A 72,089-nucleotide genomic window follows, 5' to 3' on the forward strand; every position below is an offset into this window, starting at 1 on the left:
TTGGAAATTCGATCAAGGTTATTATGTAAAATTAAGGAACCTTATCTCTAACTTTGACTGGATTTCTTGTGTGCACACAGATATCAATATATATACCGATAATTTCACTAATCACTTCATGGCTAAGTGTGAGACCTGCATATCTACAAAGAATGTTGTAATTCGCAATAAAGACCCCCCTTGGTTTCATAATGAAATCCGAAAATCTCTTCGAAAAAGACGGCGCGTTTATAGAAAGGCAAAACGTGTAAATTCCAAACACCAATGGTGTATATACAATCAAATACGAAATCGTGTTCGATCGTCCAAGCAGTCACAATATGAAAACTAGCTACACGACTCAATGAAAAAAACATTCCCACCTCCGACTTTTGAAAACCATAAAGAACTTCGCTATACCAACAATTTCATCTATAGAAATCCCACCACTTAGCCATAACGGCATCATCTACGAATCAGATACAGACAAAGCGAATCTACTTAACACTTTCTTTCATTCTCAGACTCAATTAAATATACCAAACAGGCCACGTCCTTCCTCCATTGATACTTATAATCCTAAACTACAAGACTTTGTTATTTCACTTCAAGACGCAATTGATTCAATAATGGTTCTTAAAACAAGCAAAGCAACTGGTCCAGACTTTATAAATAGATTTGTGCTGAGGGAAGTAGCAATTGAAATTTCTTACCCACTTCGTTACCTTTTTAATACCTCACTTCGTCCTGGTAAAGTACCATGGTAGTGGAAGCTAGCTCATGTCTGTGCTATTTATAAGAAGTTTGACCACCAATATGTTGGAAATTATCGTCCTATTTCCCTATTAAGTGTTGTCAGTAAGGTTCTTGAAAGAATTTTGCATAAGTATATGTTCAATTTCTTGCGTCAAAACGCAAATCTAACACCATTTCAATCTGATTTTGTTCTTAAAGACTCCACTGTCAACCAGCTAGTATCGATCTATCATTCTTTTTGCCTCGCTCTAGATGTAGGTAAAGAAGTAAGAGCATTTTTTTGTGATATTTCGAAAGCCTTTGATCGAGTATGGCATGACGGTCTGATCCATAAAATTCATGAAAGTGGCATTACCGGTTCTTTATTGTTATGGCTTTGTGATTATCTCAGCGAACGTAAACAACAAGTTGTTATTTCTGGTTCTATGTCTGATATGGTTACAATATCAGCTGGAGTCCCTCAAGGCTCCATTCTTGGGCCTCTTCTCTTTCTTATCTACATTAATGACATTGTCTACGATATACAATCACATATACGGCTATTCGCAGATGATACAACCTTGTATTTAATAGTCGAAGACCCCATGCTTGCCGCGCTGCAACTTACTGATGACCGAGAAAATATTCATACGTGGGCTGACAGATGGCTTGTTACATTTAATCCTGCGAAAATCAAATCGCTACTATTCACTAGGAAGTCTAGGCAAATGCACCCCTCAATATTCATGAATAATAACCAACTATCCGAAGTTACAACTCATACACACTTGGGCGTCACTCTTTCTATCACATGCTCCTGGCACGATCATATTCAATCCATCAAACAGAAGGCTTGGCAGCGAATTCACATCATGCGATTATTCAAATACGTTCTTGATCGTAAATCGCTTGAGGTTCTGTATTTTACATTTATAAGGTCTTTGTTGGAATATGCCGATGTTGTCTGGAATAATCTGACGCTAACTGATGAGGATGACTTAGAAAAAGTACAACATGAGGCGGCCAGAATTATATCGGGTGCAACTCGACTTGTATCTCTTACCAATCTTTATGTTGAAACTGGAATCGAACCACTCAAAGAAAGGCAACGTAAACATAAACTTATCCTATTTTACAATATGTTTCACTCCCTTGCACCAACATAGCTCACTTCACTGATTCAAACAAGAGTTTGCGATACTACTTCGTATAACCTTCGAAATGCAGATAACCTTCGGAACATCTCATACAAATCACAGTTGTTGACGAGTTCATTTCTGCCATCAACTATATCCGCATGGAACGCACTCCCGGAAGAAATTCGTCCATCGCCTTCCGTGCCTTCTTTCAAATAAAACTTAATAAGAACATAAAACAAGTTCCTGACTTCTACTACGAAGGTGACCGCAAATCCTGTGTCAATCACGCGAGGTTACGTATGCACTGTAGCAATCTAAATGAACATCTATTCTCAAAAAATATTGTCAACAGTACTAATTGTCAATGCGGTCAAATTGAGGACACCTTTCACTTTTTCTTCACCTGTCAATTATATAGCGTCCAATGAAATCATCTGATTGTTCAGTTATCCACCGTTGGGCAATTGTCTCTTCAATTGTTACTCTTTGGATCGAAGGAAGCCTCATATCAAACGAACAAATTTATCTTTGATAGCGCCCAGAACTATATACGTCAATCTAAACGTTTTTGAGTACACATTCTAACAAACCTTATCCCAATCCCGATCTGACCAGTGCCTGTACCACCTCTCTCGTTTCAGCTTCGTTTTATTCTATCGGTATCTTTACTCAATACGACTATAAGATTATATTTATTCGAGTCACCACAAGCCTAAGCAGCGTAAATGACCTACAGAAGCGAGAATAGTATAAGTCTTTAGGCGTTCTTCTCAATTCTGTTTACACTATTGTTTTGTGCATAATTAACATGTTCGTTGTTTATATGCATAACATATTTGGTCTTTGTTAACGTTGATTATGCTCAAAATTGTTAAACTAAACTAAATGTAAATATTATATCGAAATAAATATTGTTTAAACCAAATCTCAATATACACGTATTGGCGTCATTTAATGGATTCTTTGTATCCCGGCTATGAACTCTCTTGGTGATTGTATCTTATGTTAAGCCAAGCATTAATCATCCATGCCAAAGAGATTTTTTTGGAAGAAAAACTGAGGGAATAAAATTGCAAACAATATTCATCTGCAAGATACTGTTACTGGTATGGTCTAGATGGACATTTTAGAGCAATTTTAAATGTTGGACTTTATGGAAGTAATGCTTGATAAGGCACAACGAATAATAAGGTTGAGTTACGTTAAATATATTCGATGCATATGGACACATGTTGTTTAGATCAGTGGTTTCTTGTTGACTACAGTATAAGTTTTGTTCTTTAGTTTAAAGAAAAAGTAACAGACCACAGCAATTTAAAATTCAAAAAGTATAAGACAACTTTGTTGCACTTGCAGACGCCCAAGTTCATTTGATTTACAAATGTATTTATTTATAGCATACAATAATTACAAATCAATTAGCCATAAATGCTTTCCACTCTGCTGAATAATTGTTATATGAAATGTGACATTTATATTTCTGAGAACTGAATAATGCATCTCTGACATGATTTATAACAGCATATATGGTGGAATAAAAACTGTTATTTCTTTTTAGGCCCGATTTTGCTTTAAACACACTATGCCCAGTAGCCAGGAAAATGTAATATTGATGTGGAGTTCATATTTATTACTGTTTTCATGCTAGTTTTTCATCCCTTAGAATTACTTTTTTGCAGTTGATACAGGTTTTTTTCTAAAGATGAAGCTTGTGTCTGTTAGCTAATCATTTGTTTACTAATTTCAAATGAAATTAAAAAAACGAAATTGTCGAACGTGACATGTCTCCCTGTCTTGTACCGATATTACATGGTAGCACATTAATTGCACTATCTGGCGTTTTTAAAACATGCTGTTAGATTGTGATACGTAGCTTGAAGAAACCTTCGAAAAATACTATGTATATTAATTTTTTGAGTGATCGGCAAAGTTTAGCGGAATTTTTTGGCAAAAGCCTTACGAAAATCTATGTATAAACAGTAAAAGTGCCATCGCATTTTTAAAGATATTTCGGTACCATAGCATGTATGTATTATCGACCATCGAATGGTACAACGAAGCACAACATTCATCAATGATCGTATCGTTGTAAATGGTATTAGCTACAGATACTCCTCGGTGGTTCCAATGTACAGTATTAGGTCACTACTTGAACACAGTACATATCATGCTTTCCCCCCAACACTAAGGAACAATGCCAGTTGACAGAATGCTATTAAATAAATGTAGCAATGTAAGGTCCTATCTCGGAACAGATATATTTATAAAACTCAGACGGGATTCCATCCAATCAACGATTTTATTATTTACAAGCTTCGAAATAAAAAAAATCCACTATCTCTGTGCTCAGATAAATCGTCAGTACTTTCAGTATCGGGATCAACTAACAAAGCATTGATATCATAGAGTAGGCATTAAAATTAATAAAAATGGCTCATTTGGAGAAATATTGTATACATTTTTATGCCTTTTGTACTTTTAGATGTTTTCTAAATAAACGAGGAATTGGACAATTGTCTATGTATATCCTTAAATCATACGGACTATTGGAACGGCAAAAAGATCATGATACACATTTTCGTATTGTTTCAAATTGTTACACTCGAGATCCCAACATTGAGTGTGATCAGGAATGAAGTTCGCTCTCAATTTATACCGTTCCCAGCTTCATAATATAGACTCCATCTTTTATTTCTGGACAGTCCGACTGGTTATCATCCTCATTCAAAATTGTAATAATTTATTTCTTGCGTTTGTAGTAAATTTCGGACCTTATTTGCAAAAATTACTAAAAGAGCTTCGCCGACAGTACCTGCCTGTGTTTGTAGGATTCATAATAATCAAACTATTCACTATTCGGTAACTGATTTTTTGCCTTTTTTTAACATATTGATAATAACAATAAAAGGGAATGATATAATTCACGTCGCTAACCCCGCCGATGGTAAAGAAAGTTTATTTCATATTTCTCGGTTCAAGAATGAAAAATATTGCTCAATGATAACTAGATCATTTTACTCTGGCCCGAGATAATTGATAACATTTGATCATTTCACTGCAGACAACTTGGGACCACTTTTTCCATCTATTTTAAGATTTGCTTCCCTTGACTTGTAAAGTATTGTAACAAGTATAGTATATATGCTTGTTGTCGTCTGTAGAGGAGCAATAGACACACTGACCGAATCGTATCGAGTTGTCATTATCAAATTATGCAATAATGTCGTATAGTTAAAGAAAACGCCCGTGTAAATAATTTTGTTAATAATTCCAACAGCATCACGCTTCCAGCCGGATCATAACAAAGGGAGATACAAGCGACCTCCCTTCTAAAAGGCTCCCCCGATCAAAAGCTCTCACCGACTAGAAGTCAAACCGACCTTTATATACCGCACCGCCCTAGACAGGTTATGCAAGTAACAGACGGGTTATGTACTCTTAGTGCGTACACCTGTCCTTCGGTGTGGTATCAGTAACACTATGTAATATGTGACACTCGCCCCCTCTTTATACTATCTTATTTATTTTTGTAAAAGGGTAATTACGTTGACACGGCTGATAGCCTAACATGAAAAAAATGTAAAATAACAAAATAAATCAAATACACAGTAAAACAAATGCACAACATTATTAACCATTTAAAGATAACTGAATTATAATGACAAAATAAATCAAATACATAGTAAAACAAATGAACAACACCACATATGCCGAAAGAGTTTGTATTCATGAACGCTGTAGATGCTGGAACAGTTTGTATTTATGAACGTTGTAGATCCTGGAACAGTATGCAGGAACAGTCGGTATTCAATAAACGTTATATATGCAGGAACAGTTTATTCCTGAACGGGATATGCAGGAACAGTATACCGGAACATTATGCATTTTGAACGTTATATGTGCAGGAACAGGCTGTATTCAATAAACATTGTATATGCAGGAACAGTTTATTCCTGAACAGTATATGCAGGAGCAGTATGCAGGAACACTTTGTTTTGAATGAAGGTTGTATATGCAGTAACAGTATGCAGGAACAGTTTGTATTCAATTAATTTTGTATATGCATGTACACTTTGTATTCAATGAACTTTGTATATGCGGGAACAGTTTATCCCTGAATAATGTATGCAGGAACAATATGCAGGAACACTTTGTATTCAATGAACGTTGTATATGCACGGTGAATTTTTAATATATACGACAAGTAGAAGTTTTCTTCCTAGTATTAGCTTCTAACTGTTGGATATAAGCTTCGAAGCATGGATCCGGTACCGGATGCCGGTGCTATTGGCTTTCGTGGGAAAGGGTCGATGCTCGTCATCCGCGGGTTTGCCCGGAAGGTATTGGCAGGGCTCGGCGACTGGCATATACATCACGAGTGGTTCAGCTGCCCCGCGATGCCCTTTGGACACCCCCCGCTCGTTATTAATGTCATTGGCACAAAGCTTACATTTTAATAGTTTACGTTTAAATATGCATTCAGAGCTCAAATTTCATCAACGAAACTAACAATGGGCACGTGCGTGACGTTAAAGTCATATTGTTCACTGAACAATGTAATTATATCAAACAAATCATTTGTCACAATATAATAATCTATGACACTACATCCGTTTTGATTAATAAAAGTGAAGCCATCACCTCCATCATATCTACCAAAGCGACCATTCACAATATAACATGAGAGCACTTTACAAAACTCTAACAACTCACGCCCAAATTTATTAGATTTGGTGTCACATGATATCCTTTCAATACCAATATCACTGTCAATTATATCACTGAACTCTTTTAACTCCGGAAAATTGTCCGGACATACTGTGTAATCAGGAAGACTAGCAGTTCTGGCATTAAAGTCACCACATAAAATAAGAGCAGTGTCTAAAAGGTTATTACTTATTATATGGTCTTCCAGTTGTTGCAACGCAGACATGACAGAATCATTATAAACTGGTGAATTTTCTGGTGGTATATATACTGCTATATAAAGTACATCTCGATCTAAAGACAATAACTTTTTATCTATTATTAACATCACTCCAAAACTAAAATTGTCACATACACGTTTAAAATAACTAGCAATATTGTATTTTACCAACACTGTTACACCACCCATAGCTCTACCTCCAGCAGAAGACTTTTTAGCATTACAAGAAAAACATGTATATTCATTGAAATATTTGTTACAATCACAGTTTCTTGTATACCGATTACATCATATGTTTTTATAATTTTAATTATATTAGTAGAAAACAATTTCGATTTGAAACCTTCAATGTTCCAAGCTAAAAAATGTAGCAGTGTGTTCGTCTGTGCAGGGCTTTGGTCATCATCCTATCTGGCATTTCCGTCGACTCGAGCTGGCCTATCGTCATCCGAGATTACAATATCCATATCAGAGGCAGGGTCTAAATCTGGACTCCTACCCCGACGTCTAGCTGCTCGTTTAAATGTTCTGGATTGTCCATCAAAGTCCCCAGTGCCAGTCAACGCCGTTGCCTTTGGTCTAAAGGTTATAAGTTTACCCTTTTGGAAGTAACCAGTAAGACCGTTCTTCCTGAGCTCCTTTAGCTTTTGTCGCTGTATGAATGATAAGTCATTCGATACCCGGATTCCCTTGCTTCTCAACGCTTCTCTGTGGTTGAATAACTCAAATTTATGATTACTATTTTTGAATTTTACAATCACCATTCTTGGCTCATCATCTTTTAATTCACCGACCCTTCTAGCACTAAAAATCAAATCTATGTTAAACTCATCCGGTTTTCCAACTACATTTAAAACATTTTCAGACACAACATTTTCCAAAGATACCAATTCTGTCTCCGTTTCTTGCAAACCGAAAATTCGAAGCGACTATTTCAACCTTTCCGACTCTATAATATTTAACTGCCTTTCAATATTTGTCAAACGTTCTTCCTTAACTTCATCAGCAAGAGACAATGATGCTACATCACTATTCAGTAATTCATGTCCATGCTCAAGGATATCAACTTTCGCTTTAATAGATCGGATTTCATCCTTCAGACTTCCAATATCTTTTTGTACCCGGAAAACTTGCTCTTTCACACCCCTAACCTCCTCTTTAGTGTCAGCTATAGCGTACAGAATCAACCTCGTGTTTGGGTCAATTGTAGGATCATCAGGATTAATATTCATACCTGGATTCAGTATGGGTCCCGGGTATAATGCAAATAAATTGAATTGAATTGAAATGAGTTCAGCGGGAATTTTAATTATTGAGTGATTACTAAAGCACATATCATAGTAAAGTGTCCTAAAATGTTCCGGTTTAGGCTGGCACTGACTGAGATGGCTTTCGGCAGATATATACCCGTATGAGCCATTGTTTTACTAACTTTATGGCAAATTGCGAAAGAAAATCTTTACTTTTATTAAATTAAGAAATATTTGGATTCAGTCACAATGGAAGAGGTGAAATGCGCAGCAGCGGCACGTATATTCAATGTGAAACGATATATCAATTATAATTCCCAGCCATTTCTAGCTTTTCAGAAATTTATAAAGGTTTTAAATGTATGTAAAGTGTCAGTCACGTTATAGTGCTGGTCATGCCGTTTTAGTTTAATATTGTGCATAACACTGAACAATTATAATATTATTTAAAAGGAATACAGATACACGAATAAAATGACGTGTATCTAGCGCGCGCCGTTATTCCACGGACTTAATTAGACAAAACAATTAACATTAAAATTGTATATAGAATACATACAACTACAATATTATTAAAAGAAAAAACAGTTATACCTAAATGACGAATATCTAGTACACGGCGTTATTACGCGGACTTTACTAGAGAAAAACAATTTACATGTTTAATTTTATAGACAGTACCCACGTACAATGTGCATTAAAAGTTCATATACAACACACATGTATAACTATTAACTTTGGGGTCTACTATAAAGACTTGCTTTCCCGAATATACTTTCCCAGTATAAACGGTCCTAGTCCATACCGAACTTCGTAAGAAGTTTCATATTCGAAACTACGTGTCTTATATTTCAAGACCCAGTGTAGGCCATGTCACAACGTCTAATAAATGTTTAATGCTTGAGCCTCATTGTAGTTTTTTAAACAAACCAATCACAGAAAATAAACTATTTGTAACTATATCGAACAAGGATGTACCCAGGGTCTGGAGTTGAATAGCAGCTATAGCCATTCGATCTCCCGATGCATTGTTACCCCCTGAATATCTATTATCATCTGCAGACATATGATTATCAGTGATAACATCATTAACATCCTGTCCTAGACGCACATAACTGGTTACTGTCATTAATGCTTTCGTTTGTGTATTGACTATTCTCCGGTCCCGTAACGTCAAATTGCTGAGTTGTATCGGACATTCTTGGTTGTAGACGGGGTGTGTGTTTAGTTACGTCGGATTGCGAAGATGTGTCAGACGACATTGAATACCTTGTTTTTATGGTAAGACAGACAATCATAACTCGCGGCTTGCCGTAAGCGCGTTTGAAGATCACTTCACGGTAAATCATCTTCGTCGAAAGAATTGTCCCTATCATGTCGGTGCATTTTCTCTGACATGTTTAATTCGTTCAATTTTCTGGGCATATCATACTCTGGGGTAGGCAATTTGTTAGGTTGATCAACTAATTGCTTTGGTTTAGTGCACTTCTGTTGATTTCAGCTATCATGGGATGATTACTACTTACATGGACGCTATTGTTGTCTGACGCATGAACCCATACGGCTAAAGACAACATATCTGGTACTTGTTTTAGTTTGCCCGGTATGTATTCATTCGTGCCGTCATAACAAGATATATTAAGTGCATAACGTTGCAATATCTTATTATCGCAGGTAATCGTAAGCAAATGTATAAGCGGTTTATGATCAGTCTTGATTGTGAATCGCGCCCCATGAAGATATCATTCTAACTTTTGAAATGCGAATTTACTGACAAAAGCCTCTTTCAAAATCATACTGTATTTCTGCTGAGACCTAGACAGCTTATGACTGGTGAAATAAATTGGCCGTGGACGATTGCACCAATACTCCTCCGATTGCGTAATCTGATGCATCTGTATACAAACACGTACGGTTTATTGATGTCTGGGTGACATAATGTGGGAATAAGCTCTAATTGGTGTATAATTGCATCGTTACTTTGCTAACAGGCTGCTGTTCAATTGAACGGTACATTTTTCTATGTAAGCCTTGTTAATGGGAATGCAATATCAGCGTAATTTCGTACGAACTTTCGGTAGAATCCAGACATACTCAAAACTGCCCTGACTTCCCTAATGTTAGTTGGAACTTTCAGTGCTTTTAAGACTTCAATTTTTTTCATGTCAGGCGTGATACCGTGATTTGAGATTTCGTGACCTAGAAAGCATGTGCTCTTTTGTAAGAATTGACATTAATTTAGCTTTAACTTCATATTGTGTTGTCTCAATCGGTCAACAACCATTTGTACGTGCCGTAAATGATCTTCTAGCCAAGAGTGAGTAAAAATGAGAACATCATCCATATAACTTAATGTGAAAGTTTCTAGTCCTACCAGGGTGTTCTTTACAACAGAATGAAATAACTGTGGACTAATATTCAGGCCCATAGGCAATCTCCAATATTTAAATAGCCCGAAAAATGTAGTGAATGCAGTTTTTGCCCTGTCCTTAGGATCTTAGTCTAGTTGGTGGAAGCCATATGAAAGGTCTATGGACGTGAAATACTTTGCGCCTTTCAACAGTGTCAGTATATCATTAATTTGAGGTAGCGGGTAACTGGTTGGTATGATGTGTTGATTAAGTTTCCTATAGTCAATGACGAGCCTCTTTGAGCCACCCTTTTTATATACTAATAACGCTGGTGCCGCGTATCCAGATTGGCTTGGTTGGATTATATCAGCTTTTATCATTTGATCTAGTTTAGATTTCATATCTGCATGTTGTATTAAAGGCAGACGGTAGGGTCGTTGCTTAATTGGCGAACAATTGTCAGTTGGAATGTTTACTTTAACACCGGGTACCTTTCCTAAATCGTACTCGGTCTTGTAAAGTTTGTCGTGATTTTTCTGCACGAGATTCAGTACTAAATATACTTCATATGCTCATTCGGAGTTTTTATTTCACTAGCGTTAAATGATTGCGATATTGACGGACAGAGATTCGTTACCCACGAAATCTCATCATCATTTCAGCATTATTAATGATGGACTCGACAGAAAGTTATTTGAACTCTGGAGTTGCCCTATGGCACAACCACGTTTTAACCTTATTGTTTTGTTCGATCGAATTGTCAAAATGACAGGTACAGCTCTTTCGTTATTAATATTTACTAATGTTGGGGTGATTTGTAAGCACACATCTTGATAAATATAACCCGATTGTATCTCACAAACTTGAAAGTCGCTATTTATATTTAGGCTGGGATTATTCTTTAGCTTTCCTTGTTCATGATTGATACTCTGAGGTTTAAGAATGGTGGTTTTATTTAATCGGGTAGTCGACGCACTGCATCGGTCATTTTGTAAATGAATATAGATGTCTTTAATAAATGCGACTACTATTTGCAGATAAGAAGTCGCGCCCAAAGATTGCATTTCACGATGATTGGTCAACTATAACAAAATTGTGTGACAGGTTCGGTTATTTTTTATTTTTGAAGTTAATATTTGCGTATCCGAGTACGTTAAGAGCTGCGCATGTCACAGATGAAAGTTCTCAATTTGTACTTCGCAGTTTTTGTTTGTCTGACAAAGAATCATTAATGCGTTTATGTAATACGGAGAAGGAAGCACCCGTATCTACTAAGGATCTAACTTTTAATTTTCCTATCTTGATTAAACAGGAGCTCGGAATTTTCTTGATATGAACTAGGTTAAGCAAGTCTTTATTCACTTTCCGACCATCGACCCCGGTATGGTGGAAACTCCCTAGTTTTCCTGCCTACTGCCGTTTCTTTCAATGCCCAAAACTTTTAAACGTTTCCATTCCTGGCAATCCCGTTTAAAATGGCCTTTCCGGCCGCAAAACCAACACTTTAACTGACTCTTGCCTTTGCTCGATTTTGTTTTGCTTCATCTCATTAATTTGAGTTGTTTACATTCACTAATTTCAGAACCGTGTCGTCGGCAAAACGAACAGCGCCAGACACGCCTTCGGCGATCTCCATTGGTTCGACATCGCGACTTTCATAAGTAGCCCATATATGAGATCGCATTTTAATCTTATGCAAACAGTTTGCTCACGCGTGGCGCAATCCACCGCTTCCTGATACGTGCGCGAATTTTCGCGTATAACCTTTGAACGCACTGATGGTTGAGCGAGACTAAATGTTGAAGACATATGTTGGATATTGTCAAGGCCTTCGGTTCGTCTTCAACCATATACAATTGTGATGTCATCTTTGGCACTGATAACTGTTCAGGTATTCACGTAAACGACACAATTAAACATATTTTAATCAAGTAAAATGCTTAGAAAACAATTATCACTGTTTAGAATTGAACGAGAGACCGTTTCAAAATGTTTGACTATGAGCCCCAATACCTTGCACACATACACCGTCAATTTTTCCAATCAGGAAACAATTTAGCTAACTTCGCACAAATGAAATGTCAGCTTACCCAGCAGGAATCATTTTCGCTAACTTCGCACAAATGAAGCGTAAGTTTTACCCAGCATGAATCATTTTCACTAACCTCGCACAGATGTTACGTCAATTTTTCCCAGCAGGAATCTATTTCGTTAACCTTGCAAAAATGAAGCGCCAATTTTACCCAGCAGGAATCATTTTCACTAACCTTGCAAAAATGAAGCATCATATTTTACTTAATAGTAATCAATTACGTTAATCGCGCACAAATGAAGCGTCAATTTTACCCAGAAGGAATCAATTTCGCCAACCTCGCACAAATGAAGCGTCAATTTTACCCAGAAGGAGTCAATTTCGCTAACCTCGCACAAATGAAGCGTCAATTTTACCCAGAAGAAATCAATTTTACTAACCTCGCCCAAATGAAACGTTAATTTTACCCAGCATGAATCATTTTCGCTAACTTCGCACAAATGAAGCGTAAGTTTTACCCAGCATGAATCATTTTCACTAACCTCGCACAGATGTTACGTCAATTTTTCCCAGCAGGAATCTATTTCGTTAACCTTGCAAAAATGAAGCGCCAATTTTACCCAGCAGGAATCATTTTCACTAACCTTGCAAAAATGAAGCATTATATTTTACTTAATAGTAATCAATTACGTTAATCGCGCACAAATGAAGCGTCAATTTTACCCAGAAGGAATCAATTTCGCCAACCTCGCACAAATGAAGCGTCAATTTTACCCAGAAGGAGTCAATTTCGCTAACCTCGCACAAATGAAGCGTCAATTTTACCCAGAAGAAATCAATTTTACTAACCTCGCCCAAATGAAACGTTAATTTTACCCAGCATGAATCATTTTCGCTAACTTCGCACAAATGAAGCGTAAGTTTTACCCAGCATGAATCATTTTCACTAACCTCGCACAGATGTTACGTCAATTTTTCCCAACAGGAATCTATTTCGTTAACCTTGCAAAAATGAAGCGCCAATTTTACCCAGCAGGAATCATTTTCACTAACCTTGCAATAATGAAGCGTCATATTTTACTTAATAGTAATCAATTACGTTAATCGCGCACAAATGAAGCGTCAATTTTACCCAGAAGGAATCAATTTCGCCAACCTCGCACAAATGAAGCGTCAATTTTACCCAGAAGGAGTCAATTTCGCTAACCTCACACAAATTAAGCGTCAATTTTACCCAGAAGGACTCAATTTTACTAACCTCGCCCAAATGAAACGTTAATTTTACCCAGAAGGAATCAATTTCGCTAACCTCGCACAAATGAAGCGTCATTTTTAACCAGAGGGAATCATTGTCGCTAACCTCGCACAAATGAAGCGTCAATTTTACCCTGCAAGAGTCAATTTCGTTAACCTTTTACAAATGAAGCGTCAGTTTTACCCAGCAGGAATTACCCATGAGCATCATACTTGCTATGCCAATTAGTCATGACTAGTAGATGAGCCCCATTAATTTTCAGGCCAGAAGGTTAAAGATCAAAAATGAAGAACGATTTCGCCCAGGAATTTTATACTAGGATGATTCACATTGATTTTTAAGTCAGTACGTCAAAGGTTATGGTACCATTGAGGTAAAATAACAGTTTCCGCTGAATAAATAAAGACCGATTTGGCCCAAAACTTCATGTTTGATTTGCCTTTTGATTTTTATTAAAAATTACCTCAATTGTTTTGAGGTCAGTCGGTCAACGTCACAGTCAAAATTGTTGAAAAATAATTTGTTGGTCACTAGTCCGTACGTCACACTTCTTTCGACTCTATCACTAAAGAACTCTTGAACCCAGGAACCATATACTTGGATTAAGAAGCTTTATTTTTGGTATACAGGTATTTCATGACCAGAAGATAACCCCTATGTTTGTTCGTCTTTAGTTCAAAAGTACAAATTTTCTGACTTTTATCATTGATTTTTTTCACAAACCTTCTCCCTATGGCGCTTTTTTCCAAAAGCAATCTGTAGTTTCGATTTTTTCGGTTTAGTTATACACTTTTCGTAGTTCGGTTCTAAAGAATGTTCGATATCTCGAAGTCTGTCCCGAAATCCAAACAACTTAGGGAGTTTTGACTGCACTTTTATCCCCTTAATGTTATGATCACAGTGATATATTCCATACTAAAATGATTAATATAACCTTCTCGAACCCTCGTTCTAATCAAAGTGTGTTGTCGTATTTTCGATAATCGAAAAGCATTTAAATCAATAATTGTTGCCGGTCTTAATCACAAATAATTAGGTCCCATTATATTTATTTGACCTATGGACAACATTCATTCGTTTCGATTTTGCAAACATTCCAACAAGCGCTTTTTGGATTTGCAAACTCTCTGCAGGGCATTTACACGGCATGAACAAACGACCATAGACGAATGTCAGGTACATATGTTTTTGTCACAGACATCCATTATGATATTAAATCAGTGTTGCATGCGTTCAATCATCTGAAAAGTCTGCATTACATATATATCAGTCTACAAATATGTATCCCTGGATTTTTGTAAATCATTCTCAAAATTATGAATCTCGTATAGTCAATGACGATATACAACGTTTACTGCCTTTGATCTACAAACTTTTTGACTTTTGAAAACTTCGCATCAATTTATGTCGAAATAAAACAAAAACGAACTGCTATAAGTTTACAAATAATATATGTTCAGTCAATATATTTTAGCAACTAATTTTAATAAAACCAAAGATATATGTGGTCACAGGTCATCCAAATATAGTATTTTCTTCAATGGCTAAAAGAAAGTTGAATTTTATTTGCACATCGCATACATAAATGTAGATACAGAGTTGAATAAAAACGGCTCAAGAATTGGAAGACACTTAAATAAGCTTTAAAAGCAGGCAATCGTATGATTGTATTTATATAATACAGTATTTATTGATCGAATTGCTAAAACCATAACTTTATCCATACAAATCTCTTTTTTAAGATATGGTATCTTGAAAGTGCTAATATTCAAGTGTTAGGTGTATCTGTATACTTGATAACAAGTGTAAGTTAAACAGTGTCCCATATGAAAAAGATAAAATCTTTTTATATTGTTAAAACGGAGTTTGTGAGCGATATGTTTCGTTGAATGAAATGTATATCTGTTCTAACGAAAGCATACGTTACATTACTTACAATGTCATCTCAAAACTTCTGTGATATTCTAAAGAAACAAGCTCAGTAGCCAACAGTTAAAACATAAGCCCTGTTTAATAAAACTGGGTAAACGTCAAAAGAACATAAAAACCAAACCAAACACAAACAATAAACACGGAACAAAAGCACAGAACACCAACAAACAAATGAACTAGAAAGTTCCGGACGAAACATTTGTGTAACGGGTACTTCAATGGTATTTTTATGCTGATATTTCCAAACGAAAAAAAGCGTTTGATGTTTGTATAAAACGCCAATGCGGCAAGCCCGAATTAAAAGCAAATTTGTATTGAAGAAGCAATTTTGCGATCCTATAATTTGACCTAGTGACCTATTTTTTAACCAAGAAACCCCATATCTATAATTATCAGGGATACCGTTTGCACAAAAAAGTGTTCCACATTAATTTTAAAGCAGATACAATGTCATGTTCTTGAAATATAAGCATGCATGAAATGTTTTCGTCATTCCTAATAGCCCTTGATATACAAAGTTTGTATATGTTTAAATTTATAAACAATGTTATCTTATGTTTGAAAATGTAAAGAGCGTCTAGGGCCTTGTTTGTCTTCATACTCAATCTTTCTAGTGAAAATCTCAAGAATCCGGAGAGCGTCATAAACAATTACAAACACATGTTGGGCATAGATTTCTCCGCTTCTCTATGAGGACTGCTTGTGCACGTCTTTTCTCCCAAGCCTGAAGACTCTTGTTTTCTCCGGGTCGTAAAGTGACACAATATGGAACAGAGTGTCCAGATTGTCTTTTCATATGATCATTGGTAGATGACGCACATGAACGGTCTGCGCAAAAGCGAATAAACGTGTACACATGATAAATGGAAGTATATGGTGGGAAGATTATTGGCCGATCAATATATTCATTGATCAGCCCACACCGCAGAAAACGCCAATGCTTTTCGATTTTTCCCTGAACTTTTTCAACGGTGTTTGTGAACTTTGCAATAAGGAGGTTGATGAGAAGCACTTGTACGGTTAACATGTAAAGTCCAAGCAGCAGGGGAGTCACAAATCTCGCCGTAGTGGACGGACAGAATGCAGTGCTGTTTGTCACTGTTCCATTGGCTTCACATTCAGCATAACCTGTAATATATATATGTATTATATTGAGAGGGTATTAAAGATTGTAAAATTCGGTTTCCAAATTTTAAAGCAGTCTTTTCACAAAATCCAAATATCCATTTTAAAGATGAAATGAAAATAAATATTCCCATTCGAATGAATTTCAAATTTGAAATAAATACATGTTACTTTTATCATTTGATAAATGTGTATAACGTAACGAGTTGTTACGTGGCGTTCGAAAATAAATATGGTGGAAAAATCCAACTGTAAACCTTATACAAATAGAAAGTATTTTAGGATACGTAAAGTTTACCTTCTAAATCATCCTCAACAAGCTCCCCAAATATTTGCCAGAATGGTTTCTTAAATGCCATGATAAATGTTAACAACGTAAACGCCGAGTTTGGGTTCAACACTGCTTGTAAAGAAACGCCATACGATATCAGCACAACTACTATAATCCTTATGAAGTAAAATGTATCTGCCAACATTTTTTTTATCATTATCAAATACGGTCCTATCTGTGGAAAGATTGCGAATACTTGAAGAAGCCGAATCGAAAACCCAATGAAGGAAATGGCAAGTGAAACACGACCGATTTCGGAATAATAGGTTGTATGGTTCAAAATTTTGCCAAATGCAAATAGTTCAAGCGATAAAAAGTCAACATGATTCCAGGCGTCTATAAAGTATCGTGGTCGCATACAAATTTGTCTGATTTCTTCAGTACCTAATGATACGGCATAGGCAATAACAATGCCGTCAATCATTGTCAATTTAGAAATATCAAACATTAAATCTAACGCAAAAAGGACAAGAAATATTAGGAATGCCAGTAAGTTGTAAGCAAACTTCACTACCGGTGCCTTCAAAAAATTTATCATCTTTGATCGCTGTTTTTTGCAGTCATCCTCATTCGCAACTTCGATTTCTTTTCGGAATCGTAGTAGTAATGGTGCTAGAAATGGCAACAACACACACACTAGTATTCGCAATGTTCGTTGACTTTTTTGTTTTATTTCGAGTGGAGCAAAAAATATTTCGTTCATTTTATAATGACATGCATCTTGTGCAATAAATTGTTTGTTGTTCTGTGCTATTTGCAATAAGGACTTTCCATCAAGCTCATCTCGGTCTCGAACAAGGATCTTCTTAGTTTTTTTCTTATCAATCCTTGAGCATTCTGTCAAAATATCTTTTGCGTTGTCATTGTAATATTGTGCCATTTCTTCTAAGTTTTTCACATCCTCTTCTTCATCAGCTCTGTCCTTTTTCATCCTCTTTAATCGCTTATATGCGAGAAGAGCGGCGGCCATCATATTCCCCGTCTCCCTCCACAGACCCTTTGCTACAGTAAACTTTTCATTTTCAATAGCCCAAAGGAAAATATTGAGCTTTGTTCCCCGTTTGTTTGAACCGGTCGTGTTTGTACCTGTTTCGATAGTGCCTGAGTTAGTTTGCAAGTTTTCAAGGGAGCACAGTAAATCTTTATAAAACTTCTGCCTTTCATTAGTAAATAAAGTCATCGCTTGAAGCCAATTGTCATTTTCGAAGGCGTATGTGATCAATTCAACTTTGTAGTTTATGTCTGACCGATGTTTTGCAATGTCTTCATTTACATCCAAGTCTACAGCCAACTGTAAAAAAGTTTCAATTGAGAAGTTTGGTAAAAAATCAATCATAGATTTAATTAAGAAGAGCGTAAAATCTTCCCTTGAATCCCAAGTACGTCTTTGATCATTTACTTTGATTTGGATGTTATTTTTTTTATCAGATTCCCTTATTTCGAAAACTACCACTGGTTTATCATGTGCGGCCGCCGCTAGTTTTTTATTTAAGACACAAAGTGTTCTTTTTCTATACTTTTCGTCAACAAACACAAGCTTCGTACAATGTGACAAAGTTATCCACTCCTTTGGCAATGCAATGGAATTACTGGCGTGGAATTGTTCAAACAAATCTTTCTCGCATGCTACTATTCCAATTGTTTGTGGAATACATTCAGACTCTATTTTTGTTTCCTTGAGTATCTCCTGAAAAAAGATATTTTTCGATGGCTCATCTGCAGTGATAGTTGCCCTAGTGGAGGAAACGAATTTCCAAAAGAAGTCTTTAAAAGTGTTACTTGTTGGTTTGGAATCGGCTGGAAATCAAAACACTACACCAGGTTCCGTTAGCTCCAATTTTTCAATAACTCTGTTTAAGTCTTTCTTTGAAGAAACACAAAACACTTCTTGGACAACATTGTCCAAATCGTTATCGATATAAATGTTGTGAGCGCACAAATCCTTATCCTTCTCATACTCTTTTTTACTTGCACGAAAACGTTCCCTCCGATCACCCATTGCAATTAAGCTGTATAGATCGGTGTGTACATCTATAAGATCAAATACTCACTAACAAGTACTCGTTCCTGTCTTCTGATTTAAACTCAGTGTCACTAGAAACCTGTGGAAATAATCAATAACGAGAATCAATACAAATATTTTTAAATAACTTCTTTAAATATACATATTAGCGGAGTATAGAAGCTATGAATAAAAGATAAACAATATCTTATAAAAACCGTTTTATAAGAAAACATAGATGTTATAATTTTGAAATAGATAACCATGTTAAGACAAAATTGTCACCTATAACAAAATTTATAGCTTGCATATTTAAGGTCACCAACGTTTTTTACCAGCGATTATCTGTTTAAAATATGTTGAGGAGTTTCTCAATTTATATATTGTCTAAACTCCGTAACAAATGCTATATTGAAACTTTATGTCGTAAGTATACCCTTGTTAGGAATATGTTACTATTATTTGGGATGAATTGCATCGGTCGAAATATTATATCAGAAGTAATAGAGGTAGGGGCAGCAGCGTATTTTAGTTGAAATTCGTATATGGATAATATATATCTATAAACAGGTCAAGAATACGGCGTTCTCAGTACATCACTGTTTGGTTTCAAAAGTTGGTCGGATTCTGTCCGATCTTTAATTTGGGTTAATGGTTCGTATTGCAATAAGTGATTTCAGAGACATTTACAATTTAACAAAGTGACGTAATTTCGTGTAAACAGGACGTAACGTTAACTTTTATAAGTGAACCAATTTCGTTAAAAAAGCAGTGCTTATGTTCGCTGTATTTCCGAGCATGATCAAATATTTTATCCTACTTATAAACGGAATAGACATAAAAAATAATAATTTATTCACGGTACTACATTTCTGCAATGCATGTAGCGCGTGAAATAGTATTGCTTTGTTAGTTTGTCGAATTCGCCTTATCATTAGCGCGGGATAGTTGATAAGTTATAATATGCATAGATGTTGGCTTATAAAGAAAAAACGTCTAAAACATGGTTTCAGATATCATTAATTAAGGAAACCTTTAGTGTATTAATATTTGTTTTACTCTTACGTTTCCGCAAGTTTATGCATACTTTGATAAAATTTAACTTTTACGCTTTTGCTTTATTCTTTAACAAATATTAAACGCAGCAATCATGTTGTTTTCTTATATGAGTAACCCAGTTTAAATCTAGCGCCTAATTGTTTCTCACGTTATATCCTATCTGTGTATCAGTGCAGATGAATATACCGACGCTATTTTCAAACCAATTTGGATTGACGTGGTTATTTTCGAATTGGAAAAAAAGCAAAACCTTCGAAAGATACATTTTTAGTAAGCAATTTGATACATCAGTAAGTAAAATCCAAAGCGTCGAACACAACGATGTCAGTTTATAGTAAAGTATTTGACTTGTAGTTGTATCCTCTGGTGTCTACTCCCTTTAATATATCTAGGTAGTATATCAAATTTGGAGTGTTTAGCCGAATAATGTTAAAGAGGCCATTCATTTAATGAAAATCCTCAAACAGCAGCTATGTTCTATTTCATAACAATGTTAAACTTTGTTTAACTATTTCAAAATGCTTTATATCATGTTTTTTTCTATACTTGCATACTGTTTATTTATACTTATTTTTTTAATTATTTTCTATAGTTAAAGTTATCTCTTTGCCATATCCATGTTGTTAATGGATAAAAGCATTTTTATGCTGATTTGCCAATAAATTTGAAACTTAAGTATCTTGAATAGTCTAATAGAGAAATTTACACTTAGCAATGGGTTATTATCTATACATACTTTAAACTTAAATAGAATAAGACAATTTCTGTTACTTTTTGCATATATTTACATAATAAGGGTGAAAGAGAGCTCTAAGTATAATTTATGATAAACAAATCTGAATTGTACAAATAAAGTTTATAGAAGAGAGGTTGAGAAATAATACTTGTTTCTTTAATCACATCATTCTATAACATTTAGTTATATTGTGAATGGTAGGATTTTCATACCCTTATATTTTACACTATTTTAGTGGTTAAATCATCATCGCATTGGCATTCTTTAATAGCTTCTTGTCTGCCCAACCATGATTTCTTGCATTTCCTTATGGAATTGTACTTATTCTTTCAATGAGGGAAGCCGCAGAGAACATGTGAGCAAATACAGAGCACAAGAACAAACAATCACAAACAAGAAACATGGAACAACAGCTTAAAACTACAGACAGCACAGTACATATATCCTAAAAAGCTAGTGTTTATCAAGGATTGTTATGCATCGCCTTAGAACGATCACAAGATGTACAGTTATTGGGAGTTTAAACCAGTGTGTGTGCACAACCTCACTCTTATCCCAACAATCCCGAATAAAGCAAAAGCGTAAAAGTTAAATTTTATCAAAGTATGCATAAACTTGCGGAAACGTAAGAGTAAAACAAATATTAATACACTAAAGGTTTCCTTAATTAATGATATCTGAAACCATGTTTTAGACGTTTTTTCTTTATAAGCCAACATCTATGCATATTATAACTTATCAACTATCCCGCGCTTATGATAAGGCGAATTCGACAAACTAACAAGGCAATACTATTTCACGCGCTACATGCATTGCAGAAATGTAGTACCGTGAATAAATTATTATTTTTTATGTCTATTCCGTTTATAAGTAGGATAAAATATTTGATCATGCTCGGAAATACAGCGAACATAAGCACTGCTTTTTTAACGAAATTGGTTCACTTATAAAAGTTAACGTTACATCAGGTTTACACGAAATTACGTCACTTTGTTAAATTGTAAATGTCTTTGAAATCACTTATTGCAATACGAACAATTACCCCAAATTAAAGATCGGAAAGAACCCGACCAACGTTTGAAACCAAACAGTGATGTACTGAGAGTGCCGTATTCTTGACCTGTTTATAGATATATATTAATAAGAATGCTATATTTTCTTATTATTTCATCATTTTGACTTAGCATTACATTTATAAATTTTCGGTAAGTTTGCCTATCTATGTACACGTACAACGAATATGTATATAATAACCTTTTTTGTCTGAATGTGTTACATTTAAAGAAAACACAAATTTGATTATAAACACATCTAGTATCATATTTAATCAAACAAGAGCTGTCAGTAGACAGCGCGCTCGACTATTCTCAGTGATTGACATTATAAACAAATATCCATCCTGGAGGATATTGTTAATGTGTAGTTAATAACAGGAACTTGTAAATAAAAAAGAGTGTAAATAAAAAAGGCTTGTTGAATGGTCAATAGTAAGAACATTATAATAAGATAATAGAAATTAAGGCATATTGTATCATTAACAAACATGTACAAGCATACATAAAACAGTAACGTAACAGGGTTTCGTAGGAAATAACACCTGTGATGAAAGGCATATGTCAATGGACATTGAAAATATCTGAGGTAGTACGCAAACTTTAACGTAAGTTCTAAGTAAAATAGGGGCATAGTATTGTCAAAAAGCTTGATACAGTGACCTGAGGTGGTACGCAAACTTTAACGTAAATTCGAAGTCGAAAAAGGGGCATAATTCTGTCAAAATGCTTGATAGAGTTACCTCATCCTGTGAACAGGTTGGGAGGCATGATGGTGAACAAGTGTGCAAAGTTTCAAAGCCATATGTCATTGGACTTTAAAAAAGTTGAGGTGGTATGCAAACTTAAACGTAAATCTTTAGTCGAAAAAGGGGCAATATATTGTCAAAATGCTTGATAGATTTACCTCCCCCTGTGTACAGGTTGGGGGCATGATGTTAAACAAGTGTGCAAAGTTTCAAAGCCATTTGCCAATGGACTTTGAAAATAATTTAGGTGGTACGCACACATAAGTGGTTACGCCGACGCCGACGTTCGGGTGACTAGGATAGCTCTCCTTATTCTTCGAATAGTCGAGCTAAAAAAACAATGTCTACACATTCGATTTCCCCCCAGGATAATATATTTTATACATAAATATTGTTTTTGGGTTAAACGAAATTTTAAGAAGCTGATATGTATTACATCGTGTCGAATCTCACGCATTTTCAAACACTTTTTTTTTTAAAAAAACACCCTTCCATTGTTTAAATGATATTAAAATATAACCAACATTTATAACTTCCAGACTTAGTCAAACAAAGCTAAAACAAGATTTGTGTAATACATGATTGATGTAACCCATTTTTTTTCCTATGTTATAATTTCTTTTAAGCATTAAATCAAAGTTTCTTGGATATATTTTGCACCAGTCCTTGATAATTTTTACATGATGATCGATACATAAGGAAACCTTATTTATCGAGAGAGAGAGAGAGAGAGAGAGAGAGAGAGAGAGAGAGAGAGAGAGAGAGAGAGAGAGAGAGAGGGAGAGTGATAAGACCAGTATTCTAATTACGTCCAACGGTTAAAAAAAGTACTTTGCAAGGTGTTTGATATATTATTGTTTTAGAAATTACAGTCAGAAAACAAGCCTGTGCCACTTGATTGTCAAACTGTTCTGATTATGTACATATTCATATATTATATTTGAAAACAGCAATGATACTTGTTATGACGTGACGTCAGAAGAGTGGAATACTGCCGAATTGCACTGGATTGTATACGGACTACCGTATTTTGCTATATGTATTGCGTGTGGATTTATGATCGGTATATAATAGAGTTACTTACCGTCCACGTGATTTCTTTTTACCGAAAGGTCATGTTTAAAAATATTCGCCTGAAATCGAAACAAAAGGAAATGGAGTTGCATTCAAAAAGGGGGCAGAGATATTGAACAACGATGCCGACGATTTTTACACTTAATGTTTAGGGACTATTGCGGAAAAAGTACCCTTTGAACAAATAATTTTGCCTTCTTGTGATTTTACAGAAATATACCAGGGTATAAATATCGGTTGACTGAAAATAGCTCATTTACATGCAAAAAAGAATAACATAAATGTAAACACTCAGACGGACAAATAGACATACGAGCTGAACTTTAAAACGTATACAATTTTTAAGAGTCACACATACTTCTAAATGTTTAAAATGCAAAAGTCATGTGTGAATTTTGTAAAAACTTATTTTGAATTAAGTGAAACCCCCATTTAAAAGCATGACCTGTCGTAAATGCGCAATTCTGTAAGTTTGGATCAATTTCAAGTTTCGATTTGAAACAATGTGTAGATTACATTCACCTGTTAAAGGGAAGAGTTGTGTTTAGCTGTTTTCTCAAATGTGACATCATGAAGAACAAAAAAATCTTCGAGAATGCAATATATTAGGGCTTAAGTTTTAGTTTTGCTTTAATTGATAAATATTGGAAGAGGTGTGATGTTTGGCCTCTTTTCTTGTTACCTTTTCTTAATATTGCAAAAAAGTTGAGTTAATAATAGTATTTATCATATATTTAGTATATTCTGTATATATAACAGAACATATATTATTTATACATATATATATATATTAAACAAAAAAGTGGATACCATCGTAAGGTTAAAAAGTGTCCAATCATTGCTCGATATGAAAAATATCAAGTTACCTTCAACCGGTCCGTTCTGTAAGTTTATTGACTCTCGAGCGGTTTTCATGTTTGTCATCTGTTTTCGCGAATTAGACTCCTATACAATTATAGGTTTCCTATTTGTGAAAAAGCGCCTTTAACAAGTTCACTCTTCAATAGGATTTTCTGTTCTATACTATCAATCAGGACCCTTTACTATATTGTTCATCTGATATGAGCTGTTTTACGGAATAAATATTAAATCAATTCAAATACAGCCATGTTGGGGTTTCTTTTGATGTTCACATCGTTGCGTTTTGAATTTGTCGTCAAACAATGTTCATGATGATTGTGATTGAAATGTTCATAACACCAAGAGAAACCAGGAAGCCATCCTTAAATGATTTGTTCAATAAAGCAGATCCATTTATATTCATGTACAGTATTTGTACGATATTTCTCCATATGAGGTCCATATTTGGGATGTACACATTATTTTAACTGATATTTTATCCATCATGAGTTTATTTTTTATAAAGATACGAATACTGTCAATTTAATTTAATATTATACACGCCATAAACATATATCAATATAATTACTAAAAATGAACACAACAAAAACAACAAAACAAACATGTATTTTAAAGTATATCTTTACGCCCCCATCACCCGCAAGTAATACAATGCCGAACCCCTTCCCGTCGTGCACCAATATCGCCAGCTATAAACTTCCAGGGGCTCCCAATTTTCTCAACAACCAACTAGCTATAATTCTCAAATCAGAAATCTTACCTAGTGTTGTTCGAAATAAGTAAATCATGATATTCAAAGTTGATATTTTGTAATGTAAATAATTTATTCAAATAACAGACCTTATGAATAAGGGATATAATTATGTTCTCTATGTTATAGCGTTTTTGTCCAAAGGGTGCCACACTGAGAATATTTTTTTTTATGATAAATGATTGATGGGTGATGATTGATGATGATTTATGATGCTGAATGTTGATTGATGATGAATGTTGATGGATAATGGGTAATGTTCGATGATGATTTATGATGCTGAATGTTGATTGTTGATGACTGTTGATTTGATGATGACTGTTGTTGGATGCTGAATGTTGATTGATGATGAATGTTGATTGATGATGACTGTTGTTGGATGATGCTTACTAATAAGCAAGTGATGACAAAAGGTGATTGATGATGGATGATAATGATTGATAATGATTGATTAAGATTGATGATAATTGATAATCGGTGATAGTTGATGATTGGTGATGGATGATGATCGACGATGAATGATAAATGAATGTTGATATATTTACATATATATTGTAACTGCGCATCTGCTTTCGCACATGCACATACCCGCATAATGTTTTTCTACTAATATGTTTGCACAAAAGCACACACATTTCTCATAAGCTCAAAAAAGAACAGGATGTACTCTCCGACTCACCAACATATTTTGTTGTTTTAGTTAAAAGACAAATGATATATCGTTCATTCAGCTCACATATAATTCCGTCCAGTTTGATAGAGTCTGTAATGGAAATTACCATGTGTTTTCAGTACGTCGTCATCCTTTTAAACTGGTAATTTCGCCTCATAGACAACAGGATGCTCAAGAAATAGTTCCATCAGTTGTTCGCAAACTTCTGTAAACAACATTGTTTTCGCCAAATCATGTTTTTACACACGCACATCCGCATCTCAATTAGCATCCATGTAAGTTTTTTTTCAGTATATATAATAAACAATCAATCGATTCATTCATTTGTAATCGTCATCCTTCTGAGAAATACTTTCAACTGTTTGATATTGCATACTTCATGACTTATCAACCTTGTATTATAGCCAAAATTTTATTTCAAGCAAATGGACTTATCAAATAGAACTGTTGCAATTCCTTCGGTAAACAAACATTTAAGTTTAAAAGTCATGAATTGCATTTATGATCAGTTGAAAACTGTTCAAGTGCATATGCAAGGATGACAATTACAAATGAATGTATCAATTTACTTTTTCTATAATACGTACTGAAAAAAATAATTGAATTAGCTTTTGATAGAATAGAATTTGTTTCGATCCACTACCATTTGTAGTTGTTTGCCTACAATACCACATTTTAAAACCATCTTAAATATTTTAAGCATTATGTTGTTGTTGTTTTTTCAATTTAATAGTGTTTCATTTAAAATGTCAATTCAAAATACCAGATCACATTTGAAAGAGTGAGCTGAAAGCAATATGATGGCACCCTTTTCTATGAACTCACAAGACTCTATAATCGTTTAACTAAATCCCGTGTATGTCCCCATCCTGCCCGGTTGAGAATGTAATGATTTGAACATTAAGAAGCGTACTAAGAGTGTTAAGTAACCTTAAAGCCAAACACTGAATTCATCAAAAAGGTAACATTGTAATGAACAGTGGCATTGACCTCTAGAACATCTTAACAAGGTTAAATAGAGACCCTGCGGGGTTCATTTCAAATGTATTCAACGGGTTATTGAGCTAGTATTGCCATACGGTCAAACTTAATAGGCATACAAAAAGTAGTATGCTAACAAATCATTTTCCATTCGGAGCTCCTCGGCCATTGTTATCGTAAAAATCTCGAAAGTATGCCGGTATATCAGTAGAAGTAGTATTATTGCAAATATTATTAAGATTTCGAAGAGCAAGTCATTAAGTTAAACTGCTAAATTAAATAACTACGCGATCTTCTTACTCACAACTTAAACATACCGATTTATGAGTATGTAAACCGTACAAATACATTCGAGGTTGTTTTCGATAAAAATGGCAGAGGAGCTCCAATGTTTTGTATAAAATACCACAATCTTCAGTCTTCAGTCATGTTATTTGTTTACGGTTTTGCATGTCCTGTAAAAAACGCAGCGTACCGTTAAATATTTTACTTGAGTTGGATGAAAATTTTAGACAATTACACGTTAAGATACTAACTACGCTAGTTTAAAGTATTTTATCCCAAAAATATAAATTTTAAAAGGAGTGTGCATTATCGTTGAATCTGGTTAAACCCGCTGGAAAAACCCGCAATGATATGCCGTTTTTATTTTTATTTTTACGCCATTTCACTTCCGTGGCATATCGTTCTGCTCTTCTTGATATTTACTGTTTTGTGTTAATATTACCAGTATCTTTGATTTTTGAAACCCCGCTGAATATTCCCCCAGTTTCTTAAAGCGGAAGAAAATAAAAAAATGTTATGGCCGGATTTCGCAGGCCAATAAATCATGATGAAATTCTAAATACAATTCACTTACAAAATGAATCATATTTCAGTAAAACCTTAAATCGAAAATGATATTTAATAGTTTTTAAATGCATTGTATTTAAAGAGTACTTGAGTTTGCGAAAGCGGAGTTTGCAAACACAAAATAAAGGTCGTTCTTTCAAAAACACCTTTTGGGAAGTTGAATGCGTTTATCAATAGGTTATTGTTATTGGGTATTCGATATGTTTACTGCGAGATCTATCCTGTCTGATAGATCCTATCATTCCCATTTGTAACCATCAAACTGCTAGAATAAAATTTAAATACCTTGCACATTTTCAACAAATGTTCATTTGATAAAACTGGTCCTACAAATTGTTCTGCTTCTTTACCCTTTGAACGCATTCATTTGTATGTTAATGTTATTCATATTTAAAAAAAATACCAACACTTGTTTTGCATTTCTTTTAAATTTTGAAATCAGCTATTTGTATGCTGTTGTTAAAATTCTTCATCTTAAAAAACTAATATACTTGAATCTTTTTTTCTCAAAACCAATCCAGCCTTTTGTATTAGACTCTTCTAAAGACTCTGCTTCACTGTGTTGTACTTTGTTGTTTATAAGAATGTATATATGTTAACATCCTTTTATCCCATTTCAAACTATTCATTTAAGACTTTAGGTTTGCTATTTCTCAGGGTTTTTTATTTGTACCTGTATATGTTATGAAACTGTGTATTACATGTTGCATATTTCATACTTGAAGGACACATCTGTGTTTCAATACCATATATTGTTGATTGCATTCTGAATATCATGTCACACTCATTTCTTGTCACTTCTTTTTTTAACTTGCATGAATTTTATATTTGTTCAAGTTCAAATTGTGAATAAAAGTGCCACTTTTTATTGCTCAGTTTATTTTTCCCAATTTTACATTGTTTCCTGACTAACATGACTGGAACAAATTAGCCTTATAGTCATTTATAGTGCCTATTCGTTCTAATTTCAGCACTTCAAAATACACAAAGTGCAGGTTCTTTTTTTCTTCAAACAAAGTTTGAAGAAGCTTGAAAGATGTCCTGCAATATTTGAATACGATTTGAACTCATCCATGTTTGCATTATACATGTGTAATCAAACAAAACTTGGCTGATTAAAATGTCTATGTGTCAGTACTGAAAATGCCCATTTTGTTCCCTCACAAAATGCTAACTGTACTTTGCTATGGGTCGTTTTAGAGCGAGCCTTTTTTGCTGTCTCATACAGCAAATTTGTACTTGTACGCCTTAGGTGCTTGATCATGAAATATCTTAACAGTGTACATCAATTTAACACCTGAGTATATAAAATTATCAACTATTTCAATAAGTTTATTTGTATAGAACTCACCCATATAATTTCCTTCATCATTTCAAGTCCACAAACTTCAGTCTTATTGACATTAAGTTTCAGACCCTTTTCAATAAATAATGAGAACATTGATTACATCAATATTGCAAGTAACGGGCCACAGAACGTTTACAAAATGTAAACACCTCGGGTTAACAAAAGCCGTTCGCACGCAATGTCAACAAGTGTCATGAGAAAGTACCGCGTGGATTGCATTTAAACTGTTAAAAGACCTCCTTCAATTCCCCCTCAAAAGAGCAATGAAAGGAAAGCTAATATAAGCAATTTTATCTGTCAGCATTATCTAAACAAAATATTGAATCATATAATCATCTTAAGAATCATAACGAGACCATAGGCCATGGTCTATACTTATGGTATGGAAATCATAAATGGCATGACGCCGCACCACTCTAATGTAAATACTAACCAACTGAGATATTTAGAAAGACACAATGTAACCCTGGGATAGCAAACACACAAACACAAAATTGAATTTAATCAAGTATTTTTCTAATACATTGAGGAGATTTCTGAGGGACAAGGTACAGAATACTTAACGTATTTCTGATAAAACTCCTAAAGATATAGACCATTTCAAATACAACAAAGTAAGGAGGCGAGGGGACCCAAAAATTACTATACAAATCGACCTATTAATCCATGAGCATTTCCGAACGAATTCGAGGACAGGCGCATGCGGTTGTATCCTGTTGTTCGCATGCTTGTGGAACGAGGTGAGGATGTAAATCTTGTTAAAGACAGACTATATGTAAACAATGTCATCTATTATACCGATACCGATATAGTGACGTATGGTAACGCTACCCAACACGGCGTCCCGTGTCCTTTTACCAAAAAGTCTGTACAGTTAAACGACGTTCCATTGAATGACAAACAAACATCAGTGTCACAGGCCACCCCTTTCCCTCGGCCAACATCAAATTCACTTTACACGCAGTTTTCATTTCTTGCTTTTCTAATTTAATAAAGTTTTGATCTGTAAGTTAATGCATTTATTTTCTCCAACACATAAACTACAATGTTTATGTTGTTGTTGTTTTATGTTTTTCTATTTTTTACTTTACTTTTTGTCTAATTGTTTTAGAATATTACTATGACAATTAAATGCCATTACAATATGATCTTTAACTTCTTATAAGTATTACCTCTTTAATATTTATGTTAAAGGTTACGAAGATTAAACGTTATCACCAATATTTATTTCTGTTACAACTGATTTGAGCCTCCACTTTACATTGCCTTTAACATACACCTCAATGTTTGCATGTTGTACATGAACTGGGGAGAATAAAAGCATAGACTTGACTTTACTTATAAAAGGCGTATTATAAAAGGCAGTGCCGAATTACTCATTAAGGTTTATTGTCTAGGATTGAATTGAAATATGTGAATGTAAATTTTGATCAACGCGCATAACTTGTATGTGAAATGTTTATCTGTCAATCATTAAATGTTTTCTTTATTTTACTATTTGTACACTATATAATATAGAAAGGTATCCCCCCCACACACACACGTACGCATACACACACGCGCACGCATACAAGCACATACGCACACACGTATGTACGTACGCACGTATGCACGCATACTCACGCACACTTACAAGCACCGCCAACTGAGAACACGCAACAATTACCATCCGAATGAGGACACCATTTTCCAGGGTGTAATTTTGAAAAATAATTACGTCAATGTGTTAAACGACTTAAAGCTATCTGGGTAGGGGTTTAAATACGTAAACATTTTTTAACAAAACACCGCCAACCAGGGACATTGACAAGCGCGAAAAATGCGTACGAAACACCTCCAACCAAGGACATTCTGCCTCCGACCTCCAAATGAGGACAATTTATTTCCAGGCAAATATGAAGAAAAAAACAAAGCGGTTGTTCGGGAAACGTTATACGTCAACCTGTACGTTGTGTAATTTGACTAAAAACCCTCATTTAAGAAAAAATATTATTTCGGACAACGAAGAACCCAATGGGGGCCACACCGATCTCATTGGTTCATTTGTTTAACATTCTGCATGGCGTTATTTAACAGATAAGGTATGTCATTCTTACATGTTTGCTACCTTGATCCACATATATCCCTCGATATTCTTTGTTTACGACAAATAACAACTTCTAAATTCCAGAATCTGTTCAGAATGCACATTATAAAGTATGTCCATTCTAGATGGACCTGTGATCTAATCGATTTCATTATTCTGTCAAAGTCGACATTGTTTCTCCGTTGTTGTTTTTTCACTGGTCCATGGGACTCGTTTCGTGGTCGTTGGAGCGCTAGATTGCGGAGTTGGAGTCATGGACGTTGAAACACAGGCTCGCGGGCTTGAAGTCATGGTAGTTCCGGCGCTGGGTCGCGTGACGAGAGACGTAGTCGTTTGAGCGCTAGGTTGCGGGGTTAGAGTCAGGATCGTTACAGCGCTGGGTTGTTTGATGAGATACGTGGTCATTAGAGCGCTAGGTCGCGGGATAGGAGTCAATGTCGTTGAAACGCTCGGCTTGTGATGAGACACGTGTTCGTTAGACGCTAGGTCGCGGGAATGGAGTCATGGTGGTTGAAACGCTGAGTCGTGTGATGGGAGACGTGGTTGTTAGAGCGCTAGGTCGCGGGAATGGAGTCATGGTCGTTGAAATGCTGGGTCGTGCATTGAGAGACGTGGTCGTCAGAGCGCTAGGTCGCGGGAATAGAGTCATAGTTGTTGAAACGCTGAGTCGAGTGATGAGAGACTTGGTCGTCAGAGCGCTAGGTCGCGGGAATGGAGTCATGGTCGTTGAAACGCTGGGTCGTGCATTTATAGATGTGGTCGTTGGAGCGCAGGACACTGGAGTGGAGTCATGGTTGTTGAAACGCCGGGTCGAGTGATGGGAGACGTGGTCGTTAGAGCGCTATGTTGCGAAACGGGAGTCATGGTCGTTGAAACACTAAATCGTGTAATGAGAGATGTGGTCATTGGAGGGCTAGGACGTGGGAATGGAGTCATGGTCGTTGAAATGCTGGGTCGTGTGAAGGGAGACATTGTCTTTAAAACATAAGATCGCGGGATTGGAGTCATGGTCGTTGAAACGCCGGGTCGTGTGATGAGAGACGTCGTCGTTGAAGCGCTAGGATCCGGAAATGTAGTCATAGTCGTGGAAACACCGGGTCGTGTGATGAGAGACGTTGTTGTTGGAGCGCTAGGTTCCGGGTTAGAGTCATGGTCGTTCCAGCGCCTGGTCGTGTGAAGACAGACTTGGTTGTTGAAGAGCTGTATCAGTGGTTGGGGTCGTGGTCTTTAAAGCGCTTGGTCAGACTATGCTGTCAATATACAAGATAAAACTGGGCGGACACTTACTCTTAGTAAATCAATTAGGTAATTGACCAGATAAGGCGTTGTACGTACGTAAATCAAACAGTTCAATAGAATTTCGCTAGATTTAGCTTATGTTTATTTTTATTTAATCAAGTTCTGCCCGTTATCATTAGCTGCATTATGACTTGGAACTGCCATGATGCTATCACTACATGTGTTGTGGTTAATGAACTTAGTAAGATGAGATAGAAGTGACTGCACTTCCCAGTCAATTTATATGAAAATTTGAAGAAACAAGTGATCCGTGACAATAGGTCCGTGTGCGAAGCATGCAATCGCTTGGTTCTTTAAAGCACCGGCACTTTCCTTTGTATCACCAGAACATGGCAAGAAACAAGATACAATAATTTTTATTTGTTATACACGTGTATTAACAAATGAACTATTTTCCGACACGTATAACATCATAATAAGCAATATCATAAAAAAGTGTAGAGCGGGAAAGAAATACAAGATATTAAATTTAATGCCGAAAATAGAACGACACAAAGGCAGTCATAAAATTGATTCCTAAATAGTGGGTGATTAGGAATTGATTCACACAAATAGAAACATTATCATTTTGGGCCACGGCATAAGAATAGCTAGCATAAATATAGCCGTGATCCATGACAACTTTATAAATATTCTTATATTGGTTGACTTTGCCAGCATTCTACGATTTTGAATAATATATTTCATTAACTTTTTTCTTAATTTCGAAAATAAATTTAGATAAAATAAATAGTACCATGGGATATTCATTGGAAAAACTGTGTCGCCATAGACTGTGAAATCTACGGTCTTTTTTCAAACTTGCATATTTTAAAGCATTTTAATACTGTACTTTGATAGCTGTATTGGTAGGGTATTTTTCTTATGCATTTTTTTCTTTTCATAAGCCGAACTTCAATGAATAAAGATTGTTTTCAATATATCTATAGAGTCGTATATCACCCAATAGCGCCGTGTTTTACCCTATACAATTATTCACACTATTACCAAATAAGTTTACGGTCGGAACGCCCGAACGAAATTTAACAATGAATTAAGAAATAATTAAAATTATACAGGATCCCCGAAAGGGCCGTGTTTTCCGCATACAAATATCATAGGGCCTTACTTGGTCCGCATTTTACACTAGTTTACAATCGGAACACCCTGACCATCTCCGCCATAAAACGACGGACGAGGTGTTACGATTGATTACTGTAAAAGGTTGCGTTGCACGAAATTTGTGATGGTTGGCTTACACCATATTTATCGAGTACGTGATTGATTTTTGTTTATATACGAAGCTGATACATGTGTATTTATTGCAAATATTAACACCATTATAATTATTTAAAAGGTATAAGTTTTAGGTAGGGAAACAAGCTCTGTCTCCGGTCACCTGTCTTAAAGTGACACCCTTATTCAAAACCAACTCATACCCATGTATAACAAACATACATTTTAAGCGATAAACCTTTAACTACTTACTAAATAAAACATATATTGAAAGTATAACTTACTGATAGCACGATTGTTATCGTGTGTTTAATGGCTAAAAACGCAAAAATATTAAATGATTGGTGAATGCTAAAAGATTTTCTGTGATTTACAATAGTCGTATCAGGTAGGAATACCGTGTTTTCTGCAACTTTCTTTCAAATTTAACTCGCTATCCTTCATAAGAAACATTGTTTTGACATTTATTCATCCTTTTTGGTATTTTAAACAATCGTATTAGTTATGGTAAATCTTACAAGGGTATAAGAGTGCATCTTGAAAAAGGGTAGGTTTGACGGCATATCTTTTTTCAAGTTATAATTTTTATTACCAAAAATTACCCTTTGTGACCCAAAACCATAGATTCTGTGCTTCAAAACATCAGAAATTCCAGCATTAGAATCTTTGACATTATCTAAAGCCTAAAATACTACTGTCCTACTTATGGTGAAACCAAGCATAAATGTATAATGAAACTATGTATAATCCTCTAATGTATATCAGTGTCATGGCAAAGGGTTACTTTATTTAATGGAGCGATATCTTCGTAATTCATCGTCAGGGTGCATGTAATGTAAATGCATGCATATAAGTATGTATGGTCATTTAAATAATGCAAATTAATAACCAGTTCTCTTCATTATAATAGCAGGGTTGCAGACCCTTTAATACTAAGAAATATCAGCCTCGACAATAGGTAGAGAAATTACCCATTTTTTACTTTCAAAAATCCATTGTTCGAGGGCTCTACACTTATTCGAAAAATCATGTAATGTTTGTACGAGATTTTCTCAGTTTGTTCATGCGCGTAGGGGCTGGTATCACAGGGGCCGTGGCCGCGGCCCCAGTATTATAGCTAGTAAAGGCAATTGGGCCGCAAAATTTGATACCGACTTTTTAAAAAAAAATGTATTTCAAATGAAGCTACGCGCATATAGATTAATACCAGTCTGACACGATATTAAATATACAGGTCACCATGGCATGATTACTCTAATTGATTAAATGTATTTAATGTGTGTGATTTACTCATTTGTGACTATTTGTAACTGTTTGTATTTGGTACAGAAATAGAAAATACTAGTATAAAATATGTGCTTACAAACGTGTCCATAAGATGTGTATTACTGTTTTATCATATTAGCAATTTTTTCTCAGTGAATAAATGTAACCAAACGATATTATTTTTAGATCTAACAACTATTTGAAACGTAAAAAAGTTTAGAGAAAAACATGAAAACAAAACCTGAACTCACTGGAAATCGAGTATTTTAATGATTACAACTGAAAACAAATCTCGACCGGGCGTGACACGAGCTCAACCCTTCCGCGGACCCAATGTCATTTTTAGTCCTATGCGCCTGATGTGTTCGTTTTCAAAGATACCCCGCTTGGTATCTTCCTAACTGTAAACTTCATTTCTATTTTTATTCCTAGATATGATCGTAAGAAGAACACATGGATTAATTTGTTCGGCCCCTACCACCCCCAACCCCTCCCATCCGGACTCGTCAGTTAATTTCCATCATGCGGAGCCATTCATGTATCTTAGTTCTGGTTCATAAACGAAATTCAATCCACCAGTGTTAAGCAATGTTGAGGCTCTTTGCTATTTGAAAATATTTTTTGTCTTCGGCGAGTAGGCTCTGCTGCCTTCAAATGGATGGAATTTGGAAAGGGTGTTTAAATGTATTTGTGTAATGCTTTTATTATGTTCTTGTTGCTATTCATCCAGCGAATTCGTACGGTACTACAGAACAGAAATGTTGTCGGTGCTTTTATAGGTCAAGCTGGTATAATCTTTCTCACTGTTTCTTTAAAAAAAAATAAAACCTCTGCATATTGTAACTCTTATATGGAGGTAAAACAGATAGTCATACTAACTGCCCTTAATTTCAATGGTTATTTCAGCGTGTGATAACGACTGCGTTGAAAAAACTGAATCACCCAGTGTGTTAAATGGGACAAATACTGTAATGTAATGCGAACACCGCATCATCTTGTGGAACTAAACTGACTCCTTTGCACTTTAAGGATGTGACACAGATTTCTGTTTGCATTTACATCAAGGATAATGTCTGCAAGTCAGTAAAGTTTTTTAGTGGTCAGATTGTAATACTGTAATAGTAAAGTGTCAATGAACAGAAACTTCAGATGGATGGATATATTTATATAGCTGATCATTACAAGATAGGTATTAAATACGAATATATCAATACTATGTAATCAGTATGATGCAGACAAATGGATACAAATACATGTCAAAAGAACCTCGGATACATAACATGCTCGGATATGTATTTGTGAAATAAGTATATAAATATCAATAGCCGGAAAGTAGATAATTAAAGCTATTAAATTCTAAACTTGATTGTCAGACTTTCCCCTGTTAGTTAAAATAACTTTCAAGGCATATCTTCATTTTAACATTGAACCTTGATCTTGCCAATGTCAACAAGAGCGCCATGAAGACAACACCAGCGCTCGTCTGTTTTTTTCTCATTCGAAAATGAGGCATAGCTCAATACAAACTAAAGCCAGAGTTAAGCCCCTTGCTGTACACATGCATATTGTCCCTGGCAACATCTTAACCAAGTTTTTTTTTAAATATGAAGTGATTTAGTTACTGTCCTGGGTAAAAGACTGCATATGCCCAGAGCTGACAGGTGCCAAGGCATATCACAATACCAAGATACTTTTTTCTGAAAAATGATTTTCTTTTACAAAAATTAATGCATATCAAATTTCAGTAATAAACAAATCTTCATTCATTGGCTCTAGATACAATTCAACCAAACAAATACTTAACGTTTTGAAAGCAAACAGAAAAAAGTTAATACATTTTTGTTTGACATGTTCATAAATGATGATATTTCATTTGCATTTCATCAATTTATCCAACAACACGAAAGACATCACATCACTGAGAAGTGACAAAAGCATTCAATACAAAACAATACTATACACCATTTTTTACCATGGAACAAAAAAACAATTGAATACACTGCAGTGTAGATGACCACCAACATCAAGGACAATTCCAGCAAAATCACCTCCAATTGAGGATAAGTTATTACCATATTCAATTTAAATTTTTAATTGTTAAAAAACAAAAAACTAGAACAATATCCAGAGAATATGTCAATCACTGATGGTATTCAGATATAAAGCTTTAATCAAAATGCAATCTAGTCTATTCTATAATTTAAAGTATCTATTTGTTAAATTGCTTTTTGATGAGCCTATTGCAAGGCCTGTTGCCTTGATCTAATGTACCCTTTCACCATTGTCCTTGATCACCTGGCAAGAATTGGACACTTCTTTATAAGTGAAAGACATTCTATCTAATTTTTGGTGGAGTATTAAGCTTAAAACACTTTTTGAGGCCATTTTCTACCATGTTCCTTCAGCCTAGCTCCAAGGTGTTCTTACTGTGGCTGTTCGTTTTTCCTAAAACACAAAATACCGACTATTTTGTAGACAAAAAAAATCACTATATTTTCATCTATTTTGAGCACTATAATATGAAAGTGTGTTCTTGACAGTCCTCTATAGGACAAATAACCATAAAACATATAATCCTTTATTAAAACATGTTTTATCAATTGAAATTGTCTAGGAATTTGCAACAGTTCCTCTGCAAGTCAATATATAAAGATGACCTGTATTCAAGATGATGTGTTTTCACTGATAACCTTTATATTAATTGATTTCTGAATTTGTACAATAGAATGGGCACGGTAAGCAAACTCATTTTTCTGTAGCACTGACCTGAGCAACATGTCTTACAGTGTTATATAATATACGTTGTTGTCCATGTTAGACATTTTGACTTCAGGATTTTATTTGATATGTAGAAATTCAAATAAAGGCCTTTCTGTTAAAAACAATTAGATATTTTCACTGTAACTTTTTACACTAATCAGTAACGTGACACACATTCTGGCTAATTTAAACACTGAATAAGTGTTTTTAAGATTACAAGTATGGTTGTTACACAAAATTAATTGTACACTAAGGAAGACAACAGAAAAGCCTGATCACAACAGTGCACTTACTCCTTTACAGAAACAACACTTTTTAAATCAAATTTGCTTTAAGAATGAAAATTTCTAATTGTTACAAATTTCAATATAATTCTTACATGGTTTGTGCCAATCCCAGCATTTACGACTGCTTCGAGTTGACCTATGGAGACAAAAACATATTATATACGCAAATAGGTGCTATGTTTCTTAACGCTAACAATTAATGCTATTTATAACAATGAAACAGGTGTCTCTTGACAAGTATTATTTGAATGAAATTGATGTACATTAACAAAACCTCTTCCTGAGGACTTTTCTAAAAATATCACCTCCAATGGAGGCCAGTTACTTTTATTAGACACCATGTCTGTATTTAGATCTCAGGTATTTCAAATTTCCTTCATGCCTATTATTTAAAATGCAGTACTGGTTATGAAATATTGAAGGTCTAGTGTTTTTAATACAGGAGATAACTTATCTCAAAGACACACACACCAACCTCCATTTAGAGAGACAATTTATCTCTACACAACTAGGCTAAAAGAGACTTGTTGCAACAAAATGACATAGTATTTTGTCTTTTGAACCTCTGGTATTTTGATTTGTTCTGTGGTAAGCATAATACTGAAAAAAAGTATTCAGCTTTACTGGTTGTAATCACATACAGATACATATATTAAACATTTCGGTTAATGATAATGTTATTTACATACAATGATGTACAGCCTAGATTGTGAAATGACCTTCAATCTACGAATAGAATGATGTCAAACTGATTTTAATATATCTGGTGGTTTGAATTTCTTATTTGTTAAGCAAGTTTCTACATGTAGTCATCACCTCAAAAGACATAATGAATTTGGTCGAACACTCATTGATGTCCAAATGGAGACACTTCATTCAAATAACTTTATAACCCGTTATGAAAATTACATTCCAAGACTAATTCATTTACAACAAGGGCAAATCTATACATGAAAACATCAAATATCAGGCACCCGTTTATCTTATATTATAAGAACGATAAGTGTACCTATTTCAGTCCCTGGTTGATCAACGGAGGCATCCACATCATGATCATCCACATCATCAGCATCCACATCATCAGTATCAACAGTATTCACATCATGGCACTATCCAGCTGCAATACAAAAACATCACATCACTGAAAAGTGATAGAAGCATCAAAAACAGAACAAGACTATACATTATGGTATTTACCATGGAAGAAAAACTACTGAATACAGTGCAGTGTGAATGACCCCCAACTGAGGACAATCCTAGTACAAACACCTCCAATTGAGGACAAATTAATACCTTTGGACAAGACATAAAACTATTTCGTTAAAGTCTTGTATCTTAATTATTTAACTCTAGGCACTTCAAACATTTGTGTCTCATAAGACAGGAGGGACCTGTACTGAAAGTATTTGATAGAAACCCCACTGACGACCAATATCAAAATACTGCAACTTTTAGTTAAGAAAAAACTATATTCCTAGGCTTATACTAGAACAAAAAAATTGCAATTTTACTCCAATAACAGGCACCCATTCATCTTATATTATAAGAAAGATAAGTGTACCTATTTCAGTCCCTAGTTGATCAACGGAGGAATCCACATCATCAGCATCCACATCATCAGCATCAACAGTATTCACATTATGGCACTGTCCTGCTGCAATACAAGAACATCACATCACTGAAATGTGACAGAAGCATCAAAAACAGAACAAGATTATACATTATGTTATTTACCATGGATGAAAAACTACTGAAAACAGTGCAGTGTGAATGGCCTCCAATTGAGGACAATTTAGCACAAACACCTCCAATTGAGGACTAGTTCTTACCCTTGGACAACACATAAAACTATTTCTTAAATATCTCTAGCATTTAATTCCCTTTATGCTAGGAACTTGGAACAGTTCCGTTTCATAAGACGGGAGATACCTCTACTTAAAGTATTTTATATCAAACCCACTGACGACCAATATTTAACACTTTGAAACTGTTAGTTAAGAAAAAACTAGATTTCAAGGCTTATAATGGAACAAAATTAAATTGTAATTTTACCTAAATATCAGGCAACCATTCATCTCATATAAGTAGAAAGGTAAGTGAAAAAGCGTAGCTCTATTAGTCCCTGGTTGATCATCCGGGGCATCCACATCATCAGCATCCACATCATCAGCATCCACATCATCAGTAACAACAGTATTCACATCATAGCAGTGTCCAGCTGCAATACAAAAACATCACATCACTGAAAAGTGACAGAAGCATCAAAAACAGAACAAGATTATACATTATGGTATTTACCATGGAAGAAAAACTACTGAATACAGTGCAGTGAATGACCTCCAACTGAGGACATTTCTAGCACAAACACCTCCAATTGGGACAATTTATTACCCTTGAACAATACATAAAACTATTTCTTAATTTTCAGGTAAAAAATTTCATTTAAGCTAGGCACTTCAACCAGTTGTGTCTCATAAAACTTGAGGCACGTTTACTGGAAGTTCTTTATAGCACACCCACTGACAACCAATATTATAACACTTTGCAACTCCTAGTAAAGAAAAAACTTATTATATTTTAAGCGCATCATAGACAACAACAATCTTCAATCACTTATGCTTTCTCAAACCAGGGGACAATTCAATATAATTTAACAGAACAAGGAGTTTACCAATTGCACATTATATCATATCTTGCTTTCAACCGGCTAGTGGTAACATTCAATCGTAATTGGAGTTTTTTTTTATAAAGATGAATTTAAACAAAATGTACGCAGTTAAATATGACATTGTTTTGGACTTCTGCTACATTAACAATAAATCTGACTTGATAAACAACCATGTATCTCAAAGATAAGTGTTTTACATCACATCAGTTCACATACAACTTCTGAGCATAAGCGACAGTAAATTTTGGACACATAGATCTATAATATTTTTGATTTTGATTTTTTTAATTCCTAATGACCACAATTGACTTAAACATTATGGTTAGAAAGTTTAGGTTAGTCAATGTACCCTTAACAGAATAATTTTGCATTCACGGTCACCTTAACATAAAAAAAACATAATCGGGTCAGGATTCTTTGTCAGGTAGAGTTTGGTTGTCTTGAAAACCTATTCGAATCATATTGTAGTTTTTTTTGCTGCAAGTTTGCTAACAGAAGTCTTACCAACACAAACTCGCACCAATACGAAGTTGTGCAATATACGGACAGGTCGCCCCACATATGTATTATATAGGCAGTATGGGTAGATTCATAAAAGTAGCTTGTCATATAGACTTTATATTAATTTACCATCATAAATTCTTAATCAATAAAATATATCCAATAAATAGTGTAAAATTTGACAGAAATAATATGTACTACCGTATATAATCCATATGCGGGGTGACTTCCCTATAAATATGGTGAGACTTCATAGTAGTACTAGTTTGTGTTGGTACGACGGCTCTTGTAATCACGTGTTTGATGAAGTTCATGCATGGTTGTTAGCTACAAGCATGAATGTATGCTAGTCTAAAAAAAACGTGTTATACGGAATTCTTCCAATACCTAACGTCTAAACGGATTTGTGCAAAAACATGTTTGAAATAAATAATAAAGGTTGTAACCTCCCCCCCCCCCCCCACACGTCTGGGGGCATACCGGGATAGCCGGGGAAACGGGCTGTGTTTACTTTCCAGGTGCCCCCGCAGGGCCGGGCGACCGCGGTGGTTTTGTCATAACGCCAAATTTAGGCTGGAACGAAAGTCAAAGTCGCGGCTATTCCCCGGGGGTTACAATTGACTGGTGCATAAGTGTTTCATGAAACCAGTCATCGAAATTAGACTTTTGGATGAACAAGCCTGAATTCTTAAACTATTGCTTGGCATCATTCTTTTAACAAGCCCTGCTATAAAAAAATCAGAATTTTAACAAGCCCGGAAGACATTTTTCCAATGCAGGGGTTGCTAATTCATATCTGTCAACAAAGTATCACCAATTTAAACTACCTAGCAGGTGCCATTTATCTTTCTGCTCAATAAACTTAGCGCTGGGCTCTGTCATTCTTGGCTAGGAAAACAACAGGCGGGACATGGACGCTTAGAGTCGCCAAATAAAAATCGTCTCTGAAGACTCTGAAGCGAACATTCATCAACGTACAATTATTTGGACTAAGATGTATGCTAAACATAATGCTTTAATGCACTGCTTTTGTAGATACATAAACTTTAATATATTAAACCATTCAAAAATAACAACTGGCGAATAGCTGGTGTTTAAACATAACAGCTGACCAATTTAAATCTTGTTTTGTTTATTATTACAAGGATACACCGAATGTCTCCGAAAACTCGTCGTGTTGACATATAATAATGCTTTAAATAAGCATAAAAAATTGAAATAAATTTCTATTTCAAAGAAATGTATATTGTTTCTTTTATAAACAGCAAATGGGCAGTTATAATTGTAGAAACCATCACTATATCTTCATGTTAATGAAATTTTCCGTTTCCTGGTCAGACATCGCGAAAACATTTGACACTCTCAAAAATCAATTGAAGTAAACAACGTCTGGTCATTATCGTATCATACTGATAAGATAACACCTTTATACATATATTTTACGATAAAATATTGTTATAAAGTAAATTAAGAATTGAAAAAAGATGTTTCACTCACTTGATGATGCGCGTAACACCGCCAATCGAGACCATTGGACTGTGATCAAAAAAGAGGCGAAAAATGGAAATTTACGGACGGTCACGCACTTTCCATACACTTGATCCTTCTGACCTCCAACTGATGAAAGTCCATTTTTATGATTTTATTTTTCGTTTCAAGTCATAAAACGAACTTTGAGACCACCTTAAAAAAATGCCAAATGAGACCGTCCTCAGTTGGCGGTAATGGTCTCAATCGTTGCTGTTATTTCTAAGGATTGTCCTCAGTTGGCGGTGCACATTTGTGCAAACTCTCTCTCACACACATACACACACACGCACACACACACACACGCGCGCACGCCCCCCCCCCCACACACACACAAACATACACACATAACCTCTGTTAATCAATAAAATCAAATGAATCCCAACTTCCTGGATGCGCAAAGTGTTTAGAAAAGTCCAGTGTTTGTTTTACTTAAAATGAACCATTAGACAATGGTATGTTGACATGCTAAATCCAATGCATCCCTCCAATATTGAGCATATATCGAAAAATGCCAAATGTTTTACAGTTTCCTTTAAACAGACCCTATTAGAAAATCTCCATCAGAAATATTTTAAAATTAGCCGTGGTTTCGAAAGCCTATTTAGACATCGTCCAAATCATGAAAAATCCAGAGGTGAAATCAAAGACGTACAAAGACAAATACGATATTATCGCATACGCCTTCAGAAAGGACAATCTGCCTCAAGCAATGACTTTATTTACTCAAATGCAAGAATCGAAACGCTACGAGACCTTACTGCTCTCTCTGCAAAGGAAAATTCAACAACTACCCTGCGTGACATTGGAAAGTATAACTCTGACATATGTGGTGAAAACAATAATTATATTTGTGTCAGACATACAGCATATATCTAACATTAAACGACATTGTCTTTTCCTTTGGGCAAAATCAAAAGTTTGCTATTGCCAAGGAACTGTGGAGAAACACGACAATTATGATGTCTGCTACTCTTTTTGCATATTAATTTCCACAGAAAATAAGAAGAGAACAACACCACTGCCTTTGATAATTTGGAAACCATTAAAAACATGGCTGGATATTACAAAGAAACGCAACGGAAATATTGACCGCATGCTCGAAGTTAAAAAAACAACACACCAGGTATTCTTGTTAGAAAACGAGATGAACTTAGGGGTAATAATTGCTGCAAATAGCAAAGAACGACAAAGCAATCATTGCACATGATGCATGTCATTTATTAACGTGAATGAAATGTGGGTTTCACCCCTCGAAACACAAGCCAAAAGTCAACCAAAGTGGTAAATACAAGTATGCATGTAACCAGATGTTAAATTAAAGGTAGTAGTGTTTCCCAGGCGTGTATGTTTGTTATATATGATTAGCTTGAATGTGAATACAAATTATCCTGTCATGGCAGTGAACACATTTTACTTACATAATTGTTATATTCACGGTCTATGCACAATTTATTAAATCCTTTGTCCTTTTCCTTTCTTCTTTATGTTATTCCACATTTGCTTCTCGTAAGAGAAAGATTGTCATTCTCGACTCAATACTAAACTTTACTTGATTTTACAAACATCATAGCTGTCCTGGTAAGCTTCTTTATCTTCTCATATGTCTTAATTTTTATTTTGCATGTCGTTCGTACTTTTGAATTTGTGAAATTTTCTCTTTATTATGTCTCTAAAATACTCTTTTGTTTGTTATACGCCAGTATTTGTTGTATATAATTAATAGTGTAACGTAACCGTGTGAATAAAGTCATGTACATTTAGTTGATAACGAGTTTTGTCCCTTGTTATAAAGTTGGCCACTGTTGATACTCTTTGGAATTAAACTGTTGTTTGTGAATTATGTAATGGCGTGGCGGCAGCGGTGTCAATACGGACAATCACCTTACGAACATTTTCCACACAATTCAGTAAATTGGAAATTCTCCAAGCATAGAAAGACGAGACAGTTGTTGCTTAAACTGTAAACGTTCAACATACATGTACATTCAACAGTTTTTGAAGTTCTATGAACCATGGCTATTCGTGCGCCAAAACAGTGGCATTTAACCAAGAATGAATCTATAACATCTTTTGAGTCTTGGCGTCAGAACCTTGAATACACATTGTCATTTGACACAAATTTTGCGCCATTCTTGGTAAAGCGTAGCCTGGCAAAAAAAAACCCAATGCACAGCCTCTTCGTGGTTTCGAACCTGATAGAGAGAACGCACCTAACAGACGTACAGCTGAGCAAAAAGCAACACATCTTGACTTAATGCTGGGGCAAATTGCTAACTTTTGTCCAATTATATCTCGAAACACCATTGTAAAAAATCCTGTCTCTGTTAAGAGCATTTGGCAATCGATCCTCCAACATTACGGATTCCAAACCTCTGGCTCTCACTTCTTCACAGTCAGTGGTTGTCTGGCCAGGAGAGTTTACGGAAGCAACAATCCCATCGGAACATGATCCCGAGGCCACATTTGCTATCGAGCCCAGACATGATCTCAAACACACTGTAGACAACTGGCATGAACCTCAAGGAACTAAAGCTGTGTGTAGCAAGATACGCATTATGAACAACACGTCAAAACCTCAATTACTGCGAAAAAATGCTCACGTTTGCCAGGCGTACATAACCACTTATGCACCTACCAAACCTGCTGGTGACATACGTATACCTACAGCTTCGTGTACTCCTACTTCGAATAAATACTGTGAAACAATTCAACTACATCCTGACAATATCCTTGATGGGACCATACATGGAAAGTTTGACTCATTGCATGAGCAGTTCAGTTCAGTGTTTGCATCTGAAATTAATGGTTATAATGGTGGTATGGGACCCTTCGAAGCAAGAGTATACATGGGTCCAGTACAGCCTCCGCAACATAAGGTGAGAGTACCCCAGTTCAGTAAAGATAAGCTGGTAGAACTTCAACAGAAATTCGATGAGCTAGAAGCCAAAGGGGTGTTTAAACGACCTGAATTTATTGGTATTACTGTTGAGTACCTTAATCCATCCTTTCTTGTGAAGAAGCCAAAAGGGGGCTACCGCCTCGTATTAGCCTTCGCGGATGTCGGTCGATACAGCAAGCCTCAACCGTCACTTATGCCAGACGTGGAATCCACACTACGCACAATTGCCCCATGGAAGAATGTTATTGTTTCTGATCTCACCAGTGCGTTCTACCAGATTCCACTTTCGAAGGATTCCATGAAGTATTGTGGAGTAGCAACTCCCTTCAAAGGGGTCAGAGTTTACACTCGGTCTGCAGTGGGTATGCCGGGGTCCGAAACTGCCCTGGGGAAGCTTATGTGTCGTGTTCTTGGTGATTGCCTACAGGACGGTATTGTGGCAAAGTTAGCAGATGACTTATACTGTGGTGGAAACACTCCTCAAGAACGTTTTGATAACTGGAAACGAGTTCTCAATGCCCTTGACAAGTCTAACCTGAAACTATCACCTACGAAAACCATTATCTGTCCAAAAACCACAACCATTCTTGGTTGGACGTGGTCTCAAGGTTACCTGTCGGATAATCCTCACAGAGTCGCTATATTGGCTTCTTGTCCACCGCCAGAAACGGTTCATGGTATGCGATCATTCATTGGTGCGTATAAAGTACTAGGCAGGGTACTTCCGTGTGCATCCAGATTCATGGCTCCCTTGGAATATGTAATAGCGGGTCTGTCTTCTCAAGAGAAAGTCAATTGAAGTGAGGAATTACTCGCTTATTTCAAGAGTGCTCAGAAGTCACTTACTAATCACCAGGCTATCTTGCTACCACGGGCCTCGGATCAGTTATGGAGCATTACAGATGGTTAGGTTGTCAAACGTGGTCTTGGCGCCACATTGTACATCATGAGAGGCGGCAAACTGTTTGTAGCTGGGTATTTTAGTGCAAAGTTGAGAAAACACCAAGTAACCTGGCTCTCATGCGAAATTGAAGCCTTAAGTATTGCCGCTGCAGTAAAATATTTTAGTCCATATATTGTCCAATCAAAAATTCACGTTTGTGTGTTAACGGAAATGGAAATTGAGGATTTGTGGTAAGGTCAATACATCTGAATGATATTCTGGACAATACATCGAAGTTACCATTCACAACACGGTCAGCTTGGATTGACATACAGCCTGATGATCCTGATCTTAGGAGAACACATGCTCACTTGAAACAGGGGACCAGGCCTTCTAAAAAACTAACAAACATCAAAGACGTCAAACGTCACCTCTCTGTAGCGACCATCTCAAAAGATAATTTGCTTGTGGTTGAGCGAGACGATCCGTTAGTCCCCTCAACTGAACAGATTATTGTGCCTAGGTCAGTTATTGACGGCCTTGCTACATCTCTCCATATCAAGCTCAATCATCCGTCAAAACACCGACTTCTGCTTGTTATGAAGAGACATTTCTATGCCTTGGACATTAGTCAAGCAGTTGAGAGAGTTAGTGAATCATGCATACATATGTGTCGTTGAAAACTTTCCCAGAAAGTCTCATGAAACAATCCACTGAGGATCCTCCTGAAACCGTCGGTATCTCATTGGCAGTTGACATCTTGAAACGCAATAAACAGTTGGTTATGGTTCTAAGAGAGACTGTAAGTGCTTATGCAACTGGTTGCTTTGTGGAAAATGAAAAGCATGATACACTGCGAAATGTTCTGTTAAAGCTCATGTTGGAATTACATCCATTGATGGTCCTTCCGCTTTGATTCGGTGTGATCCCGCCCCGGGCTTTGTTGTCTTAAAGATGACGAAACCCTTAAAAGTTTTCGTTTGACACTTGTTGGTCGTATAAAGAACATTAACAAAAATCCTGTAGCTGAAAAGGCTATTGCTGAGCTTGAGAATGAGTTATTGCGACTTAAACCAGGCGGTGGGCCAGTTACTGAATTAAGTTTGTCAATCGCTGTATCACGACTCAATTCGAGAATCCGGAAATGTGACTTATCAGCGCGCAAAATATTAACTCAGAGAGATCAGTTCACTCATGAACAAATTCCACTTTCTGATCGAAACATCATCTTAGAAAAAACATAAACAAAGGTGTGTCAATCATAGTTTCAGTGAAAAGTCTAAACATAAATTGGCTACGTTTCGACACACTCCGGACATATGTGTGGGAGGTCTTGTGCATCTATACAATGACAAAAACAAAGCTCAAAGTCGAGATAGGTACTGAGTTGTGCGAGTTGATGATAGCTGGTGTTACATTAAGAAATTTTCTGGGAATCAGTTACGATCTAATTCCTACAAGGTAAAACTCTCAGAATGCTATCGTGTACCCGGTCAGGTCTTGGAACGTTTCACGCACACAGTGAGCCCATTTCACGAACACGAAAGTGATGATGATGAGGCTAAGATTACTTCAACTGAACCACCTAATTAAGTAGCTATTCCTGATACCCTAACACGCCCAGCATTCACTACCTAGTCCTCCCGCTGAAGAGCCTGAGAACATTCCATTGCTTCTTGGTTCTATTGACAGAAGTGATGTTGAGTCTAGTGACATTCCTCACTCTGAGGTTCAGAGACCGAGATATTAGTTCGAACACAGAGCCTAGTGTCACAAAGAGGCCTCAGCGTGTTCGAAAACAGCCTAATTATCTAGAAGATTATGTTTGTTCATAGACAGAGATTTATGTGTGATTTATTACCTTGTTCTGTCTAAATAATTTGTTAAATGTCTCATATAAGGTTGTTCACTTGAAATTACCGTTTATTCTATAACCTTTAAAACTCTGCAGCTAGAGAGTTTTTCATGAATAATGTATGTTTACTTTTGATTTATTCTACCTTAAACTTAATGTTGTAAAGAGCTACATGTACATGTTAATTTGTTTGGATGTTTACAAATATCTCATTCAGATATCATTGATGTTTGATAATTTCTTTATTGCTACTCTGTTTAAAGTTGCCGAACAGTAACATCAATTGTGAAAGTATTGAGTTATCATTTATGATTAAGTTCTCCTTTGAAAAATGGACAGAAGAAGAAGAGAGGTGGCGCCAGTATTTGTTGTATATAATTAATGGTGTAACGTAACCGTGTGAATATATTCATGTACATCTAGTTGATAACGAGTTTTGTCCCTTGTTATAAAGTTGGCCACTGTTGATAATCTTTGGAATTAAACTGTTATTTGGGAATTCGTCTCGATTCTTATTTACTGGCGATAGGTTTCTTTTCCATCGTATATGAATAAAACGTTATCGAACCCTTCAAGGCGTTTATAGAATAAATAGCCCCAGGTTACATTTGGCGTCCCGACGGAAGAGAATCGTTTGGAGGCCAAGCAGCTTCAGCGACGAAAACCCCGAGGGCGGACCTAAGGGTTCTTTTGCTGGTGACGACCGGCAGAGACGTCCAGGCATGACCGCCGATGATTCGAGCCTTACAGCCCAAAACTACTTCGTCCATTCTTCATATTTTGAAGTCAAGTGATGTTTGCTAACTTTAGTTGATCTTTGCAATCAACTGATTGAACGATCAGTGTAAAGTCAGTGTTTTGTGCGGGTAACTCCACGGTTAAAACGAGCGAGTTTGTGTTGTGTCACTGAAAATCACTGTGTGTTAATGAGTACACGTGTTTTATGTTCCAACGTTCCTATCTACTTAAACTTCGAAAATCTGCAATCAACCTTCCGGCTTCTAGTGAGATATATCTTTCTCCCAAAACCTACTGTCTTACGACTGAAGGAACTTCACCTTAAAAACTGTGATAACAGTTGAACTACAAGTTTATGAAGTGATTGTGTGCTTTAAATGTGTTAAATTTGTATATTTAAAAGGATTGTTAAGGATGTTTATGTAAGTACACAAATTTTCAAATTGCCCACTTTTTCTCAGATTTTGCGTACCTTTCCATTGGTAAATTTTTGTTTGATAACGAAGATAATTTCTGTGTAGAATGTATCCTATATCCTTTCGCAAGATTTTTTGTAAATAATGACAATTCTCGTCATTTTCTTCTAAATTATGAAGGCTTAAGTAGATTCATATCGATTTTCCAGAAATATTTTGTAAGTATAAACGAAGGTTAGTAAATTTGTGTAATTTCCTATCATTTTGTAGTAGTTTTTGTAGTAGGAATACTAAAATCATATAATTTCGCGAGATAGCTGATTTTTTAGGTAAGTGTAAATTTTTTCTAGTTTGAGGGCAATTTTTGGCATTTTGCTTTGAATTGATATACATGTTGTGTTGATTGACTCATATCTCGTGTATTTTTCTTGCTTTGCAATAACTTCATTTGTTCATTTTGATTTCTCATTATTCTCTATTTTTTAAATTTTGCTCAGTCATTATTTAATATATGTAGAAACTTGCTTCTTTAGCTGTGTTTCCTTTCTCTTTCTGGTCTGAATATTTTTTTCTGCATTCCCTGCACTTTAATTGCATGGACACACGTTTATATATTAAATATTGCACATTCCTGCCATGATGTGATTTCTGAAAGGTATGTGAGACTTATTTGTGAATGTGTGATTGTTTGAGAGTTTTGCAGTGTTTCTAGTGATATAGTCTGTGTCTGAAATAAGTTGTTTTGGGCTTTAACAATTGGAGGCAGTATAGCCATATTATCCGACTATAAGGGTTGTTAGCGTGGTCAATTGTTTGATTAATATTGTAAATTTTGCCATCTCATTTTGAAACTTGCCAATATTTTTTCAACGCAGTGGGAAGATATATAGGTTGAATATTTTCATTCAAGATTGTATAGACTCTTATTTTGTCCTATATTTTGTATGTGTATTTAAGATTTAATTGAGTCTGCGTTTATTTTTCAGGTAAGCAGTAATGTACAGTTTCATCTCGTTTCAGGGTATCCAGTAATTCTTGTTTTAGTTCTTGTTTCAGGTTAACCCCGTTCTTATATTTCAGATTGCTTCCTGCAAAGATCACAGCATCATATTCTTATAAGATAATAAATAAAAAAATAAATACTTGTTTAGGAAAATATTGTGATTTTCATAATTTTCAGATCCAAGCTGAATTTAAGTGTTTTTTTTCTATTGAACTATTTTTAAATAATATATATATAAATATATATTTATATATATATATAGTTTTTTTTTAAATTAGGTAAAAATTGATAACTTCTTGGTTGAAGTTAATAATCAAAGTTGTAATACTAAGTTATTTACAATGTGAGTGCATTTTCTGGATTGCGTTAAGTTTCAATAATTATATGGTCAATATTGGGAACATTTTGCTATTCATTGTTCTTGCTGTGTTCATAATGGCTTGAAGTAAAGTAACCGGAGATACGAAAGTAGGTGATTTATCTATGGAAGAGATTCTTAAAGAAATCAGTCAACATTAAAATCTTCCAAAGGCAGCGCAGAATCCTCATGGTAGTCTTCGCGACATTCTTCACCTTAGGAATTCAGAACCCCATACTTCAACACCAATCAAAGAATCTACCAGATTTGAAGATGCTTCTACTTTACCAATCCACGATTACCTTTATTTTCTGGAGACGAACCTCTTCCAAAGGGTGAAGTGTATTTTGTCATCTGGCGACATGAAATCAAGTGCCTCCTCAACATCTCAGAACTTCCTTCTTCATTCATACTGATGACAGTCCGTTCATCACTACGTGGTATTGCCAGACAGTTGATAGTTCCTCTCGGTGAATCCACTACTCTCTCTAACATTCTTGAATTACTTGCATCTCATTTCAGTGACCCTGAATCAAATGAAGATCCTATTTCTGACTTTTTCAACTCTGTGCAGAAACTTTCTGAATCTATTACAGCTTTCGCATGCAGAATAGAGACTGCTCTTCAAGACATCATTAACAAGGGCGAACTTCCTTCTTCAGCCAATAATGATCTGCTGCGACTTCGGTTCTGGAATGGTCTCCAATTTGAGTCATTGAAACAACAAACGAGACACAAGTATGACTACACCACTGATTTCAACATCCTTTCACGAGAGATAAGACAAGTGGAACAAGACCTTTCGAAATCATCAACTATTTCTTTATCTTCAAGAAAGACGCCACATCAACCTATTTTGGCAGATAAACTTTGACTAAACGACTTGATACATTGGAAAGTAATTTTAGTCAACTCATGGGCAGAACGATTTGATAGAAAACTTGACGTGAAGTTTGATCAACTTCTTAATCACCTTGGTACCTCTTCATCTCAAGAGCAGCAAAACCAACAGTAATTTACACAGAAATGTGGAGGCCAGCATGGTAGATACAGAAGAGGTGGGAATTCTTCTGCTACACCTCAACAGCAGCCTATGGAACCTTTTCCTCAACCTCCATCTTCATTACCGTCTTTTCCAACCCCTTCTTTTCCAACTCCATTTCCTGGTACTTCTTACAGACCTCGTCACTTTAACCAGCAGAATCAATCATACCCATACAGACCCAGGAATTTCACGCCCCATCATCACACTACACTTCACTCAAATTTTAATCCGCTTCCATAGATTGCCGATCGGCAGCGGGTAATAAGAAAGGCCATTTGAAGGACCGCATAGTAGGACCTGCTAATCAAACATCTGTAATTTTCAATGAAATACCCGTTTCTGCTCTTATTGATACAGGTAGCATGGTCTCAACTGTTTCAAAATCCTTTTATGAAAGTTTGTCTCATAAACCGGAATTGTTTGATATAACCATGTTAGGCATTGATGTTTCTATTGCGGATGGTACGAAATTGAATATACTAGGCTACGTTGAAGCTTCTGTTTTTATTCCAAATTTATCTGATTTTGACATAGATGTATCAGGTTGGTCGTCCCAGACAGTTCATTGAATGAACAATGTCCTGTTATTGTTGGTACCAATATCATTAGGAGATGCAAGTCTTTTGTAAAAAGCTCTGCTTCTTTTGATATTCCACATGTTTGGGAAATTGCTTTTGACTCCTTGACGTGTCATCCTTGCACGGTGCGGTCAACCAACAATCGTACCATTTAAGTTGGTCCGTATGAGACAACAATTCTCAATGGCATTGTGAGAGGTGCAGATTTTAGATCCTGTGTTACTGAAAAAATTGAAATTAATGATTTCTTGTATATCCCCAGTAAGTGAAACTTACACATATTTTTCATATTCCAAAGTGCCTTTGAAGATTTGTAATGCTTCAGCAAAACCACTGCTTATACGACCAAAATCCAAATTGTGCCAAATTTCTGAAGTTAGTGTTGTAGATAACTAGAACTAGTGTCGTCTTTTCATTCTGATTGTTCTGATACTTCATCTTTTTCTATATCACCTTCTGAATCTGATAGACCTTTGACAAAATCTGAAAATTGATACCAACCATGTTACTTACATGTTACCAACAACTCTGTCGTAAACGGCAAGGTACTTGGTAACTGGACACAAGTCTTTTCTTAAGGCCTGACTGATATTGCATGCTGCAGCCTTGTTAAACACAAGATTGTGTTAACTGATGATCATCCCTTCAAGCAACCGTATCGAAAGATTCCAACGTCCATGTATGAAGAAGTCAAACAGCATCTGAAGGATATGTGGATTTTGGTGTCATTCGTCCATCTGATAGCCCTTACTCTTCAAATGTAGTCCTCGTAAGAAAGAAAGATGGAAGTTTACGGTTCTGCATAGATCATCATATGTTAAATGCTAGGACAAGAAAGGATGCTTACATGTTACCTCGTTTTGATGATACCATTGGTGTACTTGCAGGTTCAAAGTTCTTTTCCAAGCTAGATCTAAGGTCTGGCCATTGGCAAGTGGAGATAGAGGAGCAAAACAGGGAGAAAACAGCATTTTCTGTTGGTAATCTTGGTTTCTGGGAATGTAATCGCATGTCTTATGGCCTTTCAAATGCACCCTCAACATTTCAGGGCATTTCCGAGCGTTGCATGGGTGATATGCTTCTCAAGGACTGTCTTGTCTTTATCGATGATATTCTTATCTTTTCTAAAACTTTTGAGGAGCATATTGATCGTTTAGAAGCTGTTTTGCTAGGCTTGACAAGCATGGCTTAAAACATAAACCTTCCAAGTGCAAGCTGTTCAAAACCTCAGTAGAATATCTTTGGCATGTTATTAGTCATGAAGGAATACATACAGATCCAAAGAAGACTTCAGCTGTCTGAAATTGGCCAGTCCCGTCCAACATCAAAGATCTACGTGCTTTTCTTGGATTCACATGGTACTATCGCCGTTTTGTGAAAGACAACGCCCAGATAGCCCAGCCTTTGAACCATCTCCTGGAAGGTCATCCTACAACCAAAAGGTCCAAGAGATCCAAACCCAAAGTTCCTGTTTCCTGGCAGTGGGGAGAAGAACAACATCATGCTTTCTACACTCTTCTATCTAAACTTACTGAACCTCCTATCCTTGCAATTGCAGATTTCTCTCTTCCCTTTGTAGTACATTGCGATGCTAGCACCCGTGGCCTTGGTGCAGTTCTCATCCAAGTCCAAGATTGCGTTGAAAGAGTGATTGCATATGCCAGTAGAGGTCTTCGCCCTGCCCTGGTCCTGTTCCTTCAGCATATCATAATATTTGTTTCAATGGGGTTCATTGTGATGTTGGCCATCCAGGTAAAGAGAAGTTTCTCTGGTTAGCTCGCCAAAGGTTTTAATGGCCTGGCATGGAGAAAGATTGTGATACAAGGATTAACTCTTTTTTACGCTGTGTTTGTCGCAGGACACCAGTCACTCATTCCTCTCCACTTCTCCCTATAGTAACTTCTCGTCTGATGCAACTTCTTTGTATAGACTTTCTCAAGCTTGTTCTTTCAAAAGGTGGTTTTCAGGATGTTCTTGTCATCACTGATCATTTTACCAGATTTGCTCAGGCCATTCCATGCAAAAAGACTTCGGCTGTTGCCACGGCAAAAGCTCTTTTTGATCAATGTATTGTTCACTTTTCATTTCCAGAGCAAATTCATTCTGATCAAGGCAAAAATTTGATTGCAAGTAGGCCAATGTCAAGAAATCTCGGACTACCCCGTATCATCCCCAGGGCAATGAAAGTTGCGAGCGTTTCAACAGCGAACACTTCTAGAGATGCTTGGTACCCTGGACAAAACATCAAAAGGCTGACTGGAAAAGTTATATTGGTCCCCTAGTCCAGGCCTACAATTCTACAAGGCATGATTCTACTTCTCTCTCTCCTCATTATCTTTTCTTCGGTCGTCATCCTCGACTTTCCATTGATTCTTATCTTGGTACTAATCCTAACCTTGGTGATAATACTTCACAGAGTCACACTCACTATGTTGATCAACTGAAGGAGAGAATGAGATTGGCATTTGATGTAGCAGCCAAGAATGCAGGGAAAAGGTCACAGTTCAACCAGGCAGTTTATAGCAGGAAAGTTAAAGAAAACAAGCTAGAGGTTGGGGATGTTGTCTTGGTACGGAAGTTGGCATCAAGGGACGTCACAAACTGTCGGATAGATGGGAGTCTAACCCATATGTTATTCTTGATATCCGAAATCCAGATGTTCCAGTCTTCAAAGTTCAGCAAGAATCAGGAAAGGTCCAGTTAGAACTCTTCATAGAGACTTCCTTCTTCCATTCATTTCCATTCATTTCCATTCCTCTTGAAGAGCCTGTCCCCACTCCTGCTCCTAGGAGGAAACCGCCTACAAGAGCTGTTATTGTAGCAGATACTTCCGAGGATTCTGATTCATCTACCTCAGAAACCATGTCTTCTCTTCGCTACATCATTCCTCAACGTAGAAGACCACCTAGACTCACTGGTCTTCCAGACTCCAGGCCAATTACTGTTGACCCCACGACTCCTTCTACAAGATCACCTTTGTTGGATGCGAATCCCTCATCTTTTGCTTCTCCTGATCCTAGTCAAGGTTCATGTATTAGTTTGGTTGCCCCTGAACAACCGCAGCCCAGGAAACCACATGAAAGATATGGAGAATGGGTCGCTTCCCAGCTGGAGTTATTTGTCAAGTTACCCTATTACAGTTGTGAATGCATTTGTCTTAAATCCATTCAAAGAGTTTGATTTTATCTCCTTAAATTTCAATGTTTTCTTATATACATATTGTTCATCGTAAATCATAGTCAACCTTTAAAGGTACGATTGACATTTTGTGGTATTCGCTCGTATCATTTGTTCAGATTGGTATCTTTTGTAAAGTTTTATTACTATTACATACATGTATTGTTATGCCTGTACTATTTATGATATATAGAGCGCATTGTTGTGTATTAATCATCTCATAGAATGTGATTGAATTTCATTCGCAAAGGTATTACTGTGCCTTTAATATTTATTTTTATTCAATATTCATGGTGTCCCTTTAAATTTCAATTTTCTACTTAATTAACATAATGTTTACTGCAACATGATTTTCATATTATTATTATGTCAATTTTCTATTGGTGTTTGTGTATTTTGCTTCATATTTCAATTGTTAAATGTTTGTTGTGTTTTATTTTATCTCTATTTGTGCTTAAATTACAGCAGAGATCTTTTCTGTGCTGTGTTATTACATTACACTGTATATTTTCTATATCCACTTTGATAAATTAAATTATTCTTATTTTGTTCTATGAAGCTTGAAAAGATGTACATAAGCATTTTCTATTATAATTCTTTTGAACTTTGTAATGTGTATAATTAATCCATTAAGTAGTCATCGATTCATAATCTGCAGTCAGTTTTGTTTATAAGGGCGACAACTGCTATATCTTAAGTTACAGTTCATACAACTACTACCTCCCATATATATCATGCCTTTATAATTTCTGCTTAATGCTATTCTTCGAGTTGTTCATAATTCTGTAAGCAGGAATAACTTATTACCTGTTCAGTTTCCGGTTGCATTTAAGTAGTTTTATTTATTTTAATCGGAGACCGGGGTTCTTTATACTTATGGTAAATAAACATTTCGGGAGAAATGCTTTCCCGGGCGGGGGGAATATGTAACCAGGTGTTAAATTATTGGTAGTGCGAGTGTTTCTCAGGCGTGTATGTTCCGTTATATATGATTAACTTGAGTGTGAATACAAATTATCTGCCATGGCAGTGATTACTTTTTACTTTCATAATTGTTATATTCACGGTATATGCACAATTTATTAAATCCTTTGTCCCTTTCCTTTCTTCTTTATGTCATTCCACATTTGCTTCTCGTAAGAGAAAGATTGTCATTCTCAACTCAATACTTAAATTTACTTAATTTTACAAACATCATAGCTGTCCTGGTAAGCTTCTTTATCTTCTCATATGTCTTAATTTCTATTTTGCATGTCGTTCGTCATTTTGTATTTGTGAAATATAATTTTTATTATGTCTCTAAAATACTCTTTTGTTTGTTATAGGTTTCTTTTTCATCGTATATAAATAGAACATTATCGAACCCTTCAAGGCGTTTACTGAATAAATAGCCCCAGGTTTTTGCAAATTCTAGCACTACTATTGCTACAATTCCGCTACGAGGTCGCAGTTCCTAATGGACATTATAAAGACTGACTTAAGTCAAGATTTGGAACAAGGTTGTTGTTTTTTTTATATGCAACAATATTGTAGTTTTCATACTACTTACTGTCAATTTCTTGCCCTTTTGTGTACCACTTTACATTTGATGTTTCTGAATTTGGAACGACGGAATTTCGACTGGTTTCGTCATGTTATTCGTTACTGAACAAATAAGACATGTTTATCAACTGGGACGACATCACATCCGACACGTCTGGAATTGGATTGACATGTCATCAGTTGCACTATTTATATCGGGTCAAATGTTGACAAGTGTACTCTGCTGTTCAGAAGGCGGTCGTGTTTACTTGCCGTTTCCTTCATTGGATTTTTTATTCGGCTTCTTCAAGTATTCACCATTTTATCACAGATAGATCCACTTTTGATAATGATCTGAAGGATGCTGATTAAAACGGTTTACTTTTTAGGAGTTTTGATAGTTGTGTTTATATCGTATCCCGTTTCTTCACGTGCAATTTTGCACGCAAACTCGACATTAAGGTGGCAATCTTTATTTACAACATTTAGGAATCCATACTGGCACATATTTTGGAAACTTTTCCTTGATGAAATAGAAGGTAAACTTGGTGGCTTTAAAAAAAATCTCGTCTACATAAAGCTTGAAAACCGAGACTTTAGTTCTAGTTAGATCAATAAAGAATGTCGTTTTTCAGGAAAAGACTTCAAATTAATATGCATGAACGTCGACATAAAGGTCAAAAATCGAGATTTCAATTCTGATAAGTAAAACATAAGATGTTGGTTTTCAGGATCAGACAGTTCTCATTAATATACATTAAGAAATGCTTTTAAGGTGATGCTGCATGTGAAGCTGCTGGAACAGTGACAAACCGCACCGCATTATGTCCGTCCACCATGGCCCAATATGTAATGCCAGTGCTGCTGGGAGTGTATATGATAATCGTACAACTGCTACTGATCAATCTCCTAATTACAAAGTTTAGCATAACGGTTGCCTCAGTCCATGAAAAAATGACATTTATTGGTGTCATCTGCGGTATCATTTGGTCAACAAATATCATGATCAGCACTGATTTTTCCATCATTCAGTTTTTTTTACCCTGTATATTTGTTAATATAATTTTTCTGCGAAAAAATATGTGATTTGAATGTTAAATATAAGTTTACATTCTGTGAACAGCTTGATTCATTCTGTATCACATTTCCAGATCGAGAAAATACTAACCTACAAAATTAAGAACATAATCGTGAAAAGAACTTATATGAAAGTCATAACAATCGCAAAGGCCTGAGCTCAGTGTTTAGAGGTAAACAGAAAAATACAGCTGGAACAACATCAAACAGCAGAAAACATTATTGTTCTTATCGCAAAAGTCAGAGATCAGTGTTTAGAGGTAAACAGAAAAATACAGCTGAAACATCATCAAACAGAAAAAAACATTACAGTTGCGATCAATCTAAAAAAAAATGACTTCAATTGAGTCGATAGACCAGCAACAAGACCTAATTCCAAACTAATTATTGATAGCGGAGACGGTGGATGGACAACAAGAGGCAAAAATGTTAGTCTCAGTACGGACACATATGATAGAAGGTATAGAAGATAAGGGATAGAAGAGAAGAAAAGAAGAAAAGATCTCGTTCGTACTTGAAACAGGTTTTTCATTAGAACAATAATCAATCATTCATACGTAGACTGGTCCCAAATAGATTTCATGTTACTTCCAAGATATTAAAATTGGTACTACTTAAAAGAGTAAACTATTGATTCCCTTTATTAGAATAGCATGACATAACACATTTCGAAACCTCATGATATATTTCATTCATACAGTACTGTTAAGACCAAACTTGACAGTTAGTGAACTTCTTGTTCACTATCAGTTCACCATCAGTGCACTTCGTAGTGCACTAGGGTAAGACAATGGGAAGACTAGGGAAAGACTAAATGCAGACAAGGGACTGACCAGATAAGGTTTATTCAGTCTATAATAAAGGCTATCTTTACAGTGAAACTTAGAATGATGGGTGTAGTTTAAACAGATGATTTTATGTTAATTAATTTATAGAGAATACTCATAATCCATTTGGATCTTTCATGTAAATGATATAGATTTATTGAATTAAAAAACTGATGTTTTGTAAAAAAGAAATTGTCAAACAAAGATATTTAAATGTTTTTTTGTTTTCTTTATTAATATGCATTGCATTATTTTGATATTATTTAATAGGTATAATGATATAACTTTGGTTCTGGGTTAAAGGATTTCATCTTCAAACACTTATTGAACATAATGATGAAATGTATTCATAAGCCTTTATTTTAACAATAACAATACATTTTACAAGGATATAATGAAGTTGTTCGTTATTTAAAATAGGTAATCCTCAAGGTTCATACCTTATTGTTCCAAGCTCAAACTGTGAAATTGTTGTGCCATTGTTGATTCATTCAAAGGTTATAGAAAAACAAGATTTTCTTCCATCTATTCTAAAACTTATAAGTTTATGTTTATTTTTGTTTAACAAATGTATTGTGATTTAAGGTGACAGCCAAACAGCAATCATTATCAAATAAGTACAACATTAATTATTATAGTACATTTTCTAAATTGTACCCAGATTTATTGATTGCATTTCTAATTTGAAACACATAATAGATAAACATATATTTAAGAAGTTTTGTATAATTGGTTCTGCTGCTTCATTGTTATAATAAATGAAATACTATCCATTGAAGGCTACACTAAGCCTTCTTTAAGCACCCCCCCCCCCCCCCATAGTACACAATTATGTGTATTGATCTTTATCTTTATTGCCTCCTGCTGTCTTAAATCTCAGATCTGTCACTGTTTGACTTACCGTTTCATTTTGATAACTTTTTAAATCATATTAAAAGCATTATAACAATGCTTTAGAGTAAGAATAAGACTAATGTTAGTTATTAATTATTATTAATAATATCCCATTTATATGATTTATATCCTACAACATAAATGTAATGTTACTTTATTTGTTTATTATTTACTTCTCATCAGTCAAATTAATACATTGGCTATGCACATATTGTTTATGCAAGAATTGGTTGTGTATTAATAGGACAATGCTATTTTCTACTCTAAATGGTGTCATCTCCAAATGGCCCCGAGCCAATAAACAAATACACAGGAAATTGGACCCTGCAATGACACTAGTGCAATAAACAAGGGATACACAGCAGAGAATTAACATGACAATCTTTTTAAACCTAGGCAACTCAATATTTTCTTACAAATTTGGTTTTAGAGAAGAGATGTTAACAACATATGTATTTTATAAAAGATGGAAAATAGTTTATATTTATTAATTATATTTTGCAATTGCATTATAAATTTAAAAAAAAACAACTATTTCTTTAGGACACTTGTCATCATTTGTTAATCGAATTGTTAAGAGTAGAGATATTAGAGTTATGCATAACATGTATTTTAACATCAAATAGTAAGTTTAATAGAACTCATATTCATTGTAATGCCTGGTTAATGGTTGGATGCATAGGATAATTCCCTTTTTTGTCATTTTTAAGTTATCACAGCAGGGTCCCTGATACTTCCTGTGTATTGTTTATTGTCCCGACCTATTGGGGCTAACAATGTTACAATGGGTAATCTCATTACAAAAGTATGAATAAGCATTTTATCATTTTCTAAACATTCACAATTAATGCCTGGTTAGTGGGCCATTTGGTAGGATAATTCCCGTTAGTGCTCTTTTTATAGATAAAGATAAATAGATACATTCAGTATCAAATGCTCAAACTTGGCTTTTAAGATGTTTATTTATGAAAAGTAATTAAATTAATCGTGAATATAGTTACGTAACATCTATACAGGAAAGTTACAGACAATTGCAATATCATCTAGATTAGTATTTATAAACTTTTTGATGAAGTTATAATGTAATGCATATATGAAAAATCTGTTTCTGAAGAAATAGCCTGAGCTTCTATTTTCAAATCTAATTAAGACAAGGTATTTTTTTTCAACACTGCATGCATTTTTTTTCTACTTTTAAATTACAATTACCTTTTTTATCATAAGCATTGGTTTTGCATTCACTGTTTGAATATACAATAGTGCTGTTCACTTATTTACTATGGATTCAGAATTATTACTTTGTAATCACTAATTGACTTTAATTAAATGTCTGAATTACCAAAACAAATGTTTGGATGTTACAAACGTAGCACAATTATATTGATAACACCCCTATTTTCAAATATTGGCTTACAAAGAATATTTATTGGATTTATTTAAGAAATGTTTTATTCTTATTTCACCTACATTAGAATTAAAAAGTTGACAAATATGACCAGTAAATGATGGGTAGAAACCCATTGTCTTTAGTTACTGGCCCATTAAATGATGATCATCATAAAGTCATCAATAAATGCAGTATACTAAAATGTTTTATCACAAGTTAATCTGCTAGAGGAAATGATCTTATCAGTTAAATTAAATCAATATAGTAAGGCCAATCTGAGTGGACCAGGAAAATCTATACTGGCTTATCTAATAAACTACAGACTACATTAGTTTATCCTTAGTGCACAAATTGTTCACTACTAGTGCACTCCTAGTGAACAAGAGTGTAAAGTTTGGTCTTAACAGTACTGTAGTAACGCGCTAAGGTGGCGTTTTGTCGTGCGCATGCTGAATTAAACACTTAATAAAATAAATATCAGCTGCAGAAATTCTAAAAATATCCGCGATTCTGTTGGAGGACGTTTGCGCGAAGTCATTTTAAAGTATACCGTCAATCGGCCGTTGCATTTTGAAAAAAAGAACGTCTGCTCTATGACAGTCACGCATGCTATGAATTTATATATGTGGTCACAAGAACGTTTGGAAATTTGCGCAAACACTCAATTTTGCACAAAAATAGGGAAAACACCATCCGAAACGTATAAACTACTAAAGCTGACAAAAGAAGAAAACTGTGTTTGCCGTCCGCAAGTGGAATGGACGCCTTTTTGATGGCCGACAGTCCCTTGACGATGATGCACGTCGTGTACGAAAATCAACAATTGGACCATCAGCCGTGACGACAGTTGAAGAGAAACTAAAAGTGGACTGCATAATGACTTTACAGGAGCTGTCAAAGCTGTCAATGTCAGCTTTGGAACCGCACCCAGCATTCTGACCACCAAATAAAAAACATGTGGAAGGTATAGCTATATTCACTTCTCTTGTACAATATTTTTTAATTTACAGTACTAAAATAATACTTTAATATTGGATTCGATGGGAAATATTCAAACTGTTGCAAATTATTGCGATGTACACTAAAATGTTATATAGTGTTCCTAGTGAGGAAACGGCAAATAGTTGTTTTTATCATTTTTAAAATCACAAAATCATATTTTATTATTCTGATAGCCGATGTACATGCATTTGAAAGTGCACGCGCGCTAGTTTCCACGCTTCCTGGCCGACATCGAGAGAAACAGGCGTATGAAGAGGGTCGGGGAAGTTTCTACGGCGCATAAGAAAGAGCAATTACTTCTTGAACTTCGCCATCACGACTGATGAGACCTGGCAATATCTGAGAAACAGTCGGCTGTATGGAAGAGGATGGGTTAAAGCTACTTGCAAAAAGCCGACTTTCACGATGTGCATGATGTTTGCGGATTGTCGGGAAATGATCCTGTATCACGCGTTGCCTGTTGAGAAAAAGTAAACGCGGATGATAAATCGAAGGTAATGTTCATTTAAGGTAAACAACAATAATATGCATTCAGAAGAAGTTCAATATATTATACATTGCTTATTACATATTATAAAACACATTCAATATATAAACGATTAGGGTTAATCCATTTTGCGCAAATTGTTAAATTGTAATAGAGATAATCATATTTATCATGTAGTTACCAAACACCTGTCATGAATATAAACGCAAAGTTATTCGCACACTTTTAACTATAATGTGACGGTATGACTTGTTTTAGGATGGTAAACAGGTACTCGGCCGTGATCTCGTTCGGGCGCTTAGAATAAAGAGGAGTGACATCCTGGTTGATCGTTTCATCCTCCATCATATTGCCCGACCTCATACTGCGGCGACCTTTCAGCTTGCGATTAGCGTCCTAAAACTGCAGGTTCGTCAACATCCGCCGTACTCACCTCACCATGCCCCGTTCTACCTTGCAATTTTCCCGGAGTTGATGTCCCACACCAGTTTACAGCAGTATACTATTGGGATATCATTTTCAACAAATGTCAAAAGAGACACGAACGTTATTTACAATGGTCCGGTGCCTCCTTTAAGAAGTAGTGAGATCACACCAGACGTATCTCGAGCACCTTCAGGATAGGCGACGTGGTTGACGACGCTTTATTAATGCATGTTTATTAAATACTATTAATGAAAAAATGCAGTCTACCTAATTATTGATCATATATTATATATTAGGTAATTATTCATATTTCAAATTGTTTATAATTAGAGTGTATATATTGTGGGCGTTTTCTTTTACGTAACATATTCTATCACTGCATTTGTCTGTATTATTTAAGTTTGCTAATAATAACTTTACAGCAATTTAATTGACAGTAGTTCGTCCATAGCTATAGTGTAAATGCCATAGAATTATATATTACCGTAAAGTAATTCCTTGCATCCATGAGTTGAGCCATAAAACTTTTACGAAAACATTAAACTGCACTCCTACGTAAATTAGTAATTCCTTTTCAAAAATACGGTAAGATATGTTTACAACTTTTCGCATCTTATTGCTCACTCAATTTAACTGAAACGAATATATCGGGCAATAATTGAAGACGATTTGATAGGAAACAGAAGTCTTTATAAATCTGGTGAAACTTGAATCAAAAACAGAATTACCTTTAAGTTTAATGAGCATCCCTGTCACTGATTGTCTGGTCAACTTACAATAACAATGGTCACGTTGTTTCAGTATAAACTATTTTGTAGTCACATTTTGTTCAGTGACGTCATGCAATGTACAACTCAATGCTAGTTCTGTTTAAAACAAATTGCTTTGCATTGATTACTATAGGGAGTGCTTTCATTTTGAGCAAATTTGTGAGTGTGTAAAGGCATTGAAGTCAGATATGTTACATGAAAACGCACAAGAGTATTTCAGGTGGAGTTGTTAATTTTGAAAATCGACCAATATTTGTGTTTGGGATTGTCGCCGTAGTTTCGCTGGCATCTTTTAGTCGAAGCATCAAAGAAAAGGGAAAAATAAAAGAAACCGATCTGCACTTGAGAGAGAATGTGAAGTCATGCAATTGAGGTGCTTGAAATGAATTGTTCGTTTACCGATTGTATTATGCAAATCACTATCTCGTGTTATTTCTGCTTAAATATTAACAATTATTATACAGACCTTAAATAAAATGGGACTTCTGCTGGAAGAAATTGGTCTTTTAAATCAACAACATAATTCCATCAAAGGGTATAAAATTTAATAAGATACAGTGATACAATGATTTTAACATCATTGCAAACAAATGTTATCACTATATAACAATATTATAAATAAATTGGTGAAACGGTAGCATTATGCGTGCACTTTGGAAACATCAGCTTTCAATATTATAGAAACGACATCACTGCACACATATATTTCTAGGACATATTTCATTCATTTATGTGTAGCCTTAACTCAAAATTGAGCTGATATTCTTGATATTACATATGACATTATTGAAATTATTGTCGTTCGGTTGTTAATAGGACGTCAACTTTCCCCGCATTCTTCACTTATTTAGAAATTAACGTTTGCACAGTCGGCGTGATACTAAATTTACGCAGTACTTATTTTAAAATGTAAACACTTTTAACAGCAAATATGGTCCCATAAACACCTAACAGTGGACATTTTATAAGTAATTGTAACGGCCATGAGCCACTCTCATAGACTTCGTAAAACACGCATTATCCATTAAAGGCAACAACAACAAAACGGACGCAATTCGCTGTTCCTCTGCAATACCTTAAAATGTACCAATAAGCCGGCAAACCAAATTAAATCTGGTATGGAGATTCATTTCAAAATCTCAATGATAATAAATATAGTATAAATATAATTGCAAGATGCGCATTGGCTAACATTTTAGCTACCATTTTTACGTCAATCGCAATATGTACGCAGTTTAAACACGACAATTTCAAATAGGAGATATAAGCATTTAAAAACATGTAAACAATTTCATATTGTTGAGCACTTTATATTTTTTTTATATTCCATTTCAGTTTCCTAAATATCAATATCGTTTACCATTTAAGACTCATGCAAATATTAAAAACTTACAACGTTAAAAGACGTATTTTCTGAGACCACACAGAAGAGATTGTATCCGTAAATTGATCATAAAATATTATTTCATACAACACTATCTTGAAAAAGAAACGGTAATTCATAAATGTCTTTGTTGTCTTTCTTCGATATGAAGTTGAGCCAAGCATGACTTGAGAGTCATCCAAGGACTTCATACCATCTTTCAATTTTACAACACAAATTTACGACTGGATTTTTTTGTAGAATTATATCTACCTAAACATAAGGCGAGAACCCTTTGCTAACCTTTAGTACAATACAGATGGAATTATCCCAGGTTCAATATAAAGTATCTTATATTTAAACTGAAAGCAGGTATTTGAGGTATGTCCAGCTTTTGTGTAAAACAAATAATTGTTAGCTCCTGACACTCGGTTAGAATACTAATGCGTTTTCATAGCGTTTTCAAACTCTTAACCCCCCCCCCCCCCACCCAGAAAATTTGCATTTTACTAACCGTTCCAATGCGTTACCTAAAAATCTTTGATAAACACACCTAGTTTGTATAAAGTTTATATGTACCGTGTTGTGTGATGAGTTTTGTGCTGTTGTTTCATATTTCTGGTTTGTGATAGTTTGTATTTGTGTTATATGTCTTTGACGTTTACCCTCAGTAATTAAACGGGGTTTATGTTTCGGCTACTGAGGTTGTTCCTGTAGTTTTTGATATGAATATTCACTGACTGGTTTCGTTGATATAAGTAGATTTGGTTGTCTTGAGACGTGATGTGGGTTTTGCTTGAAGTTTGATCCTCCGGGCCTTTTACCAGGATATTTGTTAAATTTTAGGCTGTTGGGCTTGTCTCTGTAGTTTCCATTTTGTTAAAAATACCAAAAATTTAAAAGATGCATGACTACATCAGGGAAACATAACGTCGAAAATATTTCTAATGTATGACAATTTGGATGCAGCATTAGGCTCTATTCTGCCTATGAACATAACACGATACGCTAGACGTAAATAAAATTACTGCTCTGGCATCGTCGAGCTTGTCGTCATGAAAAACCTTCTAGAACCGCTTCCTTTACCGTTAACGTTTACCCCATTCTCCAGTCGATCTCTCATAAAATCAAGGTACATTCTAATCCATGAAGTGGTCAATGTCTAGTGATAAGCAGCTTTGCGTCAATCGATCTCGTAAGAGACTTCATCTCTTTAACCGTCACAACTTGCACACAATCAAACATTCTCGATGACATTTATGATATATTCAGGGTGAATCTTGTCCCGAATGTGTGTTTGTCTGACAGGAACAAACAATTATCCGTCGCAGTTTCAGTATATTGATGTAATCCACCTACCCTTTTGCTTACCGAAAACCAGAATCCGGAGTAACAAATAATATGTTACCTCTTTCCGAGTCTGTGTCCCGAAAAACGTATTATATGCGTTTAACTATCTTCCTATATTGCATGACATATTCGTACCCCATTCTAAAACGGAGGTAGGGGTTGGGTTCGGTCTCAACCATCTCCGATAAAATCCTAGGGGACAATAAAAAACGCTACCAAAAGGACCGGTTCCACAAATCACACTATCACGATGACCGCTCTCACTACTATTTCTGCCACGAACAACGCGCCCACGCTCCAACTAATGACGCGACCACGTAGAAATCGTGCGTCTGTGGTTAAAATATGGATATGCGAAAAAGACACGCTAAGAGCATGCGACTCATATATAGTCCGTACGTTTTAAAAGGTGCAAGTTATGGTGACTGTTATTGGAAATATATGTACTAATGTGAATCCAATAAATAAACACTATCCTCCCGGCTGTCCTTCACCCTTTGATATTTTTTGACAAAGCTTCATTACCTTTGCCACATGACACCCTCAGTTCATAAATACTCACACAGTGATAAACAGTTTTATTATTTCCGACATATTGTTTACTTCGTTCAGGTTTCAACATGGAAACCATTTTCAAAAATATTGGCTGATTGGTCGACACGATTAACTAAGTTCTAAATGTTCCAAGGTATAAACAACACGCATCACAACAGGTACAAACGCAATGTTTTACCACATTTTTAAGAATGTTATTTTTTTTAAAAGAAGTATAAATATTTCTTTAAAAACAAATACAAAGTTTATATCAAGAAACAAAACAAAATGTTTATTGAGCAGAAAATTTGTTTGCACAAAATGGTGACAAATGCAATCATTCATACATTTTTAGAAAACGAAATCACTCTAGCATAATGTAGAAGAAAATAAATAATTATTGTTACAAACAACATATAATTAAGATCTATTACACACCACCGAGGGTCAAATGACATTATAAGGACCGGCCAGTCAGCCCCCGAAAGTGTATTTCACTTTCGGGGGCTGACTGGCCGGTCCTTATAATGCCATATGGCCCGAGTGGTGTGTAAATATTTCTTATATTATACCGAACATTTAATATAGGCATTATTTTTAATGTGTTTTATATGTGTTAATTAAACTAAGTTAATAATGTTTACTTGTGACAAATTTTCGCCGTTAAGAACATAGCAAGCCGCTCTTACCAGTTGTATGACGTCAGCGGTCCATATTTCATTTTTTGGCGGTCAGGACCGGCTAAAAATATAATATGGACCGCTGACGTCATAAAACTGGATTTGTATCAATTTACAGTGATATACGTACCGATCGACTTTATATATACAAAGAAGGGACACACTGTAAGGTATAATATTGCACCTATATGAACATAATTTAATATAACGTAAAGGGCGCTCTTATTAATTGTTATCATGAAAATACACATAGTAGCAGAAATACGCATCATGTTGAAGTTTAAAATTTAGTATAGCTATTTCCAAACAATAATGGGATAGTTGAAGACAAAACGTCAATATGGTAAGTAGTGTTCTGTTTGTAAGCACTTTAAATACATTTCTCAAAAACATTCATAAAAGTAACTATTAAAAAGTGTATATATATATATATATTCGATTACAACTGGTTGTTTAGAACTGACATCATTTTACGTTCAAACATAAATTATGTATCTTTATATTCTATCTAATATATAACAGAATGTATAAGATACGTGACATTTTGTATTGAATGTTAACAAACAGTTATATCCATTGTTGAGGGCACTGTACAGTATATCATATATTAAATAATAAAATACAATAATAATATTTACACAATGTATCAACAAACACTTAACTAAGGTCTTGATAGTAAAGCATATAGATTAGAGAGTTTGCATTCGCGTGTTCACAACATGTACAATATTCTTATTATTTCATTACAGGCATATGTCATTTTAACAAGTCATAGTGTGTTACGTGATACATTTCTATACATACAACTAGAATTGTAAAGTACTTGAGTAAGACTATTGATAAAAGACACATGAAGCTATTTTATCACGTATAATGATTGATACGGAGCTTAAAAAAGGTGTTCGAGTAAGATTTATTGTTATGTACTATTTCTAAATAAAATGCCTTGTCTATAAACAAATGAACATGTTTAGAGTTGATTTATTTCATGAGTTATGTATTAAACAACTCAAATTTATTCGTACATGGACGTCTTCCATCATACCAAGTTATATATACATAAATACAATCTACATTAATTATACAATATGCATTCCAAAAGAACGTTCATAAGCAATAGCAATTTCGAGTACATATTTGGCAGAAAATAAAACAACTTGTCTTGACCTTAAAAATTGGTTATACTTTAATAGGGTAATTAGCGTAACCCCATGACACTGAAGTTTTCCCTTATTTCATACCCTTATATAGCATACCAAATAATTATAATTATGAACCATAACGAACTATACCGAGGTTTTGCAAACCGATTAATGTAATAATTTCTGCATTTTGCAAACCACCCTTTTAGGTCCCAAGTAAACCTCAAAAGTATCCTGAACTCATAATAATTATGTCTAGGGTTTTGCAATTCGAATAATGCCACACTTTGAGTTTAAGATCGGCCCGATCAAATCTTACAAATACCCGGTATACAGTATATGGAAAAAAAGAACAACATAAACAGTACTTGTTTCTATTGGACAATTGTCAAATTCAGAATCGGTCATGTATTATATGTAAAGTGTTTCATAAAGTGTTTGCTTGTGTTAATGTTTGTCTACCAGATATTGTTCAGCCATTTTTTATCGCTAAAATAACGTAAGGGGTGTACATGCTCGACTTCATCGGGCAATCATGCCATACTCGCCTCATGTGTCGTGATAATATCGCGAGTGGAAACAATAAATAATTTTGCGGGATATTTATAGTAGCATTTATATTATTGCCTTTTTGTCCTATTTCGAAAAGTCACGCAATGTTATGCATTGTTTTGTTAAGCACACCATATACTCATTTTTGGAATATTAATTTGATTTCATTTGATTGAAGCCCCATAAAAAGGTAGGCGAATATAGAAAGAGTCAACTGCTCTCATATGCTCTACATTATAGCCCTTTTTCACATACCAAACGCAACGTGTTGCTGCACAGCGATTTTAACCAGCAGGTCCTTTTCGGGGACACAAACGCCAGACATTTATCTACATAGACATTGGGGGAACATACTTCATAAAATTCAAACTTTGACCATTGATCCATAACCATTTTTCCTCTAACTCGTCATACGTTGCGCCAAGCCAATATGGCCGATACATCCTTGGAAGCAGGTCCTGGACAAAATTATATTCGCCACTATTTGTAATTGACACAAGGTGAGAACCATCTTTCGTGCACACTGCACTCGACTCGGTAAAGTTTAATCTCGAGTCATATGCCTTGTAACAGGATTGTTCGAACAGGGCACATCCGGATTCACAGGTAGGCTGTAACAATCAAATAATTCCAATATGCTTTATAAAAGAAATAAACTATTCTTAATGAACGAAGGATACGAAAGTAATGATAACATTAGTAATGCTCACATTGAGACAAATGTCGGGAGACCAAGTTCCGTCCGATCGACATTATTTGGTATTGTAATGACCGGTAGGTACAGATCCATCCGAACAGATCACCTTCAGTTTGCTTCCGATTTTGTTAACATTTCCAAGATCTTTGGTGACGTTTACACTGAGCGGACTGCATTCTGAAAACGTAATCATATTTCCAGAAATAGAATTGAAATGAAACATTTTCGTTATTCTGTTGTTGTTGTTGTTGTGTTTTTCTGATGGATGCTTATAATGTCATTGGTATTAAATAAAATGCATAGGAATTGATTATTGTAACTCTTAAACAATCATTATTATTTATTGTTAAATCAATGCAAAAATCCTCATGTAATTATATTATTCTACAACAATACTACACCTTTTATTTCACATATGCTGTTTTCTTCATTACAGATAAACCCCTGTCTACAGAAATGTTGTCCACAAGTAACTTTCTCCTGAAATGGAAATAAAAAGTAGCGGAACATGTTTTCATCACTGTTAATGAATATTCTGACGGAGTACTCGCAATTCTATTTCTTTCTTATGAAATCGTATTGCGTCAAATACCGCAAGTCGTGTTATTCCTGTTTTGTTCCGGAAAACTGAAACAATTGAATATAATAAACACATCTTGACGGGGTATTTTCTTACATGTACACTAAGAAGATATAATTACATTGAATTAGTTCGAGATTATATTTGTAATAACATTTTAGAGTGAAGGAATGGTTAAGTCTTTTACAGCACATTTTTTTATAATTTTATTTCTCCCGTTCGCTTAAAGTGTTTTCGGCTAAAATGTGGCATTCAAAATATGTATAAATGTATTATGCAAGATTGGTAATGAAACACATTTATTGCTTATGCACCAAATTTCTGTACAGTTCGCTTTTATTTGCAACTACGAAGATATCCTTCAATCGATTGGCGAAAACATCTATTCTTTGTTATTACATGTATTAGATAGCTTTTATTGTTAATCAACAATGTGGTCATTCTTTTAAGTATGTCCTAAGATTTACTTTGCAATACAATACCTCAGGCTTATAGTAGTGTTGTGCCAATGATCGATTACAATCGACAATTGATCGGAAAGGCCTACGTTGGCGAAAATCGATAGTGAAATTTGAACAATGGATTATAGAAACAAGGGGTGTAATCGCTATCGACTAATTTTCTTTTTCTGGTTATTGCTTTTTAATGTTGAAATGTTAAGGTGTTACTATGTTAAGGTACCTAGTCATATTCTTAATATCATTTCAGTGCGTCACTACCGTACCTTATTACAATTTATAAATTAACCGCTAAAGGTTAAAAGTGATTTTTAAAACATGTTACCGTTTACTTCGTATAAGTACCTTGTAAGAATTTAGTTTTCTCAGTATTCTGGAAGAAAATGTTTTTGTTAAAAATATAGAATATTTAAATGCTTGTTGTACTTGTTACTGACTGATTATTAATCAAAAATTGATATTTCTTTGTGTTTATTTTACACATTTATCACATGTGTAAGATAACCTATAAGACATTTCTATTGTCTAGACTAATCACACGCAACCTAGATATCCCTCCGCATTGTTTATAAACAAAATGGTTT

General features: G+C 35.2%; 1 protein-coding gene across 1 annotated transcript; it reads right to left on the bottom strand.

Annotated features, from left to right (window-relative positions):
- Positions 1 to 7,187: 7,187 nt before the first annotated feature.
- LOC128204806 (transient receptor potential cation channel subfamily M member 2-like) lies at positions 7,188 to 19,030 on the bottom strand. The gene is made up of 5 exons (XM_052906214.1): positions 17,024 to 19,030; positions 16,255 to 16,728; positions 9,009 to 9,086; positions 7,720 to 8,014; positions 7,188 to 7,488 (listed from the first exon to the last, which is right to left on the bottom strand). Exons 1-5 carry the CDS (start codon positions 18,390 to 18,392, stop codon positions 7,188 to 7,190), a joined length of 2,517 nt encoding a protein of 838 aa, XP_052762174.1. The 5' UTR covers positions 18,393 to 19,030.
- Between the last annotated feature and the right edge of the window lie 53,059 nt (positions 19,031 to 72,089).

The sequence above is a fragment of the Mya arenaria genome, chromosome 10 (genome assembly GCF_026914265.1).
Source record: "Mya arenaria isolate MELC-2E11 chromosome 10, ASM2691426v1".
Lineage (NCBI taxonomy): Eukaryota > Metazoa > Mollusca > Bivalvia > Myida > Myidae > Mya > Mya arenaria.

Bases quoted from the DNA above. Each gene is read 5' to 3' on its own strand.
- LOC128204806 (XM_052906214.1), bottom strand. From the start codon at position 18,392: ATGATTGATTTTTTACCAAACTTCTCAATTGAAACTTTTTTACAGTTG. The intron at 9,087-16,254 runs GTAATTGTTTAT...ATATGTCTGCAG, and splicing joins TCTATGCCCAACATGTGTTT to ATGATAATAGATATTCAGGG. The intron at 8,015-9,008 runs GTACATCCTTGT...TACTGAATCCAG, and splicing joins TATTCAACTCCAGACCCTGG to GTATGAATATTAATCCTGAT.